This window comes from Pholis gunnellus, assembly GCF_910591455.1.
Source record: "Pholis gunnellus genome assembly, chromosome: 4".
Classification (NCBI taxonomy): domain Eukaryota; kingdom Metazoa; phylum Chordata; class Actinopteri; order Perciformes; family Pholidae; genus Pholis; species Pholis gunnellus.
In genome coordinates, this window is record NC_136530.1 from 5,906,644 (window position 1) to 5,977,966 (window position 71,323).

Genomic DNA, 71,323 nt, shown 5'->3' on the forward strand with positions numbered 1-71,323 from the left:
CAATAACAGGAACAGATTGATACAAGAGGAAACAAAAGACAAACATTAGCTCTAACCACAATCTGTTCTGCTCCGTCCACAGTGTGGGCGCCGATTGCTGGAACGAGGACGAGATTACTGGTTCAATCATGTTCAAGAGGTTCGCGGGGCTCTTCACGGTTCTCTGCCACCTACTCCCATAAACACAGCTCACACTCTGCAGAGAGCAGAGACACTGCACCGACAGAAGAGGTACAACTCCGTGGGCAGCACAAAAATACACTCCACAGCCTTCTGATGCCAGTCATAAGAGAGCCACATGGCAGCGGCTCGGCCCTCACCTGCAGCACAGGGAGCTCGTGATCACAGTCGTTTTCTGCTTGGCTGAACTCTGGGTCAAACAACTGGAAGTCACATGCTTAAAAGTCAAAAATAGCACTGGTTCATCCACTGTTTAAGGAAACAGTGCGTACGTCTTTGGCTATTCATTGCCATACTAGTTTTAAATATGTTAAACTGCCACACATTTGAAGGCAATGTTACACAGAGTGTAATATACTGTATACACACAAAATTAGGACATGAAGTTGCTGGCATGTCAAACTAAGAAATTTGACTAATGAGGTGAGTCATTTGAGGTTTTAAAGATTTGTGAACATTAAAAGCAAAGTTCCTAGCACACATCTCAGAGGCCATCTACTTAGTTAAGCATTAATGGAAAATGTTTGAGAAACAAACTTGTAGGAGGGTGGGAGTCAAGTCTGCAGATTACCAAAAACCTTAAGTTTGACTATTAGAGTTTAAATCAGCAACATTTGCTCTACATGATCTATGTTTAGGTTCATGTTTAAGTGCTTTGGCAGTGATCACGAGCACAGGAAGCATAGCGCCGCTATGCACATGCATAGCGGCGAATGAACACAGGTTTTAAAACGTAATGAGTCACTAGCACCAGCTGCAATTTGACAAACTTTATAAGAAATACTGATTATATTAACATTCATTCCTCACTCGTGTCAGCTCAGTTGTGGAACAGAAAAAAAACGTTACTGCCATCTAGTGGGAGGCCACAGCAATGTCAAGGCAAAGGACACATTTTATTGAATTAATATGTAAACATACAAAAACACAGAACTACAACTTTGTCAATATGACACATTAAACAGCAGGGCAAGAGTCTTCAGATGGAGCAGACATCTGAAGACCCTAAAAAACAAACACAAAAAAGGCAAGTTAGTGCATCGCATCACTCTTCTGCATTATTCAAACATACCGTTTTTTTTTTACTCCGTGCCTCCATGGATCTTACCGTGTTCACGTCTTCAATGACGACGCTTTGCCCCTGAAGCTCCAAGTCGCTTTCTGTGTCGTTGTGCGAGCAGTACTCTTCACTATCAACGTCGATAGTACTGGGCTGAGAGATGGTCAGCAGCCATTATCAGGTTTTATTAAAGGTTTTTGGAGTCAAGTAGTTTTAGCGGTGTTCAGCGAGTCAGCATTTTGAAGTGTGTACACATAAAAATCACTAGAAACTGAACATGTGGTTATGTGCAGAAGAGAAACCCTGATGTACCTCTCATTTCCCCTTCAGATTACAGACATGGGAAGAAGAGGCGCGTGCTTGGACATTTCAAAAGAGCAAACCGCATACGGATCTGGTTCAACCTGAGCACTTACCTCATAGTCGGGATCTTCCTCAGCATCATCGTCGTCAGCAAGCTGCTGATTGAGTACCTCCACCCAGGTCTGATTCTCGTCGTCTTCATCATCCTCGTCCAACTCATCCTGCTTTCTCTTGCTGCCCTTTCCACACGGTTTAGTAGGAGAGACTCTGATTTCTGTTGGGGGAACAAGCTCATTTTTAGTAAATCATAACTATAATAAGTTTATTTTGGCCCTGATTAACAGATACCTAGTTGACAGATTTGCTAAATAACAAGTTATTTCATAGTCAGAAGCTGACAAACTTGCAGGATACACTAATCTTGCACTGGTTCCCGATTCTTTTACCGCCTTTTGCATGTCGAGTATGCAGCTCCTAAAAGTTTTTAGTACTAGATATAAATTGGGGACCGTCACCCCTTAGTGTAGGTAAACCTTCCAAGCGGTTGAGTCAAAGTTTGGCTTTCCATACACCTGAGAACACAGATCATCCTCACCTAGACTAGTCTAAGTAGATCTGCAGGCAAGCAGAATATTAGTCCTTGGATTTTAGACTTATCTGAAAAAAGTAAGCCACTGATGAACTCATTTCTAAAGAATTTATAAGTGTTAACTGGACAAAAATCCCCACAAACTACCATACCTGGTGAGAGGGAGCGCCCAATGCTGCTGGACACCGGGTAGCCCAGGGCCCACTGCACCCAGCGGGGCAGGACGGACAGCAGCATGCGGGTGATCCTGTGCAGGCGCTTGCGGCCGGAGAGGCTCTGGCGTGCGGGACTGCGGGCCGCGGGGCCGAGGAGGACGCTCTCCTGGGGCTGTCGGTAGCCCAGCAGCCACCAAAACCCGCGGTATGTGCGCATCTGTTAAGTGAGAGCCACGTCAAGCTGCATGTAAATCTAACAGGTTAAATGCACACACAACAACAAAAAAATACATTACGCCAGCGTGTTGCTGCTCGTACCACGAGGCCGAAGGGCCAGAAGAGGCCTCGCAGCATGGAGCGAAACATCCCGTCTCTTCCCACAACGACGACTTCCTACAGAGGAGCAGACAACAGGTCAAATCTACCAGAACTACTATGCACGAGCCTTTGTGTTGACGGAAGTCTTGCGGTTAACATATCGCTGCAGACCACCTACCACCACAACCGTCGTTGCCTCGGGGTTTTCTGGCTGCTCCAGCTCCACGGTTTCTTGGGGGATCTCAGTAGTCATCGTGCTGCGGGTCAAAGCCTCGTGAACCGTCCGGCCTTGGGGTGAGGAAGAGAGGCTAAAGGGGCTTCAGTTTGCGTGTGTGCATGTGCGGGGTTTTGGAGGCTGAAATGTACCCTGACGTTGCCACGGTTTAGCCAACCAAGAGGGACAGACTCACCTGGCGCAATCAGAGCGGACCAATGAACAAATCCCGCAAATTAACCTGCCGAAGCCCGCGAGATGGTGGTCACGTGACCGGTTTGTCAGAAGGTCAACTACAATAAACAGAATTCCTACCACATCAATAAATGCACAATGCAGTTTGACTGCATTACATTCAATCTAGGTGTTGTAACATTACTAACCCGTAACATGTACCAGGCCACAAGAATCTAATCAACTTAAATATATCTTGATTATTTAAAAATGAGTGAAGCTTTGAAACTTGAGAATAAACATGTATGTTAAAACAACTTGATGGAACATTTAAAAATATATAGCACACACACACACACACACACACACACACACACACACATATATATATATGTAAAGGTGCAAAATTGAAGAATAGAATATGGAATTGGCTCTAGTAGTGTACATAATCGGTGGGTTGGTGATTTGTTCTAGCCTAAATTGCATTTGGTTGCAGGCTACAGCTCTATATTTACTGCAGATGTATACATAGAGATGAGTGTCCTGCTGCTCAGAACATTTATAACTATTTTAATTTTAGGTTTAACCAATTTTTTTAACAAAAATGCCACAACTTTCCTAGTTCCACCCTCTCAATTGAGCAGATTTGCCGTTTTTCTCTTTGTGAAGGTAAAATAACAAGCTCCTATAAATACTATATTGGATATCTTCGGACTGTTAGACAGACAAAACAAAAACCAAAAAAAGCGTGATCAGTTATCTGACATTTTGTAGACAAAACAATGAATTGATTCATTTAAAAAAGTAACCAGCAGATTCATCGCTATAATGGAAATAAAATTAGCAACAAGGCTGATGTTTTGAGAGGCCAGGAGATGCTGCGTCTTTGTCTGCTTAGCATATGAAGAGGTTTAAGAGAGAGGCCCATCATTGTGCTTCCATACTTGAAAATCCATAATTGGTAACCAGCCTTCGTCACATTTACGCATTTGTTGATGCATGTGTACAAAAATGGGGGAAGCAGAGCTGTATAAAAGCTGCCCGTCGTCCGTCCTGCTAATCTACAACCAGGCCCGTGTGCAAAGACAGTGAAAGACATTCAGTGATGGCCAAGAAAGCAGTCACACGGACGTTCAGCATTGGACCTATTTGCAGTGGAACCGAAGCTTCAGATGATTTCTCCACAGCAAGGAGACACAGCAGCGCGGGAGTCCGTGCACTCTTGTGGGCTACCAGCAGCGCGAGGTCCATCGGGTGCTCTCTAGGATCGGACTTCCAGACGAGCCGGGAGAGCATTTATCCAAATATCCTGACACCGGAAAGCATCCCACAGTTCACTATACCAAGTCTGTCTGTGCAGACCAGCTCAAGATCACTGGACAAGGACACGGAGGAGGATGATGCGGATTCAGAAGAAGGCTTAGGGAGTTCTGGGACTGAGCCGGAGTCATCTCCTGCATCCACCTCATCCCCGGGCCTCTTTGTGGTTGCGTCAGACCGCAGGGCTGAGCGGACTGTCTCAGACCCCTTCGCCCAGAGGAGGTCTCTCCTTCAGAGGGAGCTGTCCTATCCCTGCTCCTACGCCGAGGCCCAGCACTGCCTGGACCCTGCCAGCAGAGCCGCCCTCTCCCTGCCACACCTGACCAAAGTCACCACCCCGTACGGCTTCATCACCTTGAGCCAGAGCCCACAGATGGCGAGCGAGGAGGCACTTCTCTGTCAAGCTGGACTGCGGCGTTCGATCAAGGACAAGGAGACTGCATGCTGTCTGAAAGACAAGAGGAGGGTGGCTAAAGACTCACAGAATAAAGAAACATCAGTAAAGGGAGGGATAAAAGCTTCTCCTACCTCCCCCATCGGCGCTACAGTTTCATCCTCTTCTATGCCCAGAAACCCAGATGGCAAGCACAAACGTCGCTTCTACGAGGCTATAAGGAAACACTTCACCTCCCGCCGATAGGATTGAAATCCAGAGCATTTATTCATGCAAAAACATGCAAATTGCCAATAATTTTCCAGTTTTTGTCTTGTCAGTAGCTATGAAAACTCATGAAAAATGTACCAGTTTGTCACTTGAAAAAACTTAATAAACCAACATAAACAGACCGCTGCAATATTGTGTGCCTTATGTTTTGAGTTTTTCTTGTTCTTATTTTACTTCAAAGTTCCCGTTTCTCGTCAAGCGATTAATTTTTTGGCAAAGAACTCAAACTGTTGAGGAGCATGGAAGGTCACCTTTAAGATAACGGTCAGAGAGTGAATATTTATAGTGTTTAAGGTTAATGAATTCCTCCAACGCTTTCAGGATTTTAAATGTCACTCACTTTCAAGCTGTATTTAGCCCCCGGGTCGGAAACGTCTGTAAAGCTTCCACAGTTACTGCGGACTCGCATGAATGTTTGCCATTTCGTCCCTCAGGCCGAGAAACCGAGGCGTTCTTTCTCCTTAGCATATGAAGAGCTTCGGTGGAGAGGCCCTTAATGATGGTCGACGAATGCATCCTCATATTCCTGCCTCGTCAACACTCCCACACGCGGCGATGTAGTGGGTAAATATCATTGTGATGCAGAGTGCTTCTGCTCGAAGTGGCGGGCGATGAAAACACAAGAATGAGTCCCTGAACACAAGAATAGATGGTATAAGCTGATCTGAAATTATAATCACTCGCTGTGTTGTTTGTTTATGTGCATGACATTTTACATTCATGCTTCAAGCCAAATAAGGCTTTCCGCTATCATTTTATTCACAGTGTTTCCCAACCTTTTTATTTAAGGGACCTCTTTCCTATCATTGAGTAAACTGACGACCCCTGACCAAGCGACATCTTCTTATGGATATTTCATGTTATTAAATGCATAACAATAACAGAGCAGAACAACTGATGAACTGTACAATTAAAGTAACAATGTGGGGGGGATTTATTGGCAGAAATATATTTTCATGAGCGTATATAGGCCTGAAACTAAGAATCGTTGCGTTTCCGTTACCTCAGAATGAGCCATTTATATCTTCACAGAGTCCGCCGTGTTGCACCGCCATGTTTCTACAGTAGCCCAGAATGGACAATCCACACACTTTTTTACATTATCTGAAAGTCACCTTAGTTCTTAGTCCATTTGGAAAGGGAAGGGTGAGCGGAGGGGTTTTCAGTTGAATGCAATCTGCAACTTCACCACTAGAGGCCACCAAATCCTTCACATTGCTCCTTTAACTCAAATAGTCAACGCAATAGTTACAGTTGATGTTAGAAAACATTATGTTTGCCATTTTGGAACACACAGCAACATGCGGTGTCCGGTTAAATCCAATAAATAAAAGCAAGTAGCTTCTCTCTAACATACTATACTTTATTTTACTGTTTAGTGTTTCTCAATGTAATTCACCTTCAGGGACTCTTGGGCCAAGATATAAATGGAGTAAACCAAATAAAAATTGCTGAAAATGATAACGTAGGATTTATTACAGAAAATACTGGCAACTGAGTGAATATTTATGATGACTAATTGACACACTGTATATAGATAATTACCTCCTCTGCCGGTGGCTTTTCTGTCATGCCACCTTTTAGGAAAATAAAGTCACTCTGTCCTGTTATATTGAAAGCAATATAGTATAGTAAATGTTTGCATGTTCTCCCCTGTAAAATATATATACATCTAGTGTTTAACATCCATTTTAAATGATTCAGATCCATTTGACACTGAAGCTCTGATTCATAACCACATGCAGAGTTTTCTTATTTTCTAACCTTATAAGGCTGTTTTTGATGTGGTAATGCACTTGGGTTCATTGTCACTCACAACATGATAACACATTGTCAACAGTGAGACAGTGACTGAGTCATTCTGGGATGGGAGTACTTCAGCAGCTTACACTTCCCTTCAAGAGTAGACTCTAGGTAGCACGACAGCACAAATAAGTACTGCACATATAAATAAGAATATTATATTATAGACACGTTTGTGGGAGTTTGTGTATCACTGTCATTAAACCTATCAGTGTATCCAAATTGGTCACTCATCGTCAGTTGTTTACTCATGTGGGGTTTCTCACACTGTCGCATCATGTCAAGAGATTTCTTTGTTGATTATGAATTCAAGATGCTTCAGAGGCTGTGTTTACATATGATATTGTTGTTTATTTCTGTTCGCCGTGCTGCAAAATTAAAAAGATCACAAAGTTGATGATAATGTCTTCTTAATTACAGTTGGAGTCTAATCCTTCAATTACTTAGTTGTTAAGCAATCACCCAAGTCATGGATTATTATAGCAATTCTTATATTCTCATCAGCAATACTGACCTCTGACCTCTCATTAAAAGAGTTGTCTGGGCAGAGATCGATGAAGCGTTTTGTATTATTTTAAAGCAAGTTATTATAAATGTGTCCACAATCCCCCAGTTGTCCACGATACTGACATGTTAAATCATCTCGGTCTTTATCTGCTTAAATATGTAACCTTTCTTTTAAAGTCAGTGAAAGCAAACACTCCTACATGCCAGCACCAAGCCCCGACGAGGGCATTGCATGTGTAAGGGCTCAAACTGCATCATCCAAAAGAGAGAAGTTCATGCTGGGGCTACACATGGCGAATGTAGATCAACCGAGAAAAAGACTGAAGGGGCTTTGCTATATAACTGCTCTGTCAAGTTGCGGTTAGCTCAGAGAGCAGTTTATTTCCCTCAGAACAGACACCCCTTTTCCGGTACCAACCTCAAGCTCAGACTGAAAACGATTAACACAAAAGATAACGAGAGCAGAAAACCCCCACTTTGAAACATGCAACTACACAGACGCAAGAGAGAAAGACGCAAGAGAGAACAAGCGACCGAGGGAGTAGCTGAGACAAACGGGAAGTATTTCAGAGAGGCACTGAGTTAGCCACCTGTGAGCTCCACACACAGTGTGACAGCAGTGAACTGCGAGAGAGGTTAGGTGCTGTAACTTTTGTAGATTCCTGATGGCGTCTGGTCCTGGCAGCAGAGCGGAGGAACAGCCACCGGTGCTGCCTGTCAAACAGCACAGGTAAGACCAGCAAACTGTCACATATAGATCTGATTAGACGTTTGTGATTATTCTGCAATTTCTCTGATTGGGATATTAATCCATAATCACATATTAAAAAGATCCTACATAATTGGGATGAAAGTAGATTTCATGTAAATGTAATCTATTTGGTAAGTGCATGCATTTAGATGTTTTTTGTTATTTGGTGCATCTTTGTACACAGGCGCCTCTCCTCCAGACGCTTCAGCGTGGAGTCTGACTGTGTGATGCTCAGCCCTGTTGGACTCCAGCATCAAACCTACGCCTGCGACGACGTCTTCCCTGAAACCATGGATTGTCATGCGGCCGAGTGCCCCATACACCAGCGCTACGGTAGGATTACAGAACAACAAAGTGAGGCTATGCAAAGGGAAAACTGCTGGCAAGCTCTAAATGTCACTATAAAAACAAATACGATCAAATGTCATGTACTGCATCATATGCTGTTGTGTGGTTCCCCAATTCTGGAGAAGTGACATACGTATGCAGCTCAGTGTGAGGGAAAAAGACACGTCTTACTATAATGCGTGGTTCAATGTTTTCAGTTCGTCTTTCTCGTGAGAACTGAAAGAGAGGAAGTGACCATCTGAAACTCTTACTTTCAAGAACATGCATGTGAGATTCAGGCAGATTACAATGACTTACAGAGTGTTCATCTGGACAAAACTGCCTTCTGAGGTGTAACTCCGTTGTGGATGCAGACTCTCCAAACTGTTACATGGTCTCTGCTCTTGCTCCTTCTCCAAGTCTGACCTAAATCTCTCTCACTGTGTTGCTCAGATCGGCACCAGGTGAGATTTTTCTCCGATGGCACCCCGCCGCCAGTTCCAAAGAAGAGGTTAGCTCGCACCCTCTCCCTCCCCGGCAACAATGCGCCTCAACTTTCCCCTCTGTCTCCACGACAAAGACACCCTCAAAACTTTGACAACCCCCTGTACATGCTGGCACCCATACCCGACACATATTTCCACAGGGAGACAGAAGAGTTTAAAGCAGTCAGTGGGAGTCCTGTCCCCCTTCTGTCCTTCTCCCAGCTGTCCTTTGACACCCCGGACGAACACCTGCCCTACCTCTTCAGCGGATTTGACGACCAGAGAGTCGTCTCTCAGGGGATTCAGCATCGACATCTACTCTTTCTGAGGAGCACGGCACAGAGCGTGGAGGCTGGGATCCTGCTGCAGGGAGAGGCCGCGGAGAGGGACGTCACCTCATGCCAGCCTCAGGATTTCCTGCTGTGTGAGGGCAGCGAGCCAAAGCAGATCGGAGACACGGTTTACTACAGCCTGCACAGCCCCAAGCTCCCAGGGAGGATGCTTGGTTTACGGGTAATGTTTAGAGCTCTTTTAATCACGCCACCTGGTACACAGTGTGTTCTGTGTGATAATGCATTGATGTTTAAAATGTTCTGTTGTTGTGCACTATAGTCACTTGCAGCCCTTGCGGGCAATACAAAGTGGTCCGCTATGCACATTGCACACAATGCAAACTTGATCTTTATCGGGACTGGCAAATGTCAGACTGACTTGCGGTACCAGAAACACTTCCTCTAAACTGTCATCAGGTGTCACAACTGCAACAGGAAGTAGATATCTTTTTTTTTTTTTCCCACATTCAACACTAAGCGCTGCTGCAGTGCATGTGTTTCTTAATTATGACCTTAATTGTGTGTCTGTTGTCTGTCTTTCTGTGCAGGTATACAAACAGACTGATGGAGCTTCCTCAGCTCACACCAAACACCAGCCACCGCATGTCAACGTGCAAGATGTTATCGCTCATTTCCAAGGAAGCAGCATCCCGAGGAATGATTCCAGCATTTCACAAGCTCAAGGTCCCTCTCGTCATTTTCAGTCAGACTGCACTGCTGCTAAACCCCAAGGAGGAGGCAGCACTGAGTGTGCCGCAGCTCATGTGAGCATTGATCTGACCTCAGTTCAGTCTTTCCTCCAGAAAGGGCTCTCGGTGAGCATTGAGAGAGACCTGCCTCAAGCCACTCTAGAGGATTTTGTTCAGGAGAGCAGCTCGCTGCAGAGCACAGATTGTTTCGATTACGACAGACGCCTTTGTGCCCTGTTGCTGCAGATAATAGCGGGCTCACAACATCTGTACAACATCAGCGCCACTGCAGCTGAACTCAGACCTCGGGGGATCTTTTTGGTGTGGCCTGGCGGGGAGAGTGAAGAGGGAGAAAACAAGCTAGAACATGGCGCCCAGGAAACGAGGAGAGGGCACAAGACCAGCAGAAGGAAAGAGGAAATGGAGTGGGGAAAGATCCAGACGTTATGGAGGACACACGGTTCCCCTCGTGTGGTATTAACCCCGCTATCGTCTGCTCCTAACCCCCTCACCTACAAATCCCAGATAGGAGCCTTAATTCAATACTGCCTCAACTCACAAGACAGCCTGACACCTCTGGACTCAGGACCAAACCTGTCCATGTCCTCACACCAAAGGGGGCTTCTTTATCTGGCCTCTCGGCTGCAGAGTGGGAACAGCGGGCCACAGATGGCCGACATGGCGGCCATGCTTCAGGTGCTCCTCTGGGGGCCACGTGTCCCCCTCTTCAATCACAGAGGCTCTATGGCCACCGCTGGACACAACTGGCTGACGGTCAAGCGAGCCCTGCTGGTGATGAAGTTGGCAGAGAGGGGGCTGATCCAGGATCAGTCTGCTCTGGATTGGGAGGACTGCATGTGCCTGCAATACCTGTCGTTTACAGACCCTGAGACAGTTTTGAGCATGACTAGTCAGCTATGGCGGACTCTGAATATGGACAGTCCATGTTGAAAATAAAAGTTGCAGTCCAACATAGCAAGTTGTAAACTGTCATACTGTATTATGTCCAAAAAATACACAAAGAATGTGAATTTGATTGGACTATCATTTCTTTTTCAACAATTCGGACTTTCATATACTGCTCCTCAATGAAATATCGATCTAACAATATGCTGCATAATCATTATGGTCCCGAAAAGGGTATTTTCTCAATCAGCTTTTTATAATAAGTGATGGAATTGTACACACACAAACTATTCTTGTATTTCTTTTCCTCTCTGCAATTTAAATAATTGTGCAAAAGTTGTCTTGCTTTTTTCTCAGCGACTCCATTGTACAATTTTTCTGAATAAATCATGAAGATGAATACAGCATACAGGTCTCAGTACGCACCAAAGGAAGAGCATTTCAGACCAATTAGCAGCATCTGGAAACATCTTTTCCAACATAAGAATCGAGCCAGTCCATTTTTCCAACTAAATAGACAATTATGCCCACTTCACACAGCAGATGGGACAGGTGTGCAGCGGTGGGGAAGTAAAGCGCTGTTGTGATTTTCGTCTTTTTTGAACTTTAAATAAATAACCGCCAATAGATCCGTAGGAACCAAACTCTAAGACACAGAAGAACGGAGCTCTATCAAGTATAACGTGTTTTATTCTTCGGATTCGCAGATATAATAAGACGATGGGCGTGGCTTCAGAATGCAGAGCTCTACCTCCAGTTTCATCTTCTTGAACCTCTCATGCAAAGCTCCTCCTGTAGCTTAGGATGCTCCCGATAGGTCATTACGTAAAACACGGAAGTCACACAGAGGTTATGAAATAAAAAAAACAGGTTCACGTGTCATTACAGTTTCCCTCACGCGGAGGCGCTATTACACAAGGAGACGTTGAAATGACACACAGCACCACGACAGGGCTCCCATGAATTCACCAAAGGCCATTACTCACCAACTCATATCCTTCACCTGGCAGCTGCACCAATGAAACTCATTCACACATCTCTTTGTAATGGATACCTCATTATCATCACAGAGGAAGAGGCCTCAACATCTCTTTCCATGCGGGACTATTTATTTTTATAACAAGCTTTTGTGTTTTTCATTGTGAATGTTATCAAAGCACCCTCCTCACACACCGTATTGTACCGAGTTATTTACACCCTCTGGTAAACACAACTACTCTTCTGTACAGATGAGTCTGAACACCATGATTGCAGTCTGAGGAACACAATGTGACAGCAGGCTGCTTCACGTGTGGACTCCTCTCCCATTTATACGCGACCAGACAACACATCGAATGGCCTCGTTCCTTCAAAGCGCATCAAGAACATACCTCGTTACTGATTACACAACACCACAGACACCGTTCACTTAGGTGCACTTTTATTTAGTAGTTACCACATGCAGATTTCTATCAAGTGAATCAAACAACAAATGAAAATCATGCACACATTGAAAAATAAAAAAAAGATTAACAGGAGGATCAACTGATACTATGAAAATAGATCGACTTACATGAGTAAGATGAATTAGAATTTATCATAAATATTACAGTGTGGAGATGATCGTCGGGGTGTTCATGGGAGGTCAGCACTACACATCATGAAGAGTAATACAGTGGCGAGGACACGATGCCCGGGTATTATGTGGGCGCTTGCTCTATATTCCTGGTAGATTAACATCTTACCCTAGTGCAAATACCATAGAAACACAGCACATGGTAGCTAAAGGTAAAAAAACAAACAAAACGGGGGAAACCTCGACCATACTGAACTTGGATAATATATTCATTTCTCAAAAAAGAAAAATCATAAAGCTGGGTGGGTGTGGATTGAAATGAGAACAACTTCTGTAACCGCTCGGCGTCATTTAATCGTCGTCGGAGGAGGAGGAGTCTCGCTCGATGCTGTAAGCCATGAAGAAAGCGTCGGGGCGGGAGGGGACGAGGGGATGACCCGGTCTCACAATCTCAAAGCCCAGGAAACTGAATGTACGCAGCAGGGAGGCTGAGGAGAGACAAGACGGTAAGTAACTTAGATTTACATATTTAGTATAATACAGCTTAGAGTATGTTGACACATAACGTAACAAACAAAAGCATTCAGAAAACAACTATCTGAAACACCAGTAATATATAAATGCATTGAAGTATTGTAAACACTAGGGGGCTAACGATGCATCGACCCGGATCGACTCAATAATCAAAAAGCCAAGTGAAAACATTGTTACATATCATCTTTAAAATACGCCTTTATTTTGAAATTCCCATGGAACTCCTGTATAACTTCTGTCCAAGCGCTTTTTATGAAAAGAATAAGTTTTACATTTTTTATTTAAATGCCTTTTCTTTGATTGTTCATTTCAGTCATATCTGTTCTAAAACTGCCACTTTATGTTCATGCTCAGGTTTAGCTCCTGAAATAGCCCAAATGATAATAACAACAAAATAATTCCCAAGAAACAATTTTCTAAACCTGTATTAGAAAACCGGGGACCCTAAATTAAACTCAAATAGCACTAGTCAGTTTAAAAACCCAGACCATAAATGTCTCACCTCTATCGTCGCGGTTCTTGTGAAAACAGATGAACACGTGACCGACCTGCAGCTGCTCTTCTGCAAACTCCAGCAGAAGAGCAAAACTGGAGAGAAACACAGCAAACAAAACATGTTAATGAATCACAGTGGGAAAAAATGGACTCATGATGATCTAAGCACATGTCCATAAATTATACCACAACACAAACGCTGCTTATTTGGTCAATCAGGCTCATACACTTACCTGTAAACACTTATTAGTGATTTTTACATTTACAGCTCAGCTAACACATAAATTAAGAAAACACAAGGGTCTGTTTTTACTTTGGCTTTTGACAAAATATTTGAATTTATTCATTTGAGGAAATATAATACAAACAAATATTTATCTTGTAAAAAATGTTGGACCGAGAGATTTTGCTTCTTTTTTGCCGACTGACCTGTCTTTGCTGCCCTCGGGCAAAGCTCCGGGAGGGATTTCGACATAGAGGTTCCCTCCTTTCAGCGCCGCCCTCCAGACGCAGTGCTTGCCCTCAGAGCGACGGGGCTCGAAGAGCAAGAAGCGCACTCTGCCGTTGGCAGGGGGGGGCTCCTCAAGAACCAGCAACTGAGTATCCTGGAGGACAGAGAGGAAAAGGGGGACACGGGGAATGCATTCATTTCAGTTGACATCTCTTGAATAACGCCAAGTCATCTCATTATCAAACATTTCTTAAATCAGCAGTATCGTCGTGTATGACTAGTAGAATGTGCCAATTCTGATCATTATGATGGAAATTAGGCATCTACTCTTACAGTTACAATCAGAAATGTAAAAAAAGTCAATACCGCTGGAAAAAGCCTTTATAAAGTGGTTTCACTTACAGAATAGAATAGCTTAGCTGAAAGATTGCGATCCCGCTGGTCATTCCCTCGCCCACCTGGGATCTTCAGGGGTGGGTGAGGGGCATCAGGAGCACCACAGAGGCCCCAGACACGGGTTACTGCAACAGCGGGAGCCCCTCCTGGGACTGGACATACTGGGGTGCGAAAGGAACACACACACGGAAGGAGCCATCATGAGTTCTGCTGCTAAACACAAACCAAACTCCCAATATGAACAGAGAGCTCAGCACACATTACACTGTCGGGTGAGTCATCTCGGAAATAACCGTAAAATAGTTGCTAAATATTAGTGAGTCTTGAGAAACAACAATACGAGGCTGGTGGGAATAGTTTAATCAATAACTGTCCTCGTCTTAGGTACAGAGTGGTGGTGAAAATTAACTTTTTTAGTCTACCTAGCACTGGCTCAGTGGACCATTAACATTTTACTTAGTCAGCGTATCAGACAAATATTCACGACAACCCCTTTAAGGCCAATAACGTCACGATCCCATCACTGCACCCGGTGGAGACATTCATTGCTCACGTGGGAACAGTCACGTCGGACTTCCTAAAAACAGATTTGAGTGCCTTGAGTTTCTGTGGGGTAACTTTAAGCTCGTCACATGACTCTGAGGAGGAAGGCTGCCAGAGGATCAGCCTGGGTTTGTCTAACCATTAACACTAACTGTGCCGTTCCAGTTTACGACTGTGAGACAAGTGAGATCAGCCATTTAAATTTTTTTCAGAGGCCGGGTCAAAGTGCTCTGTAGCATTCGCTTGGCTTACAAGCACAGGTGCCCGTGTGTGTGTGTGTGTGTGTGTGTGTGTGTGTGTGTGTGCGCGGCTGCATTAACACCGTTGCAGGTACCGTGGGCCGACGTCCGGAACACAACCCTTTAGCAGCAGCATCGCTGAAACAGCGTCACCAACGCTCTCAGACACTCACAGATGCCCTCTTACGCAAATGCCACTGCTGTGCTATATGCGGAGCAGATGTGTGAAAAAACAAACGAGAACCAGTGGCCCTCCCATAACTCGGGCTAACCAGGTCAATGTGCAAAGCCCAAACCTATTGCAAGATTTTGCGAGGCAATGTAACACAAATTCTCCCGTAAATCCCATTATCGGATTATGCAAATCAGCCAATTACCTTTACATACCTCCAATGCCCCCTGCCTGTGCATTAAAACCAACACGCAGCAGAAGGCTCTCACTCAACGGCATTCTTTAAAATGAATCCTCATACTTCCATTAGAAAGCAACACACACTCACGTCCCCGGTTGTCTTGGCAAAGACAGCGGCTCTGGTCACATGACCGGTGACTCTCTCAAGCTGCTGCTTGCATAAGAGCACCTTAGTCGAGCATGAATATCATGTAAATAACCCCTCATCTAAAAGGGGACATCATTACTTAAGTAATACGCAAAACTGTTTTTGCTTCAGACGGACAATGTTTAACCGCCCTCATCTCAAAGACGACAACAGGGGCTGTGAGTGGATTTATTTAAATAGGTCCCCTGCTCTGTAAGCTATGGCTTAAAGAGAGAAAACTGTATTCAATTATCATGACATATTTTACACCATCATTGGGATGGTAAATAACAGCATCTATGCGGTTGTTGCCATAAATGACCGAGGTACACCGTCTAAAAAACAAGTATATCTATTGAATAAGAAAGCTTCTGTGTACAATATGTCATCACTGGGCTTAAAATTACCCATAACACCCCCCCCCCCCCCACCTCCCACCTCCTCTCTCTCTCTCTCTCTCTCTCTCTTCGCAGTGCAGTGGAAATTTCCTACGAGTCCTTCATGACACTATAGAGCCTCACACAAACAGACTCGACGAGGATCTCATCAGGACAAGAATTAAGTATTAAAAAAAACACCCCAAAGGCTAATCACTCACAACTGGTTTAAAAATCATGACTACATGTTTTTCCAGGCGTCAAAATCCCCAACGGTTGTTTTTCTAGGTTTTCAATTTCCAGTCAAATCACTAACTGTTACATTAAATCATCCGCACTTCAAAAGCCCACATAGTATGTTAATATAATATTACGTTACAGGGCAATATTGATTGAATTGATGAAGCCACAAATTATCAATTCAGCTACGTTGATTAGCGACAAGCTAACTTTTACATAACCGTAAATAAACGCTTTCAATGCACCGAGCGTTCTTACGAGACCAACGGTCAAATTCAGTGTGACATATAGTCACAATATTTATATATTATTGTCATCGATTGTTTTCACTGCAACGCCGAAAATATGAAAAAAACACGTGATATATTAACAGTAACGTTAGCCATTAAGCTAACGCAGCTAGCAATATCCCTACGCGAATATATGATATTAAAGCTAAACCAACAAGCTCATAATCACCCAAAAATACATAGTATTCATCACTTAACGTATGTTATAATGAAATAAATAAAATACCACCAGTGTCTTGAGTCTGGACCTTTAATATTAGCTAGCTAGCGTGTCAGCATTTAACGCTAGCAATAGATTGAGATGTTATGTAAACAAGAAACACGGGGAATAGCATCTCTTAAGCTAGGCCGCGGTTTTTAAATGTAGCTTAGCTCAGTGAGCTAGTTAGCTAAATAACAACCCCTACAACAACATACCTTTCACGTTCAGGTGTATTACTGGATTGCTCAATAACAGGCATCTCGGATAAGTTTCTCTCTTTTTCTCTAACAAAACAATGACTATTCAAAATCGTCTGTAGGTTAGATTTAACCATCCGGCCAGCGTCCGACACTAGCGGCTCTGTCGTCTCCCTCCTCGCCTTGTGCTGGAGTCAGAGAGCTGGCAGTCTGCAGTATTTGTGAGGGGCGTGTCCTGTCCACTATGACGTGTTGCTGTGAACATATGACGCACGTCACGAGCCTCTTTACTGAGACGTTTAAAATATATGTTATTGGAACTATTTGTTTCTGAATATTTAATTTAATAATGAGCATGGGCTACTTTATATCCCTGTAGGACGAGACAACAATGTAAAAATACATTCTTAAAAACAATACGTTAAAGTATCCAAACCAAAAAGTACCAAATGCCAAAAAATGTGTAAAATTGTATTACTTGTTATTACAACTGACGCTTTAATCGTCATTCTACCAACATACACTGTGTTTATTGTTATGCACCAATCACAATGCCAAAATCCTTGTATGTGCAAAGATAAGTGGCAATAAATCATTTTTGATTCTTCTGATTGGAAAATACTGAAAGAAACAACCACCAATAGTGATGCAATTAACTAAATGGTAGAATAAAGCACCTAAGATGTGACTAAAAGTGTCCCTCTGGGGTCGGCAGGGACCTCAGCTTGGCAGTACGGGAGTTAAAGGTGCTCAACATGAAATTCAGGTCGTATCTACTGCCTCCAAATTGCTCTCAACATGACGACAACTGAGCCAGCGGCTTGCAGCTAACAGTGCAAACAACTGCAACAGTGCTAACAGAGCTAACAGTGTTTATGTGAGGGGGCACCAGAGGGTGGGCGACGGCGCAATGGGTGGGATGGCATTATCAGCAGAAACAGGCATGTAAGCGCAGAGCAGAGCGGCAGCCACCTCTCATTTTACTCTACTGGTACTAAACACACTGGTAAGGTGTAATAGAGTAGCTCTGTTCTGTTCTTCCCCAACAGGGAAAGATTCAGTTTCATTATTTCATAGCATTTGTTTTGTTATCAGTGTAATACAGGCTAAAGCTGCTTGTTATACTTGTCAACCTATAGTCTAACTGCTGGTCAGTATCAACAGTCTCAGTCCACACTGTGAGTGTCATTTTCCATTTTTTTCAACCACTCTCATCTGTGCCTGTCAATCAAGAAGCAAAAGAGCATGGTGCAGGCTGTGGGAATCACCGTCTCTGCTGAAATCACCATTAAAACAACCACTTAACTTACACCTCAATGGTGAGACACAACAGACGGGTCAAATCAGGTAAGTTTCTTTTTTTCTCCTGTTCAGATGTTCATATAAAACTAAACTCTTAAAATCATATTTTTCTTTTGCAACTAGCTGCAGGTGACTATTTTAAGCTGTCCAATGTTGAACTATGACACACAGGACCGTCTGAAAGAGTAGCAACACAGGCACAAACATTGCAAAACACGTGGACTTTCAGTTGGTTTCGTGCTCGACAGAAACTTAATTTCTCATCTTAATTTACAGCTTAATCCCGGATCCAGCTTTGAATTTAAACCTCCACCTACGGGACTCTAGGAGCGAGAGTTGGAACTTCTGAACCCATCACAAGTAAGACTTATGTCAAAAACCCTGAGTCAATTCTATGACAACTAGCGTCTGACTCGTTTGTGTCCGTCCATAGTGTCTTATGAGCGCATTCTGTCCATCGAAGATTTGAGCGATGTTCCAAATCCATGGAAAGGATTCACCATGAACCGCTGCTTAGTGCTGGCACTGGTCCTTCTGCTCGTGAGCTCGGGGGTCAGTGAAGTGCACGGTGAGTATACTGCAATCATGTTACACGAAGTATGTAGATGCTGTACTTCTGCTGCTTCGATGTATTATTCTATTCATTTCAATACCACACTGGCTGTACGATTATTTTTCTCCTCTGTTAAAGTCAGCAGGCCTTCACTGTCTTTTTATACGTTTTTTTGTATTCTAGAAGCAATGGATTCTTTAGTTGAGGACACAGGTATAATGTCTTTCCTTGGAAGTCTGCAGGATGGTTCAATATATCAGGTAATGTCTATCTCTGTAACTCAGGTCAAGGGTTCACTGAATTTGTTTAGGTTTTTGTGGAGTTCTACTGTTTAACTCAGATAAAGATCAGTGGAGGCATTTGTTTATGTTCAGTTTGAAGATACTTTACACTGAATGGTGAGATTATTTCATTTTAATTGCAGCAAGTGAACAGAATGAGTAGTTTACTAACGTTTAGTGTCGCAAAGCCATTTTCTCATTAAGCTCATAGTGGGTTTATTTCAAAATATAACAACTAATGACACCCTGAAGTATCCATTTGTTTGGCTGAGAATTTAGTGCAGTGATGAGCAGCAATACCGCGCTCCACTTCCATTTCTTTGTTATTTTACATTTTTCAAAATTACTTTTTGAGGCTTCAAATAGTCCACTTACCTTCAACATTTAGGTTTGGTTATGCAAGACTAATGCGAGACTAGTTTGCAATACACACACCAACATTTGTGCAGAACTGGTACTTGATCGGGTTGGGGGGGTATTAAATCTGGATGATCAACGTGGGACCAGAAACCAGACAGGTGCGCTGAAAGATGACAGGTGTTACAGATGTTTGTTGTCTCAGTGGAAGCTGTTGTTGAGCTGTTTGCAGAGGGCTCAGAATCTCTGATTACAGATCAAGCAGTATTAAAAGAACAGACACAATGCTTTGCAAGTATGACTACATTTCATTTCATCATACAACTACAACAAGGTCACAACTGATTGTGATTATGCAATATATTTCTGACAGTGAAGTCGCTCCAGGATCTGTCGATCTGCTATTCGGTTGATTGGCAGACTTGAACAAATAAAAAAATAAAAAAATCTAAAATTAAAAAGAATTATCACTCTATTTAAGGGTCGATTTACCTTTAAATACAACAGAATACTGGCAGACATCATACAATCTAATCCTTGAAGTGACTGTATATAAAATATTATTGTCATGTAGTTGTATATGATGTGTGTGTTTGACCCAGGCTGTTTGTTGTTTCCTGCTGTCCGTCTCCAGATTTCCATATGGGACAATGTCATGTGGTGGTGGGGATCCGAAGAAGTCGGAGTGATAAGAAGAAGAAAAAGGCCGATTGGCGACAAAGTAATCCTGAAACCCAAACCTAAAGTATGATTTGTATAAATAAATAAAAAATACATGTCATCAACTGTCACACAACAACAGGTTTCTGAATAAAGAGCACAAACAGCCTTTCATATACTTTTCATTTAATAATATAAAAACCCAGAATGATACATTTATTTATCCACTTTTGTTTGTTTTGTAGAGAACGCCATTTAATTAAATATCTTTGATCATTTAATCAAATCTACCTTTTAGTATCACCAATTATGAAATGTCACTTACCGCCACATTGTAGCACGATCTTGTATCGTCATCAGATGTCACAAAGTTAATAACAAATTTGGAACAATAATTATATGATGGAATCTTAATTAAGATTCTTATGGATGATAAGAAATTTGCCCCGATAAAACAATGGCTTTTTATTCAAATAAGATTCGTAATAAAAATAAAATATGACAGAGAAGGGTGATAACACTCATTTGACTTATTTGGTTTGAATAAACTTTCATATTTTTAAGTGTGGGAATACTGCAAATAATACATTGTCTACATACATATAAGTATATGTCCTAAAGAGACCTCTGTGAACTAACATGCGTTTGTACTTCTAGTGTATTAATACTGTGTGAATAAATAAATGCAAGTAACAATTGCATGACACTTAGAAGTTTCAGTGTTAAATGTAAAATATCACTTAACAACACTCTAGGTTTAGCGGCATCCACACTCCTTGGCCACCACATCTTGTTTCATGGAGAGGTAAGTCCCGTGTTCGTTCAATTCCACCACCTCCAGGGCTTCGTAGGCCACGGGCACGCAGCATGGCGCCCGCTCGTCCATGTTCTCGCTCTCAATGTGGAATTTGAGCAGGACGGCGTGGTTGATGCCGTTGGTCAGCGGGAAAGCACAAGAGCCATGGCAGTTGTTGATGTTGACGGTATCTGGAAGGCCGAGGTGCTTTTCCAAGGACACGGCGAGGCTCCTCAGACCACATATGCTGGCCCTCACTGGGTTGCTTGGACCAGCTCTGGTGGCTCGCAGTCCTCTCTGCACCTCGTAGACACGGGCCACCGTCTGCAGGGCCTTCAGCAGAAGAAAAGCACGGTACTGACGGTCTCCTGTTCTAGAGGTAACAGAAGCACCAGTTAAAAAGTAATGCAGGATCTTGATACCAAAGAAATCTAAATTTATGTCAGATGGGTTCATTTATAATGCAAATACGTGATTATACTGGGATTCCCAAGCAGGGGCTTCATCTGCAGGGTGTATGTGTGGAAAGACTAATTCAATAAGAATACCAATTTCATTTGATTTAAATACATACAGCATAGACACATATTGGGTCTGCTGACGCCTCGATATAATGTGTTGCGATTAAAAACGCATGAAAACGAGTTGAGTTAGCTTTACTAAAGGGATCATTTAAAATAGTTCGCTACGTTAAGAGCAGGGCTCAACACTGAGCTTTAAAAGGGATTGCCACGCTTCAGCTTTGGGTTGCCAAAACTGAAAATACCGTTGACATTTTTAGTCACCTTATTATTTAGGGTAATTTAGATACTATGCAGTTGAACGTCAGCTTAATAATGAAATAAGAAACAAGTTTATTACGGTAACGGAACAAAATTCTTTGTAGTTTGTAATTTGAATCTTAAGTGTTGTCAGTCTACGTGTCCATCCTCAATTCCTGAAAACCCAGTAGTGCAGCTGTTGTCACAGCTTCACAGATCCCTCAAAAAACAATCCAGCAAGTCTCTGGTTGCTTGTTTATTCGTTCTCACCCTTTCAAATGTTAGCTTTTCTAAACCTCTGTGCTGATTCCCACCACAGATCTTTAGGCCATTCAGCATTGAAGTCTTGGAATGGGGGTCCCGAAAGTGAGACCAGGATCGGCTTGTCCATCCTCTCTACTTTCAGAGATGACCTCCGATCTGTCTTGATTCTTGATTGCCGTTTGCAATGTTTCCAACTGTTATATGTTTAAAAAATGTTTGCCACTGATTGAAACCAAAGGCCAAGAATTTGTTGCCAATTTCTCAAAATGATTGACAATGGCGACACCTATATAGCCCTGGTTAAGAATAATGGGATACATGATTAAAATAACTTAGAGCAGTGGATAAACAATCTAAATAATTAGCCTAAAGTAATGAAGAAATGGTTGAAGCATCCACCTTCTGTTACTTTAAGTGGTAGTAGTGCGAATGCAAACTTAAAACCATCTAAACATTGAATCTCTGAATTATATGAAACATTTTGTGACATCCACTTTTATATAAATTTGATATAGTTAAATAAAATCCACTTTGAAATCAGTTCAATTGAACACACTTGGAAGATGACGTGGGGATGTGGATTAAGAAGTATTTGAATGAATCTGACAGGGCTGTGGGTTTGAATAAAAGCTGCTTTAGGAGACTGTACACATCACCTGCTGCCGGTTCCTTCACCGGAAACGCACTGAGGTCCTTGAGCCTTCCCAGCCTCTCGGTGGCTCTCTGACCCACTTGCTCCTCCCGTATTACCGTCGTTATCTTCACCACGCTCTGCTCCAACCTCTGCTTGAGCTCCTCCAGCAGCGCAGGAGAAAAGGCCAATTCTCCACGGTGCACCGGAAACACGGAGCCCCAGCTACCGAAGGAGAAGATGGTAATGGAGGAGGAGTTGATCAGTCCCGCCAGCAGGGTGTCGCTGGAGGATAAGCCCAGCGTCAGGGGAGGCAGGGACTGTAAGGAGTCCAGCTGGATTTGAGAGGACTCACGGTGGTCCTGAGGCAGGACGTCCCCCAGGAACCGCTTCAGCTCACAGAGGAAGGAGGTCTGTGAAGAGGCCAGGGATGAACTATGATGATATCTGAGAAAGAGAGTACAAAACAAAGTTGCTGAGCGGTCTGGTAATAGTCTGCCAACATTTCAATAGGGAACATAAAAGCCATTACAACCTTGAATCAGTTCCTCTTTCCCCAGAGAAAAGCAGAAGCGGAACCATGCTAGTGTTACTTCCTGATTCTCCACCAGTAAGGATGGCTTTTAGGCTTTGGTCTGCAAAGAGAGGAACATGTGAGGAGGGTGCTAATGAAACAACAAATCATATCATACTCATGTCTTACTCATATCGGGGGATTTTGTCTCAACAGAAATGCTCCATTTCTGGGGAACGTTGCCGTCTGATGCTTTTCCCGTCAGCATTATGTACAACGTTTCTCCTGAGATGCACACAGTCTGGAAAAGACAGGAAAACGAGAGTAACGTCTGTGACGAAAATCACACGCAACAGATTCAGGAACTTTAGTTTTCCGTTCATCAACACAAAGGCCTTTCTTTACCTGTGCGTCAGGATGCAGCGACTGACTCGTGAAAGTGGCGACCAGGTTTCCTCCAGTGATGGGGCTTTCAAACGCCAAGAGCAGCGCAGGGCTCAGCCCGAGCAGAGGAGACTGTGGGAGGTCAAAGGTCAATGTGAGCTTCCCTCTCTCGTCTTCCTCTGCCAAGAGCACTGATGGATAAAACAAGACATGCTGTAAGATGTAGACAAAAACCATCCAAACGGTTCATTTGTTGCGATCAGAGAGCGCTCACACCTCCAGTTGGATGCAGCACCTCCAGTCCGTGTCTCTGGTTTCGGCTCGTTTCCTTTGCAAGCTGTAACAAGACCGAGCCCGACGAGCTGTCAGACACAGTGCAGATTCCAAACTGAGTCAAACTGCGGTTTGTGAGTTCGCCGTCACTCCCGACGGCTTCGCGCAACTCCGCGAAAGTGTCGTCCACGAAGCACGGTGCACTGTGGGGGCCGTGATGAGAGACCGTGGAGGCTGCCGAGGCCTCAGTTGATGGGAAGGTGTGCTCTGCATTAAAAAGAACACATTACAGTGTGCACTGAAAAACAAGAGTAAAGCTAGGAAGCAGGAACCACATGCAAACAATCCAAAACACACACAAAATGAGAAGAACAAACAAAGAGCACCACAACAATGGAATGAACATGAATTGCACAAGTATTAATGCATAAACTCTCAGAGGATTTGAATTGTGCAGAGTCTGACCTGTCACTGTGGGGTCGTGGGCCGGGATCAGCTGCAGTCCAGGTGAGGCCGGCAGGGCCACACAGAGCCTGGTGCAGCAGAGCATCAACGCTCCACAGCAGAAGAAATCCAAACACAACATCCTTCACCGTCTGTGCGTGTGTGTCTGTGTGGTCAGACCTTTCTCAGTCGCTTGTTTTGAATGGGTCAAGCTCACGAGGAAGGGAGTTGTATCCTCCCACCTTCCCTTCTCACTAACTGGGGAACACGCTGCCAAAGTAGGAATATCAGGTGTCCTTGATGAGACGGGATTCTATTTCAGTTGTTTGCTGCACAGAAATGTGCTTGTTTTTCGCCTCAAGAAAGCAGGTTGAAGTCTGATAACGCGAGAGAATGAAAAGCAAATAGAAGGCGGACACTGAACCTCCCTGTCTGCAGACTAATGGAGGTGATGAGGACGCATATCAAGGGAGGTTAGAGTGCACTTCTTGTAACTTTCTCATGAACAGCTCTCTGTCTAAAGCAAAAGAGATAGGAGGTGTTTTTAATCCTTCATGGGGAAATGTAGAAAGATGAGTTACAACACTGTTGTTCAAAAGAGCGACTGAGCAGAGCAATGCTCCTAAGTAAAAAAAAACACAGACTGTGTATAAGAAGAGTAAAAAATTAAATATGATATATTGTACTTGAACTGCAATTAATGCAAAACTAAAACTATACAAGAGTGTATATTAGAAAGCATCTAGTTTAAGGACCACTTTGTTGCCAGTTATGAGAAGATTATGAAGTACTTTATTTGACAGTTAGCTTAGCTTAGCATAAAGACTGGAACATTGATCTACCAGCACATCTAAAGCTCACTATGCTTATTATAAATTCTGTCGTGGACAGCAAAAAGTTAAAATGTTTTAACTTTGGACGACTTGGACTGGACGTCTGCCTGATTCCATGTGAATGCAGCACAATCAACACGTTATTATTTATCAAATCCGCACAGAATCTGCAGTGGCGACTGCAACCACAACAAGTTTTGGTTTTACATAAAGTTATAAGCCGGACTATTTCTTGGCCAGAAGCAGTGACTTTCTGTCAAGAAACAGTGCGGCTCATGACCAACCCCGTGCAAAACAACAACATTCTTACAATTCAGTATTTCGTATTAAACAAACTAAAACACTAAATAACATGTTAATTAGTGAGCTTTAGAGGTGCTGGTAGGTTGATTATTTTTATACTGTTGAACAGAGCCAAGCTAGCTGTTTCTAACCTGTTAGTTTGGCTAAGCTTAACAGACATAAGTGGTATCAATGGAAAGAAAGCAAATATCCGTATTTTCCAAAACCAAATTCTGTGGTAAACACTTAACTTAACTTCAGAAATCTTAACGTTTTGTTCTACGATATAAAATACGTCAGTAAATGCCCCTCTTGTGAATGTTTAAGCGTTAGTGTGTCTAAAAAAGGCAGTTGCTAACAAGTAGCTACATGAGAAAGTCATCCCTCTGACTGGTCCACCTTCACGGCCTCGTTGAGTAAACTCGCGCTCACGCGACCTTGTTTATAGCCCAACGTTAGCTTTTTACTTCTGCCGAATCACGCTTTAAAAATCATAAAAGTGGAGTTCATTTGTAATCTTGTTTGGACAAAACGCTTAGTATGTTTGCCACTGAGTTTATCTTCTCTAATAATCCAAAATCCAATGGAAAAATCCTTTTGGCTTTTTTAATGGGAGGCAAAGAGTTCGATGCCAACTTCCGGGTCGGCCAACAAAAACACGTCATTCCTGCAGCTTTGTAGTCCTCTAACAGAACTCCCTCACCCTGGTGGGATCATACCAGCATTTGTGAACGTGACGACAGAGCCGAATGAAACAATATCCTCCAGGCACACATTATCCTAATGAATGTGTACAATGTATTTTTCTCTCAGGGGAGGACCGGAGAACAAAGTCCTGCTCCCAGAGAGAGGAACGCAGACATCTGATTCCCTTCAAAAGAGCCGTCACTCCCATCCCTACCCTCACAGCTGCGGTCTTGTTTTGCAGACGGTCAAGGTCTCGGTGCTGTTTAGTAGCCGTGTTTTCCAAGAGATAAAGCCAAGGCTCATTCTTGTACATCACACAACTTCAGTGAGGAATGACAAGAACTGTTGCCCATTCGTGTTGTTAACACAGTACTTGTGGAACATTTCTTGGCAGGTTCGACATCCTCCGGACAGCAATGTGAGGTTAGAAGTCTAAACTGTGGGAGTCGGGGCTCGCACTGAGGAGCGTTTCAATTAAATAAAACATACATAATCTGATGCAACTCTTAACACTTTTTATTGGAGGTTTCATCCAACATACTGTGGGCCAAAATGTCGGGCCCCATCAAAGTCTTTTGATTGAAAACTATTGTGGATATTTTAATGTACGAGTCCAAGTGAAAACCTTCACCGCACAAGTTCAGTTACACGGAGGTCCGGCTATTTGTGGAGAAGCAAAAATGCAGCAGTACTCATTAAAAACAAACGTCTGAAAAGTTCAGTTCAATCCAATTTGATATAGTTAAAACATATGTACGGTGGAAATATTAAGCGGTTTTGAATATACAGATTAAAGTTTATTATGACGATCATAACCAGAGATGTGCTGTATTTTTGCTTATATATATTTCACAATAAAACTAATTTGCAGTACAAACTATCATGTGCAAATCTTCTATGAGAGGCAATAAATGGATCAGACATAAACGCCACACAACACACAAGAAAATTCAAATATTATATGAAACATTTTTTTATTAATAATCATAAAATGCAGGAAGGGGGGGAAAAGACAGGAATTCCATTTGTTTCATTATAACATCTTAGGATAAAAGCACCAACACCGAACAGTAACAAGTCATGAAAAACCCCAGGGCCTTTTGGAAAGTACGTTTGCCATTATTGCACCTCAAACCTGCCCTGGCTTCACCGATCAGAGATCACTGAACACATACTGTAGGTCACATGTGTCCTGTGTGTTTAACCCCCCCCCCCCCCCCCCCCCCCCCCGCCTTAAAAACAAAAGGGGAGAATCCCAACAAAAGCACAGTGAACCAGCTCCTTGGTGACGCAAACCTAGACCGAGGCATGTGCGAGATGAGGAAGATGCTGAAAGTCGTCGCCATTTCACAGCTTCCGGAGGTCAGACAGACTCGTAAAGCTTCATAAAGCTGGATCTCACTGGAGGCGCTGGATGTATGTGACAGCTGAGAATCAATCTGAGGAGACCCTGACTTTTGAATTTCACCTCGAAATACACTTACTCAGGGGTTGTCCTGGTCCTGAGTTGGATTACAAAGGGACTTGATCTTTGCCACATGATGGCGAATAAGTCTGTGACATGCAGTAGTTTAAGAAAAATGGTTTAATTCGTTTCAAGCCATCTGGTAAGTTCCTGAGTTAAGACCTTTGGCAGGATTCGGAGTAAACGGCCTCGACTGCAAAGCTCTCGCAGATGATCAATAATGCACCAGGAAGGAGAATATAGAGAAGTGCATAGAAGCATTAATTCAAATCATGCTCAAATACCAAAGGGCTTGAATAACAGCACCTCATCCCTTTGTAGATGTGTAAATATAGCTAGTAGGTTGAAATCTGTAAGGATCATTTCTGACACTCCCAACGACGATTCTCACTTGCACATACACCGCGCCGCGCCTCCAGACTAGAGACATTTCCGTTGGTTAAACTGGACCGTCAGAAAGCCGCCGGGCAAGCTCGTGTTGCACGTCACCAAAACCATAAAACCCCGCAGCACAACAGAAGAAGAGTAGTATTTATCAATAGCTGCAATTTCCTTGTTTTAAGTGAAGGAGAGCACCGTGCTGTCTGTCTGACTAGTAGTATTAGAAAAACGGACAGGAATCTGAAGACACCATTGAAAAGCATAACATGTAACTGCAATTGTATCAAACACCAAGAATAAGAAAAATCAAAACAGCATCAACAATAATTACAAAAGACCTCTCAGTGCTGGTAACAAACTACAGTCTCTAACCATGTCCTAGAATCACTTCCTCGCAGGTGAGAAACACGTGTGTGAGTGCACAGGACAGGAGTTTACAATAAAGCTTTGAATTATTAGTCTAATCTTCCCTTAGATATGCACCGGTAAGGGGGGGGGGGGGGGAGCACACACACACTAAGTGTTTTACCACCATCAGAGGAAAAACCACACAGGAGATTTACACCAGCACGTCTTTGCGATGACACAGTACGGTAGGACCTGGTCAGCAGGACGTCTGAGGACAGCCTGTCTGTAGAAGAGGTTTGACGCGGAGCGGTTTGTATTTATGCACCAGTGAAGATTTAGTTTGTAAGATCTGAACGTCCATTGATTGGAAACAGAAGCACCATTTTTTTTTTTTCCTGCAGAATCTTGTTTGATAAAAAAAGAAAATAGAAACAAAAGATGTGGAAGCATCTGATAAAAGTGATGACAGTTCTACTAGTCTCGTTGTGTTCGAGCCACAGCACCGTTGTTTGTATGTGTTCGACGCACACAGACTTGGAGGTTCTAGTTCTATCACAAGGAGTCACGTGCGGCTGTTCGGAGCCATCTGTTAAGGTCCTGTGTTGGCAAAGCTTCCCTCTCCTTGGCTTCAAGCCTCCTGTTTAACAGGCCGAGTTTAAGGTCACAATGCCAGCGCCAAAACACCTCTATTCTTTCATATATATATATAGATATATTTATATTTATATATATAGACTGTATATAGATACTTATTTTATATACCTTTCTGTTTATGGTGGAGACATACAAGGAAAAACAAAAACTTATGTACAAAAACAGTGTGTCTTGTTCACTAAAAGATAAGCAGCTCGCTTCTGAGATCAAAGCGGGACGACGAGTGTTTGAAACTGAGAAACATGAACAGAGTTCCTCATCAATGTTTACTCAGACCAAGCTGCTGCAGAGCAGATTTCATCCAAACGGTGGCGTCTACAGTTGTACACTCGGCATTCAAAGAACCAGGTGATCGCAATATTAAATACCAGAAAGCGGCTTTACAAACGTCCCGTGTACAGCACCAAGTGTTCCATTTGTTATTGATGTTTTCACTCGAGAATAAATAAGATCAGGTAAAAGTCCTAATTTAGCACCATTGTTTTCAGACTGTGAGTCAAGTACACACACACACACACACACACACACTATTGCGTTCTACAATGTCAACACATTTCAGGATTAAAGAAAGAAAGAGAAAAACAAAAATACCGAGGCAGATGGAGAGACAGACAGCATAAATATAATAATCTAAATTATACACAACTATACAGTTCGGAGAATGAATCACATTCACAGTACAAACATTGTTTACAAAATAAAAATTACACAATTAAAAAAAAAAAAAGCAAACAAATAGGTGTGAAGAGTCCAGTAGCTTGTTGTGGTTCGATGTTTTCTCAGTGTGAGGATTTGCATGTGTGTGCGTGTGACTCCACACACACGTGTGTCCATGTTTTATGTCCTTAACATTCGACAGCAGAGATAAATAGGAATAAGTTTAGCTGAAGAAGAGTTCAAAGTTCCTGCTTTAAGAGTATTTCGCTACGTTCCCACATAGTAGTGTGATTTACCAGATTGACTGAGGACGAACGTGTAAATAAATACAGAAAGTGGCCGATAAGGTCGACATAGCACCATCTCATTAATGAAGTTCATGTTTGTTTTAAAATGAAAAAACGTGCTCGGCTCAGCATCATCTGCAGCTGTTGTTGCTAATTCACCATATTTTCCAAATAAGGCCGTCGTCATAGCGTTGTGTTCAGCCTTTAAACAGACGTCCACATCGTTAAGTTCATTCATTTAGAGAATTAAAATGTAATTATGCCTGAAAACACAAAACATATCTTTTTTTGAGTAAACTAAGAAACTTAATGTTCAATATTTGATATGAGCAGAGAAACACTGAACCACACCTGAAGAGTTGTTTTTGCTCAAGTTAGTAGCAAAGAAAGGAAATATGAGATTTGTGTGCCAAAAAGGGGCCAGAACAGCATATTCATATTTCATTTTACCACTTAAAATTAAGTAACCCACATATTTTTAATTTAGTTAAACATGAAAATATTGTAAATCATCAACTTAAGCAGTGCTTAAAGTGTGTCAACAAACCAGCCGTGCACATCTCCGGCCGCACGAGTAACTGTATCTTACTATCCAGTGTGAAGTTAGACCCAGAGTTCCTCATCTTGTTTCAGACTCGTAATGTGTTGCAACAAATATTGAATTTCACCAAAAGAAAGCAAAACAGACACGAGAGCACCGCTTGCAGAGAGAACAAACTGCACGACATCCGAGCAGAGTTCAAAGAACTGGTCTGTGTGCAAAAGCGTGAAGAGAAACGTGACGAGATTCAGATCAAAAAGACGGACTATGTGCTTCAATCTGCTTTCAAATGTTACATTAAATCATTCAAACAGATTGTTTTGATAGTGACTAAGACAAAAGAAAGACATCATCATAACTATTGAGCACCTTGAATTTAAAGCAGACATCCGTTCACTCCGTGCTGAGCAGCAGCAAGTACTGATTTCCTTATTGTAAAACCTTTAAACCATCATTTTAAACACCCGACACATAAACATGACCAGTACCTATGAATTCTGCTCAAGGCGACTATAGTGGTCGTTAGTGTGTGTGTGTGTGTGTGTGTGTGTGTGTCTCTCAGAGATCCCAGTACAGAAGCCGGTCTTGGAGGCGGTTGGGTAGTGCAGACGTTTTGAAGCACCAGTGAGTGAGGAGAGTGCCTTAGTCCACACCGGGACATTTGCATAGTTTATATCATTTTTGAGGTAGTTTTCAACAATTACCTGAAACGTCAAAAGAAAGATGATGATGAGTGTCTCTATGGGGTTTGAATTGGGTCACTTTCATAATTATCCCCCAGCACACTTTTCAACACTTTAAAATCTAAAACCCAAGAATTGACTTACCTTGTTCAATCACAACAACAGCTTGTTTGGAGCACAGGTATCACACAGGTATCCTGTCTCTCTCACTCCCTACTAGTCTCTCTCTCATTCTCGCCCTCTTTCCACCTTCTGATTGCCCTTCCCCCTCTCCATCCTCCCCCCTTCCCCTCACCCCCCAAACCCTATCTAGGTCGGTGGCCAGGGAGCTGGGAGGTCGTGTAGGTGCCATGCATGCCCTGAGTCCTCCACATGCTCCCACCACCACCACCACCACCCGAGCTGCTGGCCTGTGGTGGAGGGGGCAGCCGAGGGGAGTAGTGCACCGCGTATGGACGAGACGAGGAGGAGGTCGACAGAGAGGAGGAGGAGGAGAGGGAAGCGGTAGCAGCAGAGACAGAAGCAGAGGAGGAGGAGATGGAGAGAGAGAGGGATGACTGAGCTCTCTGGTGGTGGAGAGAGGAGTGGGACAGGCGGGAGGAGTGGAGGGAGTCTGATCGAGAGGACGGCGGGGCGTCAGAGTGCGTGGGTGCCGAGGAGGCGCTGCTGTGCAGGGGCGGAGGGGGGGGGCAGGGTGAGTGTGGGCGGAGAGGGGCTGTGCAGGACTGACTGGGTGCGGCTGTGCTGGGCCTGGGACAGGGAGACGGGGAGCGGTGAGGACAGGCGCGTGGAAGCTGGCTGGGGGGTGCTGTGCTGCTGGGTTTGGGAGGAGGAAGAGGAGAGACTGAGCAGAGAGCCGAGGCCTCCAGACGTGGGCAGTGCCACCCCAAACTGATGGGAGGACACTGTGGGAACCACGTGGTGAAATATACCTGCAAATCATACAGCAGAAATGGAGGGATGGGGGAGAGAGAGTAGAGACAGAGAGGGGGGGGAGAGAGAGAGAGAGCAGTGGCAGAGAGCGAGAGGGAGGGGGGGGGGGGGGGGGGGGGGGGACAAAGAAAGAAGCAGGGACTGAGCCAGGTTGTGCAGAGCGCCAAGCGAGTCTTAGACAAGCACATAGAAAGCAAACAGAGTCAGTCCACCGTGACCGTCACTAAAACAAACCGGTTGGCCAATTTAGGATTGCACAAAACCGTTCTTATTATAGATAAAATGATTTCTGGGTGGATTTTTTTTTGCTTACAAGTGAAATGACTCTGACAGATACACCCACAGAAAATGACAAGATAGTAATGTAATAGCTCATGTCAAACACGTCAGTAATTCATGGTCAATCAGTTTCTATTGGTTCAGATTTCTCCATTTTCAACATTTTTGTTAATTTAAAAAAAACATTTTCCAAGGGTGTTTCCAACCGCAGCACTCAAACAGCACGTCCATGTCAAAGCGGGGCGGCACAGTCAGTCAGTGGAGCGGCACAATTAATCAAATATCCGCAGCGAACACAACTTTTTGGCTTCTCCCAATTGATCGACTCAGAACTGCACTGCGAGTCAAATCGAGTGCTTGCTAGACTGACGTACAGCCACCAGGAGGAGATCGAGGAGCGTTGGCTTCCTTCTGTGGAGAGCCGACACGTGGGCTTCAGTCCAGAGTAATATACTGTAATTCACCCGTCTGCTCTCTGTTGTATAAAAATGCATTTCATGAAGAACTTTATCTTCAGTCTTATTTAGATGTAAAGATTCCTTAATTAGCAGGAATGTATCCTTGCACAACATTAAGGGAAAGCAGTGCTCTGCTGATTCATTTTGGGTCAAGATATTTGGTACAGTTTGATTTTGCTTCTAGGAAATGATCTGTGAATACGAACCCGTCGTATTTTGAGGCAAATATTTAAATATTAGCAGGAATGTAGCATAACATGAAAGTGAAAGCAGTGCTTTGTTTATTTAAATGTGAATGTGCAATAAAATTAAAATCGTGATTATCATTTTGGCCATAATTGTGCAGCTCCACCAGTCAGTCAGTGAGTGAGGCAGACATAGACACAGCAGCACTGGACCTCCACTTACCTGTTTCTATTAGCAGACCCATTCCCTCAGGACTCACACTATTCTTTGTAAAGAGGACCCCCCAGACTAAAACCATGACCTGGGACACTGACAGCTCAACGATCCCGAGGTAAAACTCTACATGATCAGTTTGTCACAATGATGCTCACCTCCAGCCGCTCCCCCTGCCAGCCCGGCACTGGAGAAGCTTCCCAGGGCGGAGTGTCCGTTGACGAGCCTCGGGGTCCCACTCACCGTGGATCCGCCGGTCTGGGCCCCGAACAAGGACTGCAAGACTGAGGCCCCTCCGAGTGGGAACTGCGACCCCAGGTACTGCCCCACAGAGGACCCTGTGGTTGAGGAAACTGCTACAGGACTGCCCCCCACCTTCCCGCTCAGAATGCCCCCACCACTGCTGGCAGCAGCAGAGATGAAGAGGTTCTGACTGGCCAGGCTGCTGCTCGTCTTCATTTCCCAGTCGCGAGGGGCCTTCTGTTTCTGGAGGGCCTGGCGTTGGTCTGAACCGCTGCCTCCCTGGGCGCCGCCGCCACCACCGCCGCCGCCGCCGCCACCGCCGCCCCCGACCCGGGGCCCTGCATCCTGACTGAGGAAGGGGTTGGGGTTCATGTAGCTGGACGACTCTCCGTCACTTCCTTTCCTCGCCTGCTGATGCTGTTGTTTGTGATCAGAATCTGAGTCGGTCCCCCGGCACGACCCCCCCATGCCGAATGGAGAGCCCCCCTGTCTCAGGTCAGAGTTGGGTTGCTTGGGGTCGGAAATGGGCGAAAAGGTGGATTTCCACTTGCTGTTTGAGGACAAGGAGGATGAAGAGGAGCCGTCACTGCCTGTGCTGTTACCACTGCTGCTACCAGACTTCCTGACTAGTGGAGGAAAGAAGAAAGACGGGTTGGCGTCAAGTAGAAGTACAAAATTAAGTTTTTAATAAAAGTGACATTTTCTTTTCTTACCTCTTTCACCATCCCCATGTCTACCAGGTCCATCTCTGCTCTCTAAGGATATAGTGGCAATTTTTCTTTCAATTCTAGAGAAAGAACATTCAAAACAAAATGAGATGGAGCCCAATAATATCTGCAACAGAGCTGAGGCAGTCAAAAGGTCATACTTCCATCACTAGCTTCAGATCAAAAGTAAGTAGGCAGCTCAGCATGTACGTCGTTGTTACTCTTATCTTCTAGTATTAACATAATAATGACTACGTTACCGTGAACTGGAGCTGTCGGCAGGGTATCCTGAGTCCTCGTCGTCAGAGCTGGGGGCAGAGGAGTACCGGCCCGAGCCGTTGAGCTCCAGCGGTCGCTCTCTCTTCAAGATGGGAGGCTGGTCCAGGTCCGGCCCGATGGGGCTGCGGCTCGATTGTTCTGGGGAGGAGATGGCAGAGATCTCCAGAGGCTGGTTGATGTTGTTCACCTGTTGGGAGAAAAAGAAAGGACGGGCAAATGACAATGAGCGAAATCACAGGGCGACAGTGGGGCTAAGTGGAGAGCGGGGTCGTCCTTCAATCAGAGGATCTCTTCATGCCCTCGGTGACTCACCATGGAGTTGATGTTGAGTGGCGACCCAGAGGACGGGTTGTTGGACCTCCTCTTTGGGGATCCGCTGGCTACGACCGCGGCGGTGGAGCTGCGTTTCCGTCTCCCCCGCTTGCGTCCCTCTTGCGAGCCGAGGCCGTGAGAGGAGTGCGATGACGTCGTGTGCGTGGGGGGGGTGTGAGTGTGCTGCGTGCCGGGGGACTGATGCTGATGGTGGTGGTGGTGGTGGTGGTTTCCATGGTTACTGTGGTATCCCTGCTTGTTGCCGGCGTGATGGTGGAGGCGTGATCCTCCGGCCGCGCTGCTGCCCCCGCTGCCTGACGAGGAGGAAGACGAGGAGGAAGAGGAGGAGGAAGAGAAGAAGATCCTCCTCCGCAGTTCGCTGTCCTGGGGCTCCGTGTCGGACTCGCCACCGTGGCGGTCCTGCCCGTCCTCTGGAAGGATCCTCGGGGGTCCATCTGCGTACTGAAGCACCCCTCCAGTGCTGAGTGGAGGGCTCTGGGTGGGACCTCCTCTGCCCATTGGTCCCGTCAGAGGAGTGTTGGGGTGCGGTGGAGGGGATGAAGAAGCACCATTATGGTCCTCAGGATGGGGACCTCCATTCATCAACCCTGAGCTGGATGAATATCCTAAACAGAGACCAAGAAGGTAATGGATTGAGATGGACAGGAAGAGTATAACACATAAATAAAGAAGGCACTGATCATATCTTGTTTTATAATAATAGTGAATACAATATGTGACCAAAAGCAATCCTTACCATTGGTCTGACCTGCCTGAGACACAGGACTCGGAGTACTTCTCTGAAATTATGAATGCAGACCAGTTATTATTATTATTATTATTATTATTATTATTATTATTATTATATTATTATTATTATTATTATTATTATTATTATTATAAGCAGTGAACAATTTGTCATAAACTGAAACCAAATAAAAGTGATATTGTCTGGTTAAAAATAAAAAAATAATTTCAGTTTTAGAACAATAATATATTAAACTGAATAAAGGAAACCGCATGAATTTCTGCCAACTCTTGCAACATTGAACCACAGAAACTGAAAGCATTGACATTCCAGTAGATGGCGCAATGCTGCAATAGTTTCACACTACGGTCATTCCTACACAGTATTTTATATGTACATGTAGCATATTTCTGAGACATTATACCCGCCCCCTCCCAAAAAACTAAAACTACTGTCAGTTACTCAATATAACTGAGTAACTGAAAAGTAAACTAAAACTATCAAACCCACACTGAAAACCATCTAAAACTAAAGTAAAACATATTGAACTAATTGGAATTTAAAACTAATATAATCTTGATGCAGACACTTCATCACAATGTGAAATCCAAAGAAACAATCTAAAAACATATTATAAACTTAAATCTGTGATTACGGAGGTGAACGGACTAGAGTTTGATCCAACATATTTCTAACCTCTTCATCTTACTGTCAACACTTCGTCAATATAATTCTTCCCAAGTGAACTTTCCATTTATTACATCAGCACTAATGTAGAAGTACTTTATGACGGTTACCTACAGCCCTGCACTGAAGGTACTCACCAGTCTCTCAACACGGCTGGGCAGCACCACGCTCGCCAGAGGGATGCTGACGGGTAGTTTGCTGGGGTGGACCGTACTCAGGGGAATACTTATTGGAAGGCTTGTAATGCTGTTGTCACCCTGAACAGATGGGCTCCTCTCCTTACCGGCCTATATGAGAGAACAAATGGACAATGACTGTTATCAGTGAGAGAGCTGCAAGGAAGGTAGAAAACTTGCACACATATCAATAGTGCAAGTACACAGACAGCGAGATAGACAAACGTTTACCCTCTCGAAACCTTTATTCTGGACATCGGATGCATTAGGAGAAGGGCAGTTCAGTTTGGCTCCAAGCGGGGAGTTAACGCCTCCAAATTCCCTTGAAAAAACAAACAGAAACTGTCAAATGTAGCTTCAGCTAGTTAGCCGTCCGTTGCCTCGGGGAGCAACGTGGGAGAGCTTGAAAATAAAAAGGTTTTAGTGTCAACCAACCTGTATGTGGTCATCCCCGGACCTCTCAAGTGAGCGGAGGCAGTTGGGTCCTGGTTCAGGTGCCTCCGCAAGGCAATCTTGGCGGGGGAGAAGCGTGTGTAATCAGGAAGAGCGTAGGAGGAAGTTTGCTGCCTCTGCCGTGCATCGGGGATGGCGGGCACGATCTCGTGGTCGGGAGAGATGGGCAGGTAGCGAGAAAGAAGCTCCCCCTTGGTGTTGGCCCGGTCAAAACAGGGCGAGCTGGTGCCATTGATGGACAGATCCGGGCTGACACCGTTGAGGGCCGGGGCCGAGGACAGGCCAAGCTTGGAGGAGTCCATGTCGGTGGAAGAGCGGGACTCCAAGCTCTTTCTGTACGGGGAGCCGTCACGGGGGCTGTAGGATTTGAGCTGAAGCAGCTCCTGCTGCCTTTGACTTTTCTCCAGCTCCACAATGCTGATCTACAAACACACACCAGGGGGAGCCATTACGCTAAAAAAACAGGCATCGGAAACATCGCTGACATGTCTAGGAAAATGTTTGTGACAGCAATTCATCAACTCATCCAGAAAGTAACATTATACCCAGCAAGTACCGAGGAGTATACAAGAGGTGGAAGACAGAGAGATACAAGCATCTGGTATTGAATCCAGTAAAATGAGGAGGCGGACTGTGTACCTGCAGCTCCAAACAGTGTCTCTGTTTCTCTGAGATTTGTCTGCGCAGCGCCTGCTTCTCCTTCAACAAACTCTCCAGACACAAAGAGCCCCAATCGAGCCTTAGCTCCTCACATCGAGACTTCAGCTGGAAAACACACAAACAAACAAACACACTTGCTGTTATTCAATGAAATATAATTCTACATTGGCTTGACTACAGCTGAACTGGGACTTGGGAGAGCGGCAGGAATGGTGATAGGTGTGAACCGCTGGGGACGATGCTGTAGTAACAGGTTGGAGGTTACAACAACATAGCAGAAAGCCCGGGAGGTCTCACCAGCAGCAGGCTGTGGTCTCTCAGCAAGGCCATGTCTCTCTCAAGCTGCTTGGTCTGCTCTTTCAGCTGACGATTGTGGGCCGATATCTCCTTCTGGGCCTGCAGCAGGTCCTCCACAGTCAAGGCTTTCACTCCCAGCTGATCACCACACACAGACACACACACAGAGCTATGCATCAGCTACAAATACATAACGCCTAAACAAGAATTTAACATCAGTGAAAAACCTGACTTCCATTAGTCGAAGTTCTCACCCTGTAGCAGTGACATAGAAGTGAACACAGTCGGGTTTTAACATGTATTCGTGCCAAACGGTCACAGTATGACAGGAATAATGTAATACAAACCGCAGTATTTTCAAAGTTTCAACCAGAGAAGCTTTGGGTTAAGTTAATGCAAATCACAAAAGAACACTGAAATGAAACGTATGTTCTCCATCTTTCACATTCCAGCTGACTGTTTAAACCATGTTCACCTGGAAATGGGATATAAGCTGTTCAGGTTGTCCATCAAATAGCCGTATTTAAGCACTAATATCAATACACATGCTGTGCTTTGGATGAATGTGTATCCTTAATCTTATAAATTATCTCAAAATAAAATAACTTTCTAAGGATGGATGAGAGTCAAAGATAAGGATGGAAACCAATATAACAATGTTCCTGTGTCCGTGCAGCTGTGTAATGGAGAGAAATGAAGAAGCAGTTCCCACCTCGTCGAGTTTGGTCTGAAAGAGACCTTTGATCTTGTCTTTGTGAGACTGACAAACAGAGTGCAGCTGCTCCGCCTGCCCCGACAGATCACTGTGTTTTTGCTAGAGACAGAAAGGAAAGAAGACCACAGGTAAGAGTTTGGGCAAAATTGCAAACGCATTAAGAGGTTGCGTTTTTGTTGGCAGGGAAATTGCCGCAGTAGCAAATCAATAATGTCTGCAAAGGCACTACTTATTACCTTCTCCTGTTCTAAAAGCTGCTGCAGGTTGGATCGGTACTGAGGAGTCTTCATGTGGGTCATAAACTGGAGGTATTGAACTTTGATGTTATCTGTAAAAGAGGGTCAGGGAGACACAGGATATACATGCATTAGTTAGGTTGTTCGGGGGGGAAATGGCTTCTACTACATCTGACCAGGCTTTGAGTCTCTCCTTCTGACCTCTCATTTGTAAATTCTGCTCCTCTCACTGTTGCATTAACTTTTCATACGGATCAAAAACGTCTGGTATAATACGTACGACTACTTTTAACATGACAGATACAAAATAAATCCCAGTCTTCATCGACTCACCGAGCAGTTGCTGCAGAGCAGGAGGAGTCGGGCTCAGAAGCAGCTGACTGGAGGGATAGTGCTGGACCTTAGGAGGTAGCTGGTAGAAGGGGCTCGGAGGCGGTCGGTATGCATCTGTACACACAAGAAGAATATTCACGTTAAACTGAGATTTCCAGGCCATACAGTGTAGATGTAAAGAGGGCGTCAGTCATTTCTGTAACATGAGGTGTGTGTGTGTGTGTGTGGCCTCTGACCCTGAGGGGGGGCTGCAGAAAGGGTCTTGGCATGCAGCAGATCCAACGCGCTCTGATTCTTCTTGTTTTTCTTCTCGACAGCCGGGGCGGCTTTCTTGGGTCGACCGCGCTTCTTGTTGTTGTTCAACTTGCGAGGTTTGGGCAGGAGTCGGGCTCTTCGGGGTTTGGCAGAGGACTTGACCACCGTCACTAAGCTAGGACGCTCGTCCTCACCGCAGGAGTCCTGCTGTAACACACACACACGGACAAACGCACACGCATGTCATACAAAGAGCACAGACAGCTCGCCCTGCTGTGTTAAGTTGATTCATGTTAAGAAAGAAACATTTCAGGGACAAAATGGCACACATTCTAGAAAAAGGTAATGCACTTCAGGGGTCGGAAAAAACAAGTAGACGCAACTCAGAGCTTTAAATGCACCGGTGCGTGTAACTCGGTACAGAAAATATGTTGTGCTGGGGCGGCCAACTCTCACGCATTGAAATGAAACTCAACATAAAAGCTTAAATCTGTTCATATCTTACCTTGTGTTGTTCTTTAGGTTTGGTCGGCGTGGTGCTATTGCTTTTACTATCCTTCGTATCCTTCTGCTGACGTCGCCGAGCTACCTCTTGCTCCTCCTGATGTAAGAAGGAGCAGTTTAATCGTTTGACACAGAAAAAAAACACAGCGAGTTCAGTGACTCGTGTCAACACACCGAGGAAGAAGAAAATCACTTACCCTGAGTTTAGGATTTTTGAGAGTAGCAAAATAGTTTTCAAGCTGAAAGAGGAATAAAGTAAATATGTTATTTTCATTATTATTTTAAAGTGCCAACATTCTACCTAAGTTGAAATAACCATGGTGTTTACATCAACATTGGCTGTAAAATGAATTCAGAAATAAAACATTGTGATGATTTTCTAAATCCTGCACAGTCTGTACTGTTATGTCTCATTACATCTAAACAGACACGCTTTACTCTTTTTAAAGCAAACAATGAACAAGACTATGTTTAATATTTACAGCCTGTGATGCGTTTTGAAACCATAATCAGTTGTACACTGATTCGTTATATATGTTTTCCTGCAGAGTTTTTGGATTATGATATTATAATGCAGACAAGTAATGTGCTTTGATGCAGACACAAAACCTACACGCATGAGGTCAGCTGGCTGCTGGTTGTAGAGAAGCTTTGGACCAGTCGCCCTTTGGACACTTGGCCACTTCTTTGAGGTTGATTTATCTTTACTCACCTACATTTGCTTAACCACCAAAAACCCATCCTCTACATTAAACAATCCAAAAAAATACATTGGGACATGTACGCCATCTACTGTGGAGCCATTCAAGTTAAACCAGCCACTGTTGGGTACAATAATGGAAAAGAAATGTATACATATCAAGAGCAGCCACACTTATAGCACGTAACACTTTTTAGGCAGCCTGCCAGCTCTCTCACTGGGGTTCCCACTGATAACAAGGGATTGCTTTAACCAGTTACCAGAGTGACGCACACATCAGTGTTATCTCATGCACCTGTCTTACCCTCTGTGTTCTATCCTCAGATTGCTTACTTCTGGGACTGACTACTCATTAAGACAATACCAGTGTTATTAAGGCGGTCGATCTCTGGAGTTTAGGTTACTCTTTGTCTCTCATGTGTAATGTGTTTTGTACTGCTTCAGCAGTCATTTAGTGTTTATTATTAGATTGTCACGGTCTCGTCTAATACACATTATAGTCTCTGCACTCCTCAAACATCTGCAGTGCTTACTATGGTGCGGTCTATGGTATGCAGGTAGTAGGAAACTGGCTTTCCAGTCCAGGACACGGAGCCCCTGAGTGGAGAAAGCTCCACCACACGCATTATTGTGCCAATATCTGCAGGACAGAGAGGGAAAAACACAGCATGTCAGATGCACGTCAAAGGAAGCATGAGACAGTTTAAATGTGCTTTTGCACTAGTTGTGGTACTTACCACTCAAGTTTCGACTATTTATTCTAAAATTTAAAGGTGCAAAAGGTTTGGAAGATACAATTTTTCCACCTGTGGAAATAAAAAAAAGAACAACTAATAAAACAAAATCAAGAAACACTTTTTTCTTCAGATACATTCTAGAGGCTGTAGTGGACACATACAGCAGTTCTTATGGCAAACATAAGATGAAATACAATCACTTCCCCAAATTAGAGCCAGTAATCCATATAATCCATGATATATTCTAAACTAAGCAAGCGTTGTCATAAAAACGGCTGTTGGCATCTGCTACTAAAAGCCCTATTTGTCATCCTTTGATCAGATGCCTCCTGAGGCCTTTTAAATGTTTCAAATTTGTTGTGGCTCATCAACCATCTGCTCCGCCATACAACTCATTCAGTGACATTTAAAATGAACACATAGCTCACTGTGGAGATTAAACGCCTAACGGAATGAGAATCACATATTTCGATCTCATTGTCACAGAAACTATTTTGAGGTTAGCGGACAAATACCAACCTTCCTTCATGTTAGCAAAGCGCTCCTTCAGCTGGTGATCTACCTCTGGACCAAAGGCAAAGTTATTCACAAAAATAATACTGCAAGACAGACGGAGAGAGAAGTATTTTAGATCTACAGTTGGAAGTAAATATAACATATTCATTTTGGCAAAGTTCTGCAGGCACATTTATTAATGCTAGCTATGCTGTAAACCTTTCACATAGGAGCCCTGCATGTGATTTATTATCTGGATACCTAGTCATCTGTAAGTAAATACATTTCATAACATAGCTTTTATTACAGGTCTGAACCTTTCTTTACATGGGTTTCTATCTTCCTAGTGCCTCACTGTATAAAGTCAGCTAATAAATGGTCTCATTGGTGGAAAGTGGAATGGAAATTGCTTCTTTCAGAGAGATACGGTGATCCGGCTTGGTATAACACCTTGTGTTGGCGATCCTTTCCTTCCATTCTTCAGACAGAAAGTCACCTCTCTCCAGCTGAAAGACACAAAGCAGAGTAAAGGGGGAGGAATACCGCGGCTCTGCATAACAATATTTTGTTTTTTTTTAAAGTTTGCATCATAATAACTTACTGTGTACTCCCCATGTTTCTTTCCGTACCATTTCATCCACTTTTTAAACTCTTTATCCATGCTCTGAGAGAGAGAATGTGAAGATTAATATCCAAACAAAATGCTGCTGTGGTGTGTTGCAACAGGGTAATGATGAGACGATGAAATGTGAACCGGAGAAATCCACTTTGACGATTGATCGGACACAAAGACGCCACACAGCGGAAAAACTTCAGACTTCTCGGTTTATCTGCCAGCGGTGATTTGCACTGCGATAACTCTGCGTCATTCCGCTACAATGACCGAGGAAGCTGAGATTTGTGTTTATTGGACACAGCGCTGTGGTCTCGCTTTTCTCTGCTCTCCGGTCCTGCGAGATATTTATGTGGTTACCTCTGCATAGGTAGCTGGAATGTCTGCTTTCTCTACACCGTAGTAGTGTCTACAGTTGGTTGCTGCTGCAACCTGCAGCACTACCTGCCCCACTCCTGCAAATGAGAAAACAAGAGGATCGAGTCTTACACCGCACAGATAAAGACATTAAGGGCAGGCCGTAGAGCCACCTTGTTTATGACTTTAAGGGAAACGTGGGTATTTTTCAACCTGGGCCCTATTTTGTGTCTATGTGACTGAGAACGCTGCAGACGCCAGCCACTAAACGGGCTGCCATGTAATCACATCACTTGATCCGGTCGGTTTGTTTTTGTGTCTCTTGCTCGGAAATCAGCTTAATATTCAGCCATGACATGCTGTCAATAACAAACGGATCAAACGGTACATAAAAACTATTAACTTCTCTGTATAGTTCTCTGTAGGACTTTTAGTGGAGGTACATTGGCGGCAAGAAGTTGTCCCAAGCGACACTGCAGCTCGTTTATTGGCAGCGTTCTCGCTAAATACGCAACCAATTCTAAAAATGTGTCACTTAAGACACAAAAACATCAGAAAGTCGGGTTCAGGTTAAAAAAAACAAAGTAACCTTTGAATAACAATGTTGAAAATTATTTACTCTTTCACCCACACTGACATCCTGACCGACTCCTACAACTCTAAACAACTTCACTGTTCTTTAAGAATAAAAGAAAAAAAAACTGTTCCCACTACATGATAAGTAAACTACCAAACATATTATAAAAGGTCTGGGGATTCACTACTATGTCCCCAAAACAGCAGCGGACTAACCACTGCCGAGGTCAACGAAGGTGTCGTCTTCCATCATTTCCATCTCGTCGATGATCTGAGCAACGAGGTCGAAAGAGGTCTCTCCGTACACCTCGGGGGAGAAGGGCTCATAGTTGTTCAGCTTCTCCGGGTCGGTCACCGAGTGGTTGTACACCTGCTGTAGGACGTGTCTCAGCAGCCCGTTAGAAGGCCGCTTGTTCAGCTTCATGGGCTGGGTGGTGCCTTTCCACTAGAGAGTTGGATTATATATTTATTCACACAAAAACTCTCAACGCGCGAAGATTTTATCCAGTGGTGCTTGCCTTTCAAAGAGAAGGACAAAACAACAATAATTATGTTGTTGTCTAATATATAATAATATCTGAATGATTCCATTAATAATCATAATAGTTTCTGTTAACTGTGGACTGTATAGCAACAGCACTTATGAAACGTGGTCAATAACTACATTATCATTAACGATAGATATATTGTAGCATTGATTCAGGAACACTGTGATAGACTCACAGGACACTGATACAGTGTTGCTCACGTTTAGTGATTAATGTTTCCACTTCACCTACAGAGCACTAAACACCCTCCACACACACACACTCACCAGCTGGTGAAAGCTGTCGATGGCCCTGTTGTACTTGTCACAAAGTCTCTGCATGCTCTCGAAGCTGTGAGAAAAACAAGACACAAAATGAAAACAATCATTTAGTACAAGATGAAATCCAACCTCACCTGTGTTAATGGCAGATATTTACTGTGACTGACACTTTAAGAATATTTATTTATTTATTCCAGAGAAAACCAACCTCAGACAACTTAGAAAACAAATACAAACAGATGTAGACACTCGGCTCACCTCTTGGTGTCGTAGTCAATGAGTACGTAGTTTTCCATTGCCAGTTTGAGGTCTGGGATCTCCTCACACACCCACCTAGAGAACGCACATACACACACGAAGTCGTCACTAGGTCACACACCCGTCACTTACAGTCACTTGTGGGAGTTCAGAGTCAGAGTAGATGTCACTTACCGAATGGTCTCGATGATTTCATGAGCAGCGTCATGGTGTTTATCCTGAAAACAGAAAGAAGTTACAAAATGTCAAAGACCTCTCAATGTGATCCATGACATTCAACAGCACCACAAACTACAGCTTCCAAAATGACCATAAAGTTTTATCAACACCTCTCAAAAACTACAACAAAAACCCAACATTATAGCCTTACTGCAGGACTGTTAGTTTACTGCAAAACTGTAGGGTTTACTGCAGAACTGTTGGGTTTACTGCAGGAATGTGTTACTGCAGGACTGTTACTGCATCGGTTTAAGCTCGGTGCACCTAATTAAACTGGCAACTGAGTTTAGAAAGCCCCAAACAGTCTTAAAAATATAGAAAACTCCATATAATATGAATATAAAGTAAACATTTATTAAAAACACGGGCACACGCACTGAAAGTCACTAACATAACTAAATTACAGCTTCATGTTAACACACCGCAATGAACACTACTACTGATTCATCCTCTCGTGGCAGTAACATCTCACAGACAACAGTGAGCACAAACGTCACTGAATACTGTTTAGACTATTCAGGAACTCAATGTTTACAACACATGCACTCTGAAATGTTTGTGTGATGATGTTAGTTCCCATAGTAGACATTTCATTGTGGTGAGACCGGTATTCACAGAATAAAATGACCTGTTTAGACCTCTAGGATAGTCACAGCCTCACTGAACCACAGACTAGAGACCTCGGACAGTCAGAGGATGTAAGGCTTTCCCATGTATCCTCACAGTGTGGGGGTTAATGAGGAACAGAGGAGCTCGCCATCCAGTCGTAGATAAAACGCAATTCTTGCAGAAATCTCCAAATGTCAAAAAGGTTGTGTTACAAAAATCCCAGCCTGGATTTATCTACGGTGTTCCTGGAGATCTTGTTGTCCTAATGTGGTGCTGCAACAACTTATGAGACATAATGGCATCATATACACTTCCATCATAACGTTCTTAGCCCTTATACACTTTCAACATCTGAATAAGTGTCCACCAGAACACAATGTTTATTACAGACCTTGACACACAGCGCCGAGCTAAACTGAGCATCTCAAATTAATCGTCATGTTCCAAGCTTCCAGATGATGTACTTGACTTTGATGTGGCATATACTGTTGACAAGCTATCTCCCCTTAAAACAGACAAATATTGGTTTATGTTAGGAGGGAGGGAGGGAGAGCGGTAATCTTCAACAAAGGCACTTGAGTCTAGAACAAAGCTTCATAAAATAAGAAAAGATTTTAATGATATTGACCCCATGCTGGGAGTCAAAAGTTAGTCATCTTAGCTGGAGTGTGCTCAGCAGCTCTGTGGGAGTAACAGGACTCAAGTTACAGCCAGAGCGCAGCCAGCCTGAGCCTGTTGCCTGAGCTGACCCACTGACCCACTTTCTGTCTCCAGCTGCAGCGCACTGCCAAGAAGAGCCTCTGGTGGAGGGAACGAAAAGGAGGGGAACGTGAGAGAGGAGGAGAAAAATCAGAGGGTAAAAAGGAAAGAAAGTGAAAGTGAGAAGAGCTAGAAAGTGAGGGGGTGGGGGGGGGCAGGGAGAGAGAGGTGGGAAAGCCTGGTGTTTGTCAGCTGTTTGAGGCCTGGCACAGCAACCACAGCTCACAGCCTGGAGCTCCCGGCTTCCCGCTCAATACTGCCCGCCACTATGACACAAACATCCGCCAAAGCTCAAACATGCACGCGCACGGACTCAAATATGCATGGCAACACAGGAAATCTACTGCTATTTCTGTCAGGCACAGCGTTTCGGCTGCATTGTCAAGCTAACCGCTAGCTGTGTTGCTCATAAAGCAGCACGACCTACAAATCTTCTTCGGCAGATTCAACACACCGTGTTCCACTTAAAAATGGAAGGTGTACACGGTGTGTGAGGATATGAAAGAGACTCTGTGAGTGAAGAGAGGGGAGGGGGGGTCACCTGCTCACACAGCAACACCAGCAAAGGGCTGCTGCTAAAAATAAACACCGTCTGAAAGGAGACAAAAAAAAGAGCAGGAGACCCTCCTCTCTCTCTCTCTCTCTCTCTCTCTCTCTCTCCTGCATGTATGACTCCTCCTTTCCTCACCACCTCTTCAGTCACTCTCTCCTTACACCCGTGTGACCCATGGTGGGTGTCGGGGTTTTACGCTACGCGCTGCTCCACTACGTGTACCTTAAGAAGCCTACGAGAACAAATGACTAAGGCAGGCGTGCCGCTTACACCCTTGAACTACTCTCACTCACCACGGAATACCAATTATCTCAAACTAAAACTAGATACCTGTGCTGGCTTTCTGTCTTTTAAACAGAGAGGAGTTGTGAAAAACACGTGTGTACACTAGCGGGTGACTACCAGCATACTGCTATCCAGATAAGATGTCTCGACAAGTAATTGAAAGTAATTGCAGCCTTGTAAATAATAGGTGTTCACAGGTGAGAACCAAACCAAAAGACGTTCAGCGGTACGTCTTTTAAATGCTTTGTGGGCCCGGTTAGCGCCCACGCCCAGAACCAGATGGACAAAGTGCTGCACCCCACCAGAAGTGCTCTTCATATGGAAGCATTTACAGATGCACAGATGTGGGGATTTAGTGTGAGATGGGGAGGGAGAGCGAGAGCGACGGGGAGGAACACAGAGCGAATTAAAGTATTTTTATGGGCTTCATTCGGGGGGGGGGGGGGGGTTTGAGTAAAAGCTCGCCTTATATTGCATCAGCATGTACAACGGCCATGTTGTGTGTATCACAACACACACAGCACTGTCTTCATGCTTTGTGGGTGAGATCAGCGATCGCAGTGCTCTGTGGGAGTGAAGAATGAATCTAGATGCAGCTGCATTACTATTGGTAATCTGTTGTTGCCAGCAAGCGGTTTAAACGTGACTGGGGGAAACACACACGCACTGGCATGTGTTTTTGTATTCTATTAATAAAGCATTGCCGAAGAGAAGCAGTATCTGCTATCCTCCTCCCTGTAGAGTTGACCATATGGACATGAGAGGAGAGAGGAAGTCGTTCCCCTTTGAAAACAGGAGTGCACCACCACATGAACAGGCTCCATATTGCAGAGCTCCACATGCAGGACTATCAGCTGTTTCTAAGCTGAACTGCTAGTCCCAGTATAAATAGATATCAACAGTATAGTCCACAGTATACATTCCTGGCATGTTTGCTCTCGTGTTTACCCGTACACACCACAACTTAAGGAAATGGGTGAGGCAATGAATCCAGTAGGGAGGAACTGTTAAGTGTTATCAGATTGTGGCCTGGTGTAAAAGGGAGAGTCCACTCTGGCAGCCAAAGCAGAGAGGAGCGGCCGATTACATCAGCAAGTAACTCTGACTCAGGCACTCGAAACCCATTCACTACATATTTTTTGATTAACCACAAACAAACCGATAGCTGGAACTGAAATAACCAGAGTGCCAGGCTAGGTGCAGCGTGGGCGGAGATGAGAAGTACAGAAAAACCCACCCCACACGTTCTGAGAAATGCAGCACCGACCGTCTTGCCACAATTACAATACAGGAGAAACACAACTTAAAGTCAACTATACACCTCTGAAAAGACCACAGAACTTGCAAAAGCTTCCTCTTCCGTTTGTCTTCAATGAGTCAACTGCAACCAGTCACTGACGTGCAGACAGTATGATAAGTGGAAATACAACTACAGTACATGTAAGAGAAAAACAAGTCTCAGGCTACATGCACGTGAAGAACTCAAACGACCAAACACAACCAGTTGGTCTCAATCATAGAAATGCTATTAGATAATAAAAACAACACACATATACACAAGGAATGCCATACGACACATGTCACGTGCCTGCGGCAGAGTTCACACAAACGCATCTTGGAGATAATCTCCAGTGTTAACGTCGATTTTTTTTTGTAACAAATGGCAACATTAGATCTGAGCAGAGACACACGTGTATGACCTACTAACGCATGTGTTTCAGTAAAAACATGACAGGTTATAACCGAAAAAGCTAAAGTTTAGACTGAGACTGACATCGTGCAGGATGTGAAGAGTGGTCAGTTTAAGTCGCTCCTATTTCAAAACATCGTATTACTGGGTGTCAATGTTATGGCTTGGTTGTACACTACATAGTTACGTTAGTCGGTACTCTGATCACATGAACCGTAGTCTGTGTGGTTATACTTTTTGGGGATAACTTGCTAGTGAAAAACAAGCTAAATGTCACGATGTCTGTCACCGTCCCGACCAGTATGACCTGATCACCCGGACGAGCGTGTGCCATTGCTCCTTCAGCTAGCCAATGCTAGCACGAGAGCTAACGTTAGCTAACAAAAGACAAAAAACAAGAGACAAAATATACATCCGTGACGGGTGAATTTTAAGGGTTCAACACTTACGTATACCGGTAACGGCCACGGATAGCCAGCGGGTTCTGCTCCGACCGGAGATTTGAGCTTCAGCTCCAGCTTTTCTCCCATTCTCCGCTTCACGGTGGTAGCTAGCTAGTGGCTGCTCTCTGTTAGCCAGCTGGTCAGGTTAGCGAGCGAGCTACAACGTGAACATTTTGTTAAAGAAAGAAATACGTGGAAAACGCGTGAAATAAAAAAAGACGGAGACGCTCGCGCGGTAAACACCCACACGATACGGTCACGTGCCCGAACGTAATCTGACTAGGTTTTGTTTTTAGAATAAAAATGCGTGGTTTATGTCCACTGGCAATAACACATCGTCTGTACCGCCGCCATCTTGCCCCGGCATGAATAAATATGGCAGGGGGCCACTGGGAGCAGAGGGTACACAGACGTCACCGAGGGACCGTGGTATCCAGCGCGTGGGGCAGCGACACACAGCAGCACGAGCGAGCACACCGTCGCCACGGCGCGTGACAGCATAGTTCACGTCACGACTGTTTCCAAGCTCAATGCAGAAGAAATTAAGGACAATAGAACTTTATATTTATAAGTGCCATGATGAAATGGCTTATTTTCCAAATGAAAGCAAATATTTAGACTAACTTCGCTTAAGTCAATATTAGATTTAGAAGAACCCGCATGAACTTGTTATAACTAATTGTGGGATGAGATTGTTCAAACAAGCTGCACCTAGTGCTGACTTCCACTTTAAAATTGCACGCACATCTTTAGACTGACAATTTAACTACACATTAAGATAAAATAAAATACTCCTTTATTAGTCCTGCAGTGGGGACATTTAGGCTACAGGATCACAGCAGCGTAGTAAATCAAAACAAGTATTACAAATAAGTAATAAAACAGTAAAGAATATTAAATAAATAAAAAAATCCAAAAGTTTTCTGCATTTGACCCATCCCTATGTAGGGAGAAGTGGACTGCCAATGACAGGCGCCCGGGGAGCAGTTGGAAGTTTAGTATCTTGTTCAGGAATACTGCAGCACAGAACATGGAGTAACCAAGGATCGAACCGCCAACCTTGCGGACACCGGACGACCCTCTCCCATTGATTTGGTTCAGAATCACCAGTTTCTGTCTAAAAGCCTCACACTCACTCTCTCACAACACCTGGGTCCTAGAACTAGCAGGTCTACATGAAACGCACATGCATATTGATGTTAGTTACACTTATATGTGATGATTAAGGATGCCAGCTGTGAGAAAGGTAGACATCTGTATATAAGCTGCATACAGCTCCATGTATCAGGTAACTTTTACTCCCACTGCGCCAGTTTCAGATATTAATTAGGACTTTAATGAAATTCTTTAAATACTAAAAAACTTGAACTTGCTTTTAGAGAAACACAGATTTATAAATACTGAACGCAGATAGAAGCACTTCTTCTTAAATTAATGCATTGGCTTTAGAAAATGTGTGTGAATGCTGACAGCGGAAATAAATTGCAAAGCATTGCACTGTGTTGCTGAAAAACCTGGAGGCTGAAATGTAAAACTGGAAGAGTTGGAAGCTGAACTGCATCACCTAAAGAAGCTGAGAGCTGAGATGCATTACTGGAAAACGCTGGAAGGTATATTGAAATAATGCCAAAGCTGGAAGTTCAAACTGATTGCCATTAAAATGCTGAAAGAAGAATTGTTTCTATTAATATCAGACAGATTTACTGCAATAATAAACACCATTAAATGCATTGCCCTGAAGAGCTGAAACGTATTGCATGAAAAGGGGGCTAAACAGCATTACACTGGAAAAGACGAAATACATTAATAACACTCATCTAAATGATTAATGAAGGAAACAGAAAAAAACAACTTAAACTGTGATAATTCAAAAATTGTAAATAATTAGAATAAAGTCTGCGGCTGAAAGTAGGAACTGAAAAGTAAAGAAGTTAACAGTGTGAATGTTGTTGAATCAGCATCTAGAAAAAAAAACGTGCCTTGTGTTACAGACAGTAGCTGACCTTTGCCACACACACACACACACACACACACACACACACACACACACACACACACACACACACACACACACACACACACACACACACACACACACACACACACACACACACACACAGGTCAAAGTCCTAAATGAGGAGAACTGTCTCACTTGAGTTAAAAAACATTGCTCTTCAAAAGTCTTAAATTGTGTCCCATTGCCTCAATTTAAACAGAGTTTAAAAGGTAAACGTCTTCACATGAAATCAAGACAATGTGCGCTGAACAATATCATATATGTTAACATTAAAACTAGTATGGTAGTATTGTGTGAAAGAAACACGTTTATGTATCATTAAAACATGGATTTATTGTTTGTTTGACTGACTGAACTTATGGAAATGACAAAATAACCCCAAACCAAAATCTAATTTTCTCTCCAAGAAGGGAGTACAGCTCTTTGGCTGTAAATCAGCAGACCTGGCTGTTGCTCTGTGTTTTTAACACACGATTACAGTTCATTGCACCATGAGCACAAAAATCACATTTAGAGATAATACAGATAGAGTTAGAAAAATCAATGGTGAGTCCTACTGTTGCACTGCACTGTCCACACAAACACAACACAAATACTTTCTATCATCAGCAGTGGTGGAAGAAATACACATCCTTTACTTAAGTTAATGTACAAATACATTATTTAGTACAAGTAAAGGCATACAAAATCCTACTTGATTACAGGTGCTATCAGCTTCATGTAGTTAAAGTATCAGCAGTAAAAGTACAGAAGTAGTATAAGGTTCATGTAGTTAAAGTATCAGCAGTAAAAGTATTATAAGGTTCATGTAGTTAAAGTATCAGCAGTAAAAGTACAGAAGTATTATAAGGTTCATGTAGTTAAGCAGTAAAAGTACAGAAGTAGTATAAGGTTCATGTAGTTAATGTATCAGCAGTAAAAGTACTAAAGTATCAACTTCCTGTAGTTAAAGTAAATGTTTAGTAAACCGTCTCCTGTGATATCTGCTTCTATGTGACATGATTCTTAACACTAATGCATCAACGTTAGAGCAGCATGTTACTGTTGTAGATGCTGGAGGTGGAACTAGTTTTAACTACTTTATATACAGTGAGCTAGTTCAGTCCTGCGGTTCCCAACATAGGGGTCGGGCCCCTCCAAAGGGTCACCAGATACATCTAAGGGGTCATGAGATGAGAGAGGAAAGAAGAAGAAACTAAGTTGTGATACACAAATTTGTCTTCAGTTTACTTGTCTCTCATCTTAAATCATTTCCCTCTCAAACTATTATTCAAATGAAATCATGCGAGAAGTTAAAAGGAGAAAGATCTCTTTGATTGAACAACTAAAAAATGTTGACAGCAACCGATAATATTTATTATACGCATTTAAATTTGTAAAGTAACTAGTAGCTAAAGCGGTCAGATAAATGTAGAGTAGATGTAAAGTGGCATAAAATAGACCAACTAAAGTCCTCACATTTGTTCTTACTTGAGTAAATGAACTCTTTCCACCACTGTGTATTAGTTCTCACATTGATTATATTCTGTTTGTTTTTCATCGTGACCATATATAGACTGTTGTTTCCCCCTCTTAGTCTGGTCTTATACGTGCTCCCAACAGGTTGCCAAGCTGCCCACCGATCAGATGCCAGCAACGCTTCTCTCTCCCTCTCAGCACTTCAACCTACATGTATGACGCCAGCATTAGTCTCGTCTCTGGAAGTAGAGATGTGCCGCTTCCACAGAAAAATGAAACCATTCTATTTGACTCTATTCTGAAATGCCCTCATGTCCGACACACACACATGCCAATTACCTCGCACAACTGACCGTCCTTTAGTTCAACCGTGGCCTACATTTCCCCATTGAATTGCTGACCCGCTCTGTTAGCAGAGAATCTAAACAGAGGGAGACCCCCCCCCCCTGTGCATTTTAGTGCAGAAATCCCACAAGAAATTAAATGAAGTAAGACCTTGAAAACACAGAGGGGTGGGAGGAGGGCTTCAGGTCTCTCTACGATGCGTGTAAACATGCATATGCTGCTGTACTGTATGTTGAGCAGAGGGAGAGATGGCAGCCTGCCAACAGTGAACTCTCTGACCACCACCACCCCCACCAGCTCCCTGCACAGTGCTGCTGAGGCCCACTTCGGGATGGGAGCCAGTAGCAGCACAGCGAGGCTCAGGCACAGCTCAGCCCGGCCAAGTGGAACACTGTCGCTATGTAGATTTCTGGTGATCTTCCACAGTGTGTCAGATTACTGTTGCATTGCCGGAGCATCTTCGCCGCCATGCCAGGGCCTTTTGTTTTTCCTGGATCCACATTTCAGTGTAAGGCACAGACTTGGCTGTAAATAACAAGCCATGGGTTATAATAAGAGGATGCAGATTAGACACGGGCCCTGAATACTGACGGGAGTGGTTGAACTAACCTTTGCCATCACACTGATTCCTGAGGGTGTCATTGACTGTATGAGACACTTCACCTCTCAGGAGAAACGATGCAAACCGGGGCGAACAGAGGGATCCGAATGTCTCTTATTGATTTTCTTGCTTTTTGTTGAACAGAGACAAGGTGTGCCAGCAGCGTGTGGCGGCTTTGGAGACAAAACCATGTGAAACTGCTGCCATCTGCAGGACACCCTCTTCACCACAGGACTCAGGAATTGTAGACAAATGTTCGTCCTATAAACGTTTATCATGCATGTCAGTATCCAGACTCCTCTGATGTCTCGGTGCTTCCAAAAACCCGTTTTAAAAATAGCGGCTCTATGGAGAAAACGTTACATCTTTTGACTCGCAAGAATGTTAAGATATGATCCGAGAAAAATTGTTAAAACACAAATCAAACTCCAAACGTTTATGTTGCATTCATCGAATCATCACTATCCAGCTTCTATATTAGTGTAAGTAGGTGCTGACCCGATATCAGGTTTTCACTACATGTTTATTCAGGTAAATAAACAATATTACCACAATATCTATAGAAAATATAAATGTGTGCGTTTTGTTTCTTAGCAAATTAACTATACATAAAATACGAGTGTAGGCAGGTGGTGGTTGAAGATGCGCTGGAATATTTAAACAATATTATCATTTGTATTAACATAGAAATAGTTAATTTTTTTAAAATAACAGTTATCTTTAACACTGGAACCCCCCTAAAATTACAAAAAATTCAACTTCAGTACAATATCGGTCGGCAACAACTAGCTCAGAATTTCCACAAATAAGGATTTTAAAGAATTTTATTGAAACAAAGATCAATGTCAGTCCCAGTCCCTCATGGTTTTCAAAAAGCGTGCTTTGGGTTTTAGCGCCAACATTTCATGACTCTTCTCCAAAGCCCTCTTTGCTTATACAGCAGCATGTATATACTCAAGAGAAAAGAAGAGAAAAACCTATACAACAGGTCATTTTGGCACAATCAACTCACACAACGGTACTCCTGTGCTGGCATATCGTTACTGACAAACAGTTTGCTCTCCGTCGGAGCAAAGCGTGTTCACTGATGAGCACATTCACAATGGATATTTGACCGTAATAAGAGTTGTTATACAGGAATTATGTCAGAATGTTTCTAGAAAACAAGATACAGTGAGTGAAAAGTGTCTTTCTTGTTAAAAAAACAAAAGAAAAAAGAAAAAAAAGTTTGCAGTACTGGGCAATGCCGATTCTGGTAACAAGATATTCACCTTTACAAACGTTGTGTCCCTCCAGACCCTGATCCAGCTTCAGCCCGGTGAGTCCTGGAGCATTGGCCTTAATGTAGTGTTTGCATTAGGAGAGTTACATAATCTGAAATCTGGCATTACGTTAAAAAAAAACAAAAAAAAACACTCGAGCCCAGTCATGCAAACCCACATCTGGAGCAAAAGGAGCCGCCTCTGACTTCTCACAAAGAAAACACTGGGAAGGTTTCCACTGGGTGATAAATGATGACGAATGAAATGATAACAGGAAGAAGAGAATACTGTGACATGTTCCTTTGTCATTTGGTAGAGCGTTTTGTTTCATCCCACTCGGTTAAGCACTTTGGTATACATGCTGGTCAGAGCCACGTCGAATCGATTACATACTAAATTCAGTTGGACTAGGCCTTTGCTTGGCTTTCGATATCCTTGGGCAGTTTTTTTTTTTGTAGTTTTTTTTCTTCAAGTAAAGATACAAAGACTGTTCATTGTAACACATTCATAAAGCATGCACTCTGATGGACAAAGAGAAAAGTGTCATTTGGACAAAAACCCCAGGTAACAGCAAGATCAGGAGGAAAAAAAGTGCTGATTTTTCATATTTCACATAAAAAGATCGTTATTAAGAAACGCAGTCGCTGACTGAACTCGCTCGTTCGTCGGGTGAAGTCAGGATACAGCAGTTCTAAGTAGTCTTCGGACACGGCGAGTGGATCTGTCGCGAGAGCTGATCCGGGAAATAGATTTCAGGTCAACCTCGGTGAATATCTGACATCACATTTGAAAAAGGCAAAAACTGGTCGCAGGTGAGAGAGGCCTCCGCCCGGTAAGATGATGGAGGATGGCTTCATCTTAACAGTCGTCTCGATGTACTATCACGTGGGTCGATGAGCAGATGAAACGAAAAATTTGATCTTTTTTCTTTTTTTTTTTTAAAGACGCTGTGAACACTATTTGAACATAACTTGAGCAAATGATGGTAAATTAGCAGATCTGTGTAAGAAAACTATTTTTTTTTTTTTTTTTTTTAAGGATGAAAAGAAAAAGACAGATCCGCATCCCCCGTCTGCATCATCTTACAATTAAAGAGGATTTTACTGAAGCATGAAGAAGAGCAGTGCTGGCGTTTTTTTTTTTACTCTTCCGATAACTTTGAATTATTCTATTGCTACAAAAAGCCATCAGGACCTAAACTGGAAAGACAACCGATCAAGAGCTGAATGTAGTTCTTCATCGATACATTACGATGAACATCAGGACCAACTGCTGTAACCGGTGAACAAGCACTGCGGCTCGTCGCCGCTGAGTGAGGAGGACTGTGTTTGGAGAAGATCTACGGCTCCAGAGTGACTGGAGACCTTCTCACATGTTAAGACATCTGCACAGGTTACTTTTTTTGTTTTCCAGAAAAGAAAACGCTGAGCACACAAACCTGCATCCGACCGTGTGCATTCAGACGCATTGTCTTGATTTGTTCAATGGTAAATATCTGCATCTCTTTAAAAGAGAGAAATATATAATTAACGCCAACAGATTGACAATTCGATGGGCAAGGCAGCTTCTGAATGAAATACTGGCTGACATTCATGGTGTGAGGACAGAAAAGAAGAGACAGCTTTTAAAAGTACTGATATCGAGGAGTGTAAAACAGACTCATCCCCCTGAATTAAGTGTCAAAAATAAATAAAAAGGAGAAATAACTTCAACGTCATAACCATTCGTTTCAGTACATGAGGGGAAAGTGATCATTATAAATTAGTTGCATTTGGCGTAGAATCCGCAGTTTACATCTCCGTCTCAAACATCTAGTTTCAAAAGCAGGAAAGATTATTTGGATTATCTCCTAAGAAAGTGGGAAAGTTTCCATGTTTGACTCTTTTAGACCTCTGTGCACATAGCAGGGTGGGCTGTTGAGAAAAATAAAGCCACGCGGAGCCGGTTTGTTTTCCTGGATGCATCGTTACTACACAGACGGACCTGGCACCACGAGGCACGACCCCGTCCTCCAAAAAAGAAACGGGGAAAAAAAAGGAAAGAGAGAAAAATATCGTGTGTCCTGCTTAAGTCTTCATTCGAGCCTTTGGCCCCAATGAGGGGGAATACTCCTTTCATGGCATCTTTCATGAGAACATTTTTTTTTTTTTTAGCACAGGCGGAATCCAGAGTTTTCCTTTATCTGCTTGGTTTCCAGAGACAACAGGGAAACAATGTCTAAGAACTACTTTTTAAAGTTGCTGTTGATCGTACTCGGCAATAAGTCTCTTTATATATGCCAGTTTGTTGTGTAGATATTCACAGCGGTTCTTCTCTTGGCTATAGTTTGGATTAGTCTGTAAGGGACATGAAAAACAGTCAGGATCTGATAACGTACTTACATACTTTAAGCCATCAATGTCTATTATAGCGGGACTTCAACTTACCTTTTTTATTTTATGATACTCTTGAAGTATCTGATTGTGGATTGTCTATGTAGAGAACACAGATAAAAAAAAGGGATAAGGGGTATGAATATAACTGATTGGGCATCTTTTTAAGTTACTCAAAATGTGTTTTAACAATTTGGGCTTCAGGTAACCTACCTTGTACTTGTCTGTGCCTTGAGGGAGCTGTTTGAGCTCATTGTCGAGCACGGTGAACTGCCGGGTGATGCCGTCTATCCGAGCATGCAGACCTCGGTACTCACTGTACTCGGAGTTGAAATCGTTTTTATACCTCTGACGCTGCTCCGGAGAGACGATCACCGTGTACTTCCTAGGAGGGCAAGAAGAGGGGATGTTACTGAGGGAGCAAAGTCACAAAGAATACATCAAAGTCTCATCAGAGGAACAATGGTGATTAGAGGGAGACTTTATGAGGAAGTACCAACACAAAACAATGAAATTAATTTATCCCAGGCGAAGGCCTGCCACGATAACCTTTGTAGGACGATGTTTTGTCCAAGAAATAATTGCAATCAACAATATTATCATCATCATTTTAAGACCCTTTTATGCCACTGATATAATGTTAATAATACAAACTTTCAAAGAGCAATTCACTTTTAATTCTTAAGAATATTCATAATATGTATTAAGAAATACAATGGACGCTCGGGCTCCGTTAACAAAAATTGCACTTGACCGAAAAGTGTCTCATCATAGATTTACTGTTCATTCGGCTTTGTCATATAATGGTTCTGGCATCATGTTTGCCAACATGTTGGTGACATTCTTATGTAAACAAATGCATGTAAACACGACAGCAAAACTGGAGGTCATGTCCATATATCGACGTTAAGTTATTATCCTCACAAGTCCATTCAGGGATTTTAAAGTCTAAATCTGCACTAAACACTCACAATAAATAGCCTGCCACCTCAGGTGACGATGTAGGAATACTGGTACTGTTGCACATCCCATTCAGATCTGAAACAAAGTCACACAGTCAGAGAAGGGCACAGGTTCACAGGCGGGTATTTGAGGTTATTGAAGGCATAAACACTGAACAGCAGGGGTCTCCATTTATTCAGTGAGTCACATTCTGGTCACATCACCCTCTCACAGTGATGACTAACTGGTGTCCATCCACATATAGAACTACTTTTATTCAGAAATCTCTTATCTGATGTAAGAGCTGTGAAACCAACATTAGTAAAGGGGACATTTTGTGCAGAAGAAAAGGGTGTGTGTGCGTGTGTGTGTGTGCGCGTGTGTTGCTCTCACCTGTGCTTTTGTGTGGAATACTGTTGCTTTTGAGGTTTCCTGGGCTCAGCTCGCAGGCTTGGTTCGGCTCAGGCACACGTTCCCCACGACTCTTCCTCTCCTTCTCCTGAGCCTTCTCCTGAGCCCTCTCCCTCACCCTCTCCTTGTCTTTGCTCTTCTCCTTGTCTTTATGCTTTTTTGACTTCTTCCTGGACTTGTTGTTGAAAGACGGAGGACTCTTGTCCAGAGGAACGACCGGGCCCGTGTGTCCAGGAGACGGCGTGCCGATGCTGGGCGCCGGGCCCGAGAGCAGCGATGGCTGTTGGCTGAGCCTCTCGGACACGGCGGTTTCCTGAGAGTCACAATCTCTCCCGTTGTGGCTGGAGTCATTGCTGACATCCGACAGTGCTTCGAAAGGACGGGGGATGTCTAGCAGAGGGAGCTGCTGGGAGCTGGACGTCGTGCCGCCGTCCGACATTGAAACCGCCACTCCGGCCTGAGCGCCGCCTGCCTCTCCTCTCCCATTGGAGGAGCTGAGCTTGCCATTAACCGGGGCTGTTGCAGCCTTGCTGGCGAGATGTGATATCCTGGGCTTTTTGTTGGCTAGAGGGTCGATGAAGTCAGCAGCAGGTCGTTTCTGGCAGAAAGAAAAAAATAGCAGTTTTAGTAGCAGAACCCAAAATAGGCTTCAACATGAATTCAATTAATCTCAGAGCGAAGTGAAAGGAAAAGTACAGACAGAAATGGTCTGAGCTGTGGGGGACAAGGGAATGTTCAGAAGACAGGATCTAGAACAAGTGGACAGATGGAGAACGCAACACAGAAGAAAGAGTCCAAAGAAAGAGAAGTAGAGGATCAGTGTTCTTAGTAGCACTGAGAATATGATGACTGTGCAGTCTTTTCACAATACCAGGGATTAAATTACAGACGGGCCCTGTTTGACCCCGCCCACACTTATGCCGTTGGGAGTGGCTGACCCGATCACCGTGTGGCGGCTGTGCCAACAGGACTACTTTTGGGTTCTGGAACAACGACGAAAACCAGCGAGGAGCTCCTTTTGGGCCTGCAAAGCTTTTTAGACTACTTCCACACCGTTGGTCCTCTTCTTACAAACACCCAAAAACTAGTATATGACCCTGCAGAGTAGAAACAAACAACGCTGTAATGTTGTAGAGTAGACAAGGTTTTTACTACTGCTGATGTAGGTTTGAATGGATGTCGTCCTGTACTGTGCATCAGTATTTTCAGGAGGCCAAATGTATGCGATGGTGGAGCGCATGACGAGACAGAACAAAGTGAGGCCGAGATCTACAGTCCAGCAGATAATGTCTGTAATTAAGGCCGGGCCATATATTGTGATACGAGACAAGATATCGTCTTACATTATGGATCTCTAAATATTGTAATATGGCATAAGTGTCATCTTTTCCTGGTTTTAAAGGCTGCATTACAGTGATGTAATTTGCTGACTGTTATAGCTGTTCTATTATTCACTTACTTTTGTTCCTGTAAACCAGTGCGAATGGGAAACATTTTTTGAAATGCTAGCAGGGATGGAAGTTATTTTGGCATTTATCCGCCTGTGTTTGTGGACACGGTCTCGCCCTGTTTGCCCTGCAGCTCTCCCTGATTTATCCCTCACCTTTCTGAGGTTTACACACAGCTTTACCTGCTGTGGTGCTCTCTTTGTACACCGATGAATCTAAAAAGAGAGCCGGGGGAACCGTTTGCTTGTGTACTGTGTTTACTGAGGGAGGGAGCAGACAGGAGGAGCCATACAGTAGGTGTCTGAGGTGAGAAGAACCCGAGAGGAAGGAGCTATTAATATAAACGGAGCAGCTCCGCCGTCTACCTAATGGAAGCGTAAACAATGGTTAGACTCCAGAGTCTGGACTCACCTAAAAAAAAAAAAAAGAGCAGCAGGACAAGAAATATAAATTTGTACCGTGCAATGAGGAGGGAGAAAAAGAGTTTTAATAAACTAAAGTGTACCATGGGGGCCATTTAGTTTAACAACAAGGCTTCAGTGATCATGTAAACAATGTATGTTTGTAAAAAGTTCATAACAACCCTTAGTGAGTAATACAGGTCAACTGTAAAAAGTGCAGAAAACATTTACTGCAAAAGGGGAATTCACTGAAAAGGCCGAGAGAGGAAAACCCTTTTTTAGAAAACCCTTTTCTGGGAAATCCCAGAAACCTCAACACTGCAGGGACAACCCAGTTAACAAGGCTGCAGGTACACTGGTGGACATCTTTGTCCCCAATTCCACCAAACATATCTACTGGATCAGCTAAAAACAAAACAAGCTCTGGTTAAAGATTAGCTCTGCAGAGCAAACTTACACTCTACTGACATAACATCAAAAGGAGTTTGAGAGTCCAAATAGGGATATGGAAGTGTGTGGAAGTGAGAGGAGGGAACAGGAAGCTCACCTGAGATGGCGAGCTGCCGGCCAGCTCTTTGGGCGGGCTCTCCAGCGGAGGGGCGGAGCTGTTCGGGGTCTGGTTCTGCTTCCTAAGAGAGGGAACACGTGCGTATAAGAACACAATCTTGATATCATCTCTACAGATTCTCTAGATTCTCCGTAACCTGCATACCAGCGTCACAGGAACACTACTGTGTCTATTCATCTACCTGTTGAGGTGACGCAGCATCTCCCTCAAGTGCTGCTTCCGGGTACATCAAAAGGTTAAAGACAGATTTGTGCCCTTAGAGCTTGAACATACTCGAGCAAAAAATGTAAAAGCCATTTCTCCAGTGACAAAGTATGAGGGCATTAAAGAACAAGTTACAAAAGTGGCTTTGTGAAGCCGAGTGGGTAGCTATGACAACAGAGGAAATGAGGGCCTACTTGACAAAGCAGCACTTTACCAGAACCACACACTTCATGACGGGGAATAACTTAAATCAATATAAAATCTGTTTCAAGTTTCATACCAGTTTTAATAATCCAATTGTGCCGTCTTCTCTTTCCCACAGAACAATACGCGCGTTAGCTCGCTGCATGTTTATTTAATGCTTGAACAGTTCCGGCAGCGAGTTCAAGGCGAGTGAGAAAGTGACATGGCACTCCTCATTGACAAAGAGAGAGCGAGAGAGACAGAATATGGTAGCGCGGCTCACTTTGTGTGTGCATGTTGTCGGTTTATCAGACAATACAAACACCAAAAAGTCGACTGCACGGCGCAGAACATCCCTGATCCAATGGGATTCCCCCAAACCCAAGATGAATCTATCACACAGCAAGTGTCGAAAACAAAACAGCTGTGCCAAACAACAGCTATCCAGCTATGATGAATAGTGTTTAACCAACGGATCCAGGCTTGTTTTGAAACACAACACACAGTTAAGAATGAATTATTAAAGATGCATTTCAGCACGCAGCATGTTTACCGACAGGAAAAAAAAAAATCCACTGCTCCAGACACGACACTATAATCTAAAATGTGGAGATTCTGCCGTCACAGCTGACGACATCATCAGAAGGGGGCAGTTGGGTACGCAGAGTTTTGTCGACGCCCCACCCTGGTTCACTGTGGGTGTATGTGTATGTGTGCGTGTGCGTTTGTGTGTGCGGTGGGGACAGTCAGAGAGGCGGGTCAGGAGCTACGAGCGAGAGAGGCAGGCCGAGCGATATGGCTGAACCTTGGACGGGTGCCACCTCACACACGGATCAGCATGTGCTGGAACACCGTTGCATCATGTGCGTTCCAATCGCGTTGCTGTGCTTCTCCTGCGTGACTTACTGTATTAGCTCAAAACTCTGGAGGAGCCGCGGGGGTGGGGGGTGGGTGGGGGGGTATTAGGTTGTAGTCAGCTGATGAAACTCACAGAAAAAAAGAGCTCAAGTGTCGATTAAAGAGAGACGCACACATAGGCTGCAAGTATGTGTGGATAATATGCATGCCTTGCACACACAGATATTACCCTGAGTGGCCAGAAAATCCAACACTGTAATGCAATAAAGCAATACTGTAATGAGTACTTTGTGGAACTTTTAATGGCACTGTGCCAGAAAGGCTGTAGTTTGTGTTAATATACTAATGAACTGTGAGGCGTTTGAATCTCTATATATGTAAATGAGGAGCATAACACACCAAAGGCCCCTTTCAAATGCCCAACACAACACAAAACATACAGCCGAGTCCGTAGCAGTCTTAACAAAAGCTGGACATCTCAGGTTAAGTAGTTGCACTAAAGTGCGACGATTCTCAAGTATCTAGCTGCCTTTAGAGTTGCACCCCAGGTAAGTTAATTATGGAGAATAGGAGCTATTCTTGAGTCCATTACATAAACACAAATCGAGTGTCGGAGCATTGCTTCCTGGTCTATTTATAGCTGGCTGGGAGCTGGCTTTTCCTTAGTGTCCCAGATCCCGAGAAAACAAGTTTTTCCACTGGGAAGAAGGCCAGCAGCTCATGCTGTCAACAAAGAGGAAACTCAGTGGAGCACACAGACAACTTCCTGGGGACACAGGCAAATATATAATATAATAATAAATATAAAAAGGTGGGTTTTACACATCCAGAAGTGCACAGAATGAAATCCATGACAGCTTTATAAATCATTATCATGTCCCAAAAAACCATGTCTTAACTGGTTATGTAACAAGACATTAAGGGAACGCATACTTGCCATTCCTCTATAGAACCTCTACAATTCTTAAATACCAGAGTCACCACCCTGTGGCCTCCCCCCTCGCCACAGAGTCTACACAAACAACAACACAAGGTGCTCTGCAGTGTCAAACAATCGTACTCCACAACACCCAGGAAGGTTACTTGTCTACACAGTTAAAGCAAATACAATGGAGGTATGTCAGATTTAGCAAAGTTACACACACAAAATATGTTATTATAGAAATGCAATGTAACAGTATCAGCTATTTGTAGCCAGTAAAAAAAAACTAAAACTGACCATTCAGAGGAGAGTAGACCGATATAAGCACGAGTGATTTATGGCTGAGGAGGATCATGGTCAGAATAGGGCGACACGTGTCTTTAAAGTGAGAGTGAGCCACATCTTTGACATACTTAAACATGATTCTCTTGAGAAGCTGCTGGTCTCCTTCTGTGTAGCCTGGCCAGTCCTTCTGGATCTCCTTATACAAAACGTCCTTCAATGTGAAGGTGTTGTCCTTCCCGTTCAGGTTCGCCACCTAGGAAATGAGAAAGAAGCATGGGTAAGTCTCCTCGCCTCTGCAGCTGTTGAGAGGCAACAAAGGCAATAAGTGTGTGTGTGTGACCTGTTGCAGGTGGCTGTCCAGGGAGTCCTTGTCTAGTGGCAAGAGGCCATCTTTCTGCAACCTCAGGATGAGCTCAGCCTTCTTGTAAGGCTTGAGGGCCAGCAGGTGTGTGAGGCGCTCTCGGAGCGGCCTGTGCTGAGGCGTGCCCTTCTTCAGCGTACTGCTAGAGATGATGACGGGCCGAGACGTCCTCCGCAACGGGGCGACGTCCGAGAGGCCAGGTGCCGGTTTCCGGATCTGAACCTTCTTACCTGAGGTGAGGTGGAGTTACAGACGGGGGGGGGGGGGGGGGGGGGGGGGGGGGGGGGGGGGGGGAGTTTCGCATTAGAACAGTTGAATAAGGATTGGTCAAGTTGTATTTTAACATAAAAAAAGAAAACGCTTCACCATTGCTGAGAATTTCAACCACAGGTTGAATTTCGTACTAAAATCGAGCAATGAAGCAACAAATGCTGGTAGAAAAGGACTCTTATGACTTTTTGGCTGGCAGCCAATGCTTGTTTGCTTTCTTAACAACAGAAATAGCGAGAAATAGATTTATTTCTGTCAACATCTTCCATCTCAGTGACTGATAATGGCTGAGGGATCTTGCAGATGAGTCATAAAAGATGCATCGTGCACTGATCTTTACCGCCAGAGCTCACCTCGCATTACACACATCAGCTATCACCACCTTCTCCCACTGAGACCTTTTTTAAAGGTGATTCAGCCTGAATTTTGAGTTGCCTCCTACTGAGAACAAAACACTGTTTGGCTCCACGGCACACATGGTGGACTAGACATTCTTTGACTCACTGCTGAGCAGTGAAGAGGCTTACACTGGATTTCTTTCTTTGCAGGCAATGAGGCTGCACTGCTGTGGTTTTTTTTTCTACAGTAGCTGTAGCACGATGTATTTTATAGTGCAGGTCGGAGACCAAAACAAGAAGTCAGACAGTTGGACGAGTTACGCCCGGGGATGTTTTGGCCTCGGTGTGTTTGAATTACATTCATGACGGTTAGCGAGAAAGAAGATCAGCGTGCGTGTGGCACATTGGCTGTGCGACCATTGAGGAAGCAACCACCATCAAATTCAATAAAGTCCCAGTTACAGATGAGGCATGCTGGCAGTGTGCTGGCCCTTTGCCATTCAGCCCCAGACCCAAACAACCTGTCTGGTGCAATGTGAACCCATTCACCAGCGGAGGACGGCTACACAAACACACGGGCCATTTGCAAGGCACAGAAATTCTTCCAGCCACTACGCCTGCCTGTCAAGTCACAACACCTTTGTGGTGGTTTTCCCATCAACCAAAAGCTGAGTTCCTATCAAATATTGGTCTTATGTCTGGCTGACGGGAGCATGTTTGGTGGTCTGCATGCATCTGTGCCATCATGTCTCCTCACCTACGTATCTCCCCCCGGGCTTGATGACGATGGCACTCCGACTGCGAGTCTCCTCCTCGACCTGGGCCATGTTTTCCCTGGCCTTCTGGTAGGAGTCGTCTGTGGCACACACTGTAATCTTGTCCTGGATCCCACCCAAACAATCCAGCTGAATGCTCCCTTCACTGCCAAAACAAAAAAGGGAGATGTTGAGAGAGGAAGTCCGGGATTCAGCCTCCAGAAGCTTCACCGGAAAGAGAATGGAAAAGATTAGAGGGGAATCGCTACTTATTTTAAAAAAAAGGTGCTCCATGATTATTGACATTTATTTGAGATAGACAAGAAATAAACAGATGTCATGCTATATTTTAGGGATGCTACTTTAAAACACTGAACATACATCCACCACTACAAGTTGATTCTCAGTATTAACCTTAAATCTTTCACTATTTGCAATAAGCCATCCCTTCACTGTGCATTCCTGCCCAGATGAGATCCATGAAACTCCCCGAGGGCGCAACTATTATTTTTTTCCAATTTCCATCCAACTGTGGGATCCCACAGTACGACTCACTGCCACATCAAATCCCATTCTTTCCCAGACTTTCCGGCTGTCTTTGATTCCTCTCCACTTTGATGACGATTTAGCAGAAAACGAGACGGTGCTGGCGCAGTCGGCGGAAGCGGAGCTCTGTCATTTAGGCTTTAGACTGGAACTCAAGGTTGATTCGGGTCCAGTCGGAGACGTGGACGACCTCCACCTGACCCACTTGTTCAGAAATATTTTCTGAATAATGGGGTCAGAAACGTGGACAGTCAGAGAGGCAGAGGCTTCTTGTTGATCCCTATTCTGTTTTTCAACTTCCTTCCTCTTCAACGCAGACATCTGGTCCTATTTGCGTGACTCAGGCAACAAAATCTACACTATGTTGGGCCAGAGAAAGTCTGCAGAAGAAGTTTAATGGGTTGGATGCTTAGAAGCAGGTTGTGTGTCATTGCAACTGCTATAAACACAAAGAGACAACACTTGTCTTCAAATATTGAAGAACACACTCACTTTAATTTACACTGCTTTTTTAAATTTTGCAACTGTGCAGAATTTTCAAAACCATATTGTTTAATAAGTGTGTTCAGCAGAGGTCGGTGAGTCACCTCAGGTTAACCACGTTAAACAAACCGATTGCCTGCCTGGAAACACTCTGCAACTTCAAAGACTTTACACAGATTATTTACACAGAGCCAAAATAAAGTATTCAAATCCATCGCCACAGTGTGCAAATGTTGACATTATAGACGGTGAATCTGTGTCTGTGCAGAAGAGGAATCGGTTGCACATTTGATGAAAGAGAGAGAGAGAGAGAGAGAGAGCGCGAGAGAGTCAGTGTTTGCGTTCACCTGGTGATGTACTGCTGGATGCAGTCGAAGCTGCCCTGGGGGTTATCTCTGCCCACATTCGACAGGTAGAAAGTAAACGATTGCAGTTCACTGGAATTTTCTGACCGTGGTATTGAAATTTTCTGTTGAAGAGAAAAGATGGAAAACATGATTATGAAATCAATACACCTGTTCTTAATTATTTGGTGTCAGAAGAAATTTTCAAAGTACCAACCGACATCACATTTTTTTAAAGAAACTAATTTTCCAGGACAAAACTATTAGTTAAATAATAGTTCCATTATTGACCACGCTGCCATACATGTGTGTTTTCTCCGATCTCTTTTGGAGCTGTATATTATTAACATCAGTAAGATACCAAGAGAGGGTGACTAACTGCACTCCACACCCTATTTGTAGACCTAAACTCATTTTTCTTTTTGATGTATTCAGTACTATAAACAAATGCCAGTTCTCTGTTGCTTGAAAACCTGGCTCTGACTCGGCAAAGCTGTGAGTAAGCCTCGGGCATTTTCTAGCTGGCTTCAAAGACGCTGAAAACCTCACGAAATGCAGCTAAAAATCTGCCGCCTTATATTCCTCCAGCTTACTTCTGCTAGGACAGTCTGCGCACTGCAGAGTGTTCCTAATGATGTTCCCAACGTGTGATAGGAGGAGCCGCAGGTACATTACAGTAACAGAGGAACTATGAACTATGAAATGTGTCTATCTGCAGTCTCTGGCCTTCACCGCAGTTTGGCACATCCTATTCTAGCCCCAGTTCCTCCCACACTACAGGTGTTGCGTTTAGCAGACGACAGAAGAAGTGGAGTTAACCACCGTCAAGTAACCTCTGGAAACCTCTAATCAGACAGCTGGGATGCAGACGCTGGGTTTTTGCCACATAATACATCTTGCGCTCGGTGAATCCGGTTAACATTTAAATACAGTGAACAGAGGTGCGTCAGTTATCTTCTCAGAGAGAAATGTAGGAGAGAGAGCAGCGGGTGAGTCTACCTGATGTCCTGAAGAGAAACACACCAGTTAAAAGTAGTTTAAGACAGTACGGCCAGCAGAGGGTTGTTTTTTTTCAGCAGGGCCGGGCAGCATGAATCCCTGCTCAGCTCGGTTTTCATGAACACGAATTAAAAGCGGTGTCAGCGCCCCGGACGGTGCACCACACTGAGCCACGGGGACAGAAGATGAGCCAAATGAGATGGTTCTGGATCGGCGGTACAGGTCCTCTGGAGCACCTCATTGCCACTGACTAACCCAGATCAGAGGCTCAGCCTTGTGACTCACTGGCTTCTTCTTCTTCTTCAGTGCAGCTGGGACTGACATGCGTTCAGACTGTAGGCAGCTCTGTTTACCAGAGGTCCCAACACGTGTAAAGGCTGCAGGTGGCCTGCTATAAATACATACAATGTCCTTTATTTGCCCTGCTGGAAAACCTGTGCTCTCAGTGGTACATAGTGCTCCACTGCGGTATAACATGACACACAGCCTGTGTCAGTACACGTTCGCCGTGGCAGAAGATGGAGGTGGAGACTATTTTGGCAGCAGAAGAAGAAGAATGTAGAATATGTATGCTTCTGCCAACCAGTCAAGTTGCAGTCTACATCAATGCCTGTCCAAAATGTTGCCACTTCATCATTTTATCCTGTTAGCTATTTGTGTGACATTGTGTTTTGTGAAGTCACAGTGACCTGTAACCACCAAAATCTAATCAGTTCACTCTGAAGTGGATGTTTGTGCCAAATTTGAAGAACTCAGATATCCTACACGGATGGATGGACGACCCGAAAACACTGTACATCCGGCCATGGCTGTCGTCAGAGTAGAGACGTAAACCCCGTCACAAAGGATGGTCTGAACCCCTGTGAGGAGCTGACCTGCCTCAGGGTAACAACAACCATTGACATCAGTTCTGCATTTTCTTGTAAATAAACCACATCCTTTCTCCAAGTTATGACGTCGAAATCTATGGAATTCAACCAGCCTGTGCTGCCATGCTAGCAAGAGGAAATAGTTCTGAGGACACATTTACCCACATATTCACTTGCATTTCCGCTTTAAAAATGTGAATTACAGCAAACAGAGAAGCAACTCCTGTCACACACACAATATGAAGATTTACTTTAACTTACTTACTCCAGGACCATTAAACCTCTTGAAATAGAGCTCAACACTGAGTTTCTGGAAGTAATAAATCCCATTTATATACTGAATAAAGGATTTAGAGTATTGGCCATAATGTTGTAACCATCCACGGTAGACCTACCACGGGCTGTGAAACGATGGTATATGCTGCTGCAGAAGCCACACCATATCAACCATGACATGGGAGTAGTATCACACTACCCACAATCCTTAGGTGTAACAGCACTGTCTCTGATTGATGGAGCGCGCCGATATTATGGAAATGTTCACCACACATGCGGACAAACTAGTGAGGACGCGCGCTCGGCCAACATGGCGGCTTGTTTGGAAACTTCCTTTCATATTACAAGAACAGTTATCCCAAAATGTGTTTCTGAAAACATTTGAGGCAAAAAATAAGGCACACAGTTGCTGAATCTGTGCCCGGTCTCAGTTGTGAAAACCACATGATGGCATGTATTGTATGCTAAGCTGTACAGTGCCATAGTGTTGAAGAACACCTACATTTGCAGCCGATACTTCTTGCAGAAGCACAGAGGAGATAGGTTGAGTGTGTGAATCCAGAGATGATTAAGAGGCAGAGGAACTAACAGGAAGGCAAAGTACAGGGGAGTGACTCAGCTGAGTCATATTGTAGAGGATGAAGGAGTGAGAAGAGGATCCTCCACACCAAATGGCTCAGGCTCCGATTCAACAAACGCTTGAGTGTTGTAACCACGACGTGCATATATGGACTTAGTGCAGTTTCTAAAGAAAACGGGTCATCGGGTGAAAGCTGACACTCCCTTGTTTGTCGTTAGTGACGAGATTTTCTCTCGCGTGTCTTGATTGTGCATGTATACCACACAACAGTCTCACTGTGCACTTTGAGACCAAGCCATACGTGTCTGTATAAGGATGAACGACATGTACGCGTTTCATTTTGCTTGACATTGGATGTCCATGTTTTTGTGTCTGAGGACCCCCTTGAAAAAAAAGAAAATGTAAACAACGGGGATAACAGGGCCGTGAGTAGGGGTACTTCCTGCTAACATGCTTTCATAAACCCAACTGCTTTCTCCTCTTAGGAAAAGCTAAAAACGCCGACGTTAGAATCAGTTTAACTTGCAAATGAAACAAAGCTTAGAGAGCGTTAGCCTGCTGTTGCCACAAAACCTAGACAGAACAGAGCAACAGAGAAAAAGAAAGCAGCAGAGCACACTTTAAAGAGCATCGGGAGATTACTTCCAACACTGGATGAACGGCAGGGACTGACAACGAAACAAACCACCTCCACGAGTAATAATCCCCTTTATATAGCTTTTCTAAATGGTGGAAGTGGATTTTAAACAGGTGTTCCCAACCACCCCCTCCTTGTTCAGCCTGCGGCTAGCCTCCTTTTCTCATTCTGTATGGCATCGAGCAAACAAAGCCTCTTTTACGGTTGGGGTAGACGGAGAGGGCCGACCCCCACGCACTTCGTCTCATCCAAGAGCAGCGGAGAGAGAAGGAGCGAAGAGACAGGAAAAACTAATCAGACGGAGACAGAGGCCCGACACACAAAGACGACGTCAAAGATGATGACAAAGGCTGCCTGTTCAAGTGCTTTGCACTTGACGTCACCTCACGTCGCCCGTTTGTTTTCCGTTAAAAAGCAGAACACACTGTAGAGACCAGCTGACTCCTGACATGCATGTGTGATCTGCGTCTGAATGACCAAACTAGTCAGCAGTAGCCGATGCCAAATGTATTTTTGGAGAGAAAAACTAAGTAGCGTACTATTTTTACACCACTGTTAATCTGTTCATATGGTCTGAACGGGGCTGCAGATAACAAATATTTTTGTAATCGAGCATTTTACCCATTAGTCCAACAGTCGATTAATCATTAAAATACTTTTGCTTCATTAAGGAGCAACAGGAAACATACAAAAGAGAAAACAAGACTGATTGAACCACTAACTGTTTTTTTTTTTTTCAGAAAAAGCAACTTGTTAACTGTTTAAATTGCATAAAATAATATTAACTTTAAGAACTAAACCCATTTAGTGATGCATTTCACCATTTCACAGTCTGTGTTTCTAGGTTCCAGCCTAACTTTTTCCATCAACGTCCCTGAACCGCCAATCATTCAACGTGTTATTAAAGTGGTTATTTGCATAAAAACACACAATTTAAATTAGGAAATTAATGATTGTATTATATAAAATCTAATATTTGCTTTAATTTAATTATCTGCTAGAGATAGTGTTAAGAAGTTAAACAGGTTTATTAAGTTTCTCACCAAAAACACAATTTTACAAGTTTACATTTGAACACATCATGACAACGATATAATTTACTTTCGCTCAATACTCCTTTTCAGCCAAGAATATGAATGAATTAGCCTGTGGTCTTTGGCTTGTGAAGATGTAAAGAAGAAGACGAAGAAGAAGAAGAAAAGTGAGATGAAAACCAAACTAAATGGGCAACACTGCTGCACTGAAAAGCCATTCAGAGAGCTCCCTCTCTCTCTCCCCGAGACGCTAAATGGCCAAACAGCAGTGGATGAGGGTCGACAAGAGTTAATGGTGCTGAATACATCACACAGCCTATGATGGATATTTTTGCCACGCGCATTAAACAATGGCCGGCACACTCAGATATATACACAAACCGCACGTAATGACAGAAAGCTTGAAGTCAATCCAACCGCCAGAATGAAAAGTGCAGGAGGAAACACCGCCGGAGTGACTCAAAGCCTCACCGACCATGTCGAGGCTTTTCTGTATCATCACACGTGTTTTATGCAGCCCACGTATATACACACGTCTCTTTGGCCACATCTGAACCCAAACCTGTCTCTCACACACACACACACACCTCTCATCTTATGTCTGTTTTTAAGTCTTTTAAACTCACTCTTTTCTAAAAGATGAAAGAAACTTGTTATGTGCACACTTTGTCAGAGCTGCAGCAGATGAATGAATATGAGTGAATGAATAACGGAGCACATCGTGACAGCCGGGCCATCTGCTCTGCAATTTAGCCATTTTCACACTTCTGACGAGCATTCTGATCTCAACAGTAACAGATTCTCCTCCACAGCGAACCTGCTGCAGCGGTATAATGCGTGCCTTACTTTACTTTTTCAGCCTAAAAAACATCAGACAACACACATCGGGTCTACCATCTGATGTG

The 71,323-nt window shown here is 43.7% G+C and overlaps 5 protein-coding genes and 1 pseudogene across 7 annotated transcripts in view; 1 reads left to right on the forward strand and 5 right to left on the reverse strand.

Moving 5' to 3' along the window:
- Positions 1-7,952: 7,952 nt before the first annotated feature.
- On the forward strand, positions 7,953-11,086 carry LOC306694821 (inactive tyrosine-protein kinase PEAK1; the record flags this gene model as incomplete). Its single annotated transcript, XM_079157848.1, has 4 exons — positions 7,953-8,017; positions 8,223-8,371; positions 8,819-9,363; positions 9,731-11,086. The coding sequence occupies 4 exons, from the start codon at positions 7,953-7,955 to the stop codon at positions 10,820-10,822; spliced, it is 1,851 nt and encodes a 616-aa protein (XP_079013974.1). The 3' UTR covers positions 10,823-11,086.
- A 1,094-nt stretch (positions 11,087-12,180) lies between these two features.
- Positions 12,181-17,028, reverse strand: oaz1a (ornithine decarboxylase antizyme 1a). Its single transcript, XM_079158264.1, is given in 6 exon segments — positions 12,181-12,820; positions 13,369-13,454; positions 13,791-13,966; positions 14,215-14,301; positions 14,303-14,369; positions 16,854-17,028. Coding segments are annotated over 6 exon segments (672 nt in total). The 5' UTR covers positions 16,973-17,028; the 3' UTR covers positions 12,181-12,683.
- A 2,937-nt stretch (positions 17,029-19,965) lies between these two features.
- amh (anti-Mullerian hormone) lies at positions 19,966-24,197 on the reverse strand (the record flags this gene model as incomplete). Its single annotated transcript, XM_079157849.1, has 7 exons — positions 19,966-21,152; positions 22,466-22,887; positions 22,973-23,075; positions 23,144-23,255; positions 23,360-23,529; positions 23,615-23,878; positions 24,077-24,197. 7 exons carry the CDS (start codon positions 24,195-24,197, stop codon positions 20,746-20,748), a joined length of 1,599 nt encoding a protein of 532 aa, XP_079013975.1. The 3' UTR covers positions 19,966-20,745.
- Positions 24,198-26,823: 2,626 nt separating this feature from the next.
- Positions 26,824-49,032, reverse strand: dot1l (DOT1-like histone H3K79 methyltransferase). Of its 2 annotated transcripts, XM_079157584.1 has the most exons (28): positions 48,656-49,032; positions 44,266-44,309; positions 44,092-44,166; positions 43,840-43,903; positions 43,242-43,470; positions 42,453-42,547; positions 42,081-42,143; positions 41,930-41,985; positions 41,504-41,583; positions 40,985-41,053; positions 40,781-40,887; positions 39,745-39,786; positions 39,549-39,644; positions 39,025-39,250; positions 38,789-38,902; positions 38,456-38,547; positions 38,217-38,318; positions 37,505-37,642; positions 37,187-37,312; positions 36,530-36,969; positions 36,326-36,416; positions 36,056-36,205; positions 35,241-35,283; positions 34,484-35,109; positions 34,153-34,358; positions 33,899-33,972; positions 33,101-33,811; positions 26,824-30,894 (listed from the first exon to the last, which is right to left on the reverse strand). In XM_079157584.1, exons 1-28 carry the CDS (start codon positions 48,734-48,736, stop codon positions 30,884-30,886), a joined length of 4,251 nt encoding a protein of 1,416 aa, XP_079013710.1. In that variant the 5' UTR covers positions 48,737-49,032; the 3' UTR covers positions 26,824-30,883. The 2 variants fall into 2 exon arrangements, with proteins under 2 accessions (XP_079013710.1, XP_079013711.1); XM_079157585.1 differs by lacking the exons at positions 44,092-44,166; positions 44,266-44,309; positions 48,656-49,032 and having other exon boundaries at positions 43,242-43,543; positions 43,840-43,901.
- On the reverse strand, positions 31,179-32,973 carry LOC306694799 (annotated as a pseudogene). Its single transcript has 2 exons — positions 32,952-32,973; positions 31,179-31,805 (listed from the first exon to the last, which is right to left on the reverse strand). The product of its transcript is annotated as an uncharacterized misc_RNA (transcript).
- A 4,844-nt stretch (positions 49,033-53,876) lies between the features above and the next one.
- Positions 53,877-71,323, reverse strand: part of ell (elongation factor RNA polymerase II) — a 31,679-nt gene continuing 14,232 nt past the window's right edge. The window contains exons 3-12 of the mRNA XM_079157983.1: positions 66,027-66,148; positions 64,653-64,816; positions 63,267-63,517; positions 63,055-63,179; positions 60,454-60,535; positions 58,040-58,655; positions 57,676-57,742; positions 56,918-57,089; positions 56,759-56,803; positions 53,877-56,668 (exon numbers count right to left, since the gene is read on the reverse strand). Of these exons, the coding sequence (XP_079014109.1) occupies positions 56,564-56,668; positions 56,759-56,803; positions 56,918-57,089; positions 57,676-57,742; positions 58,040-58,655; positions 60,454-60,535; positions 63,055-63,179; positions 63,267-63,517; positions 64,653-64,816; positions 66,027-66,148 (1,749 nt within the window). The 3' untranslated portion in view covers positions 53,877-56,563. The remainder of the gene's footprint in view (positions 56,669-56,758; positions 56,804-56,917; positions 57,090-57,675; positions 57,743-58,039; positions 58,656-60,453; positions 60,536-63,054; positions 63,180-63,266; positions 63,518-64,652; positions 64,817-66,026; positions 66,149-71,323) is intronic.

Bases quoted from the DNA above. Each gene is read 5' to 3' on its own strand.
- dot1l (XM_079157584.1), bottom strand. From the start codon at position 48,736: ATGGGAGAAAAGCTGGAGCTGAAGCTCAAATCTCCGGTCGGAGCAGAA. The intron at 43,471-43,839 runs GTGAGTGTGTGT...CCAACTCTCTAG, and splicing joins TCGACAGCTTTCACCAGCTG to TGGAAAGGCACCACCCAGCC. The intron at 41,054-41,503 runs GTTGGTATTTGT...TTATTTCCACAG, and splicing joins CTTTGCTAACATGAAGGAAG to GTGGAAAAATTGTATCTTCC.